The sequence below is a fragment of the Azolla caroliniana genome, unplaced genomic scaffold (genome assembly GCF_043228905.1).
Source record: "Azolla caroliniana isolate FFs.n. ecotype wild unplaced genomic scaffold, voAzoCaro1.0.p SCAF_6, whole genome shotgun sequence".
In the NCBI taxonomy this organism is placed as follows: domain Eukaryota; kingdom Viridiplantae; phylum Streptophyta; class Polypodiopsida; order Salviniales; family Salviniaceae; genus Azolla; species Azolla caroliniana.
In genome coordinates, this window is record NW_028230441.1 from 20,498,852 (window position 1) to 20,570,940 (window position 72,089).

General features: G+C 39.0%; 5 protein-coding genes across 6 annotated transcripts; 4 read left to right on the top strand and 1 right to left on the bottom strand.

The window, feature by feature from the left end:
- The first annotated feature begins 17,051 nt into the window (after window positions 1–17,051).
- Window positions 17,052–20,858, top strand: LOC147863292 (protein EARLY FLOWERING 3-like). The gene is made up of 4 exons (XM_087320895.1): window positions 17,052–17,347; window positions 17,500–18,617; window positions 19,080–19,131; window positions 19,201–20,858. The coding sequence occupies exons 1-4, from the start codon at window positions 17,120–17,122 to the stop codon at window positions 20,371–20,373; spliced, it is 2,571 nt and encodes an 856-aa protein (XP_087177021.1). The 5' UTR covers window positions 17,052–17,119; the 3' UTR covers window positions 20,374–20,858.
- Window positions 20,859–34,823: 13,965 nt separating this feature from the next.
- LOC147863293 (metal transporter Nramp3.2-like) lies at window positions 34,824–37,545 on the top strand. The gene is made up of 4 exons (XM_087321563.1): window positions 34,824–35,409; window positions 35,875–36,011; window positions 36,123–36,775; window positions 37,280–37,545. Exons 1-4 carry the CDS (start codon window positions 34,844–34,846, stop codon window positions 37,499–37,501), a joined length of 1,578 nt encoding a protein of 525 aa, XP_087177689.1. The 5' UTR covers window positions 34,824–34,843; the 3' UTR covers window positions 37,502–37,545.
- A 2,812-nt stretch (window positions 37,546–40,357) lies between these two features.
- Window positions 40,358–43,816, top strand: LOC147863294 (pentatricopeptide repeat-containing protein At3g53360, mitochondrial-like). Its single transcript, XM_087321815.1, has 2 exons — window positions 40,358–40,772; window positions 41,174–43,816. Exons 1-2 carry the CDS (start codon window positions 40,405–40,407, stop codon window positions 42,924–42,926), a joined length of 2,121 nt encoding a protein of 706 aa, XP_087177941.1. The 5' UTR covers window positions 40,358–40,404; the 3' UTR covers window positions 42,927–43,816.
- A 780-nt stretch (window positions 43,817–44,596) lies between these two features.
- LOC147863295 (dolichyl-diphosphooligosaccharide--protein glycosyltransferase subunit 4C-like) lies at window positions 44,597–46,268 on the top strand. The gene is made up of 2 exons (XM_087321366.1): window positions 44,597–44,763; window positions 46,020–46,268. Exons 1-2 carry the CDS (start codon window positions 44,692–44,694, stop codon window positions 46,125–46,127), a joined length of 180 nt encoding a protein of 59 aa, XP_087177492.1. The 5' UTR covers window positions 44,597–44,691; the 3' UTR covers window positions 46,128–46,268.
- Window positions 46,269–47,711: 1,443 nt separating this feature from the next.
- On the bottom strand, window positions 47,712–52,163 carry LOC147863296 (tRNA (Ile)-lysidine synthase). 2 transcript variants are annotated; one of them, XM_087321676.1, is made up of 6 exons: window positions 51,526–52,163; window positions 51,258–51,413; window positions 48,681–48,813; window positions 48,544–48,597; window positions 48,125–48,214; window positions 47,712–48,042 (listed from the first exon to the last, which is right to left on the bottom strand). In XM_087321676.1, exons 1-4 carry the CDS (start codon window positions 52,129–52,131, stop codon window positions 48,569–48,571), a joined length of 924 nt encoding a protein of 307 aa, XP_087177802.1. In that variant the 5' UTR covers window positions 52,132–52,163; the 3' UTR covers window positions 47,712–48,042; window positions 48,125–48,214; window positions 48,544–48,568. The 2 variants fall into 2 exon arrangements, with proteins under 2 accessions (XP_087177802.1, XP_087177801.1); XM_087321675.1 differs by having other exon boundaries at window positions 48,544–48,813.
- Window positions 52,164–72,089: the final 19,926 nt, after the last annotated feature.

The window sequence follows — 72,089 nt, forward strand, 5'->3', positions numbered from 1 at the left end:
TCCCCGTCCCCGTCTTCTCTCCCTCCGTGTCACATTTGCATTCACTTCTTTTTCCAAAAACATTGGTTGATCCGGAGAGCTTCCGTCCGATCGCAATCTCGGGCAGGCCCTTGGGTTTGAGCGTGTATGTATCAACCATGGCTTCTATTGCACCTGTTGTTCGACTTGCTCGTCTTCTTCTCTAAGGCGAGCTTGTAGCCCACTCGTTCTTAATCTTTACTCTTCAATCCGCATGCACGTTAAAAGAACGTAAGGAATTCATATCACATTGTTCTCATTAAGCTCCATGTACATAACAACATCGAACTTGACATTGTTTTCTCAAAGTTCATTTTAAACTCTGACTAATTTTTCTAACTTTATAGCTTGGATTGTGTTTATTTTTTTAAAATATTTTGTTTGGATTTACTCACAATTATAATAAGTTATGATGGTATTTGACCACTTAAAAGTCTTTCAATGAACGAGTTTCTTGAACATTGTACTAAATCCATATATCCTTGTCTTGGGCACTTTTTGTAACTATACTAATTTCCCAAATGACTTTGGTTGATATTGAAAAAGACATCAATTGAAAGTGGCCAAGAAGTTTGCAGGTAAGTCTTTTGGTGTGCAAGACAATAAGTGCAAAAGAGTTCCATTGAACAAATTGGAAGTACTCCTAAATTGTTCAAGCAACCTCTTTATTGGAAACTTTATCTTCTTTTCTCTAGGTCAAGCCACTCGAGGGAGGATGTTAAGTACTTGTCATGAGTAGCATGACCCATTAGAACATTTACATTAGTACTAAATATCAATCATGATACTAATAAAATAGGAACACAACAAAGTTGGCTCTACAGCTTTGGGTCGAGTGGCCACCTTGGACTATCTCTTTGTGAAAGAACTATAAAAATCACTTTCTAGTTATAATTCTTGAATCTTGAGTTTTGTCTCCCTTTCACCCAAGCTAGAGCTCTTCTTTTTCTTCTTCTTTTGTAAATCAATGTTTGTTATTAAAACAAGATGATAATACAACCCTTTTGTCTTCACGACCTCATAAATAGTGATAATGCAAGGGAAACCCTCTCAAGTGTTGCAAAACTAGATGGCATACCTCTATCTCCTCTTTTGACAACGTCCCCATACAACATAGTCATGAAAATTGCCAAATCAACTTCCCTTTCACCCTATGGAGTTGTTTGTTGTTTTACCCCATGAAGTTCGTCAAACAAGAACCCATTTCTCGTGGTCCAATTAAACCACATCCCCCAATACCTAAGGTAGTCAAACACGACCTTATATGATGGTGTGGGCATGTCTTTATCTTCATAAATAAAACCCCACTTAAAAGGTGACAAAATATTTCCTATTATCGATGCCCAAATTTGTGATATAACCACCCAAATGACTTTACCAACCAAACATGTAATGAAACTATGTCTGGCATCTTCATCAACCACCGTGCAAAAAAATCATGTCCCATTCAAAATATGTATTCATTTTAAGGTCATCACCAAAGGTAGCCCACCAACTCTCACACGCCAAAGAAACACCTTTGCATGGAATGGAAGTTGAGACTAACATCCTTCATCTAAAACTCTACGCCACCATTTTACATGTCTGATAATGTACCATGTATCCAAAACCTTATCTGCTAACCAAACTCTATCTTCAACCACCTTATGGTATACATCATTAGTGTGCACCATAAAAATTGATTGTCCAATACCAAATGACCAATCTTTCCATGGGTCCTCTACCACCAACTTTGGAATTGGGAAAACTAGTCTAGGCAATGCCAATATTGATTGCCAAATATACCCATTTCCACGTGGTATATGAAGCTAGAGCTCTCACACACACACACATGAGTTATAAGAGTTAACTGTTATTTGGTCAAACCTTAACCTCTCCTCCTTTTGCATGTGTTGACTTCCCTCAATCAAGGTGTGGTTAGTATCATTGTGTGTAATCCTTCATGACATATGTGTATAAGTGTCTAACATTTAAGTAGATTCTTCTTAGTGAGAGAGAAATGAGTGAAAGTTCACAAGGTTAGGGTACATGAGGTTAACAACTTTAGAGTGTGTGACAACTGCTCTCGCCCAATTCGCCATTAATAGGGTATATGATAAACTGAACCCCTTGGCATACATTATCAACGTGGAGGCAAAACTTCTTCAATATAAATGGCGAGGATACTACAAGCCAAAACCGATTTCTACACGTGCTACGTGGGTGCAAAGATCGAAATGACGAAAAACAGAAGACAAAAAATGAAAGTACAGAGGCACAAGTATTTTTAATGTGGAAACCCTGATAGGGAAAAACCACGGGAGTCCACAAACTCAAATAAAATCACTATATAGATAAGAGGAATGTACAATAAGAAACTATAAGGCAACAACCTTGAGTTCTACTTCGTCCACAGACGATTATAGAGGAGTTATACTCTCTCTCTCTCTCTCTCTAGTTACACTAATGATTCATCACACATATAATGATTTGCCCTGGGTGTATTTATACTCATGCACAATATGGGATATTTACAAATGTAGCCCACTAAGGGCACATTGAGGCGACAATCTCTTTGTAAAAGAACTATAAAAATCACTTTTTGGTTATTTTTCTTGAGTTTTGAGTTTTCTCTCCCTTTCACCTAAGCTACAGTTCTCTTTTTCTTTTTCTGGTAAAAGCACACAATTATATTAATTGTATATAAAATCCCTTGTTACAACACTTCTTAGTCTCCTCTTCCTATCTATCCTATCCTATGTAGGGAGAGGGACATCCTATAACGCCACTCGAAAACCTAAATATGCATTTGAGGAAATGATTACCATATGCTTTAACATCCAAAAATTCTACATAAGAATACCTTTCAACTTCTTTATATAGGCTTTCACCCCATGTCTATCGTCAAACATGAAAGCGCTACGCATATTCCAATTGTGTTATAGTTCCCTATATCATAAAATTGGAACAATATCTCCATCTCATCACCGGACCATTTTGAACATACTATGAAAATTGTTGAGGTCTCAAATAAAAATGGGTTTACATTTGTCAAACGTTTGATAAGTACTTCCAAATGACACACGTTATAGGACATTTAATGAACCTACGTGTATTGTCCTCCAATGGAATGGTGCAAAAGAAAAAAGTGCTTGACCGAAGTGCTCATCTCTTTAAGGCTAACCCTAATGGGAGCCCACCAATCATGACTCTCCATATGAATACCTTTGCACGAAATGGCAAATGGGAACACCAACCACATTGTAATATTTGCCACCACCTTACATTCAACTTACATACATTCCACACCTTTTTTGTTTTAGGAGATAACCAAGATAATGATGTTGTTGCAAAATGATACAATATATTCGTAGTGACCTGTAACAAGCGTGTACCATTGTGTAACCGCCAAACCACCCAAGGTGCAACATTTGTTATCAATGGCAAAGATCCAATCTACAATGGTATATAATTGTAATTTCTCCCAAATAAATCCGTAAATTGGGGGAATGCATAATCATCATTTGACATCTTCAAATTCGAACAACCTTTGAGATTCATTATCAACCACATCTCTGAAATGTACAACCCCCCATCTGAAATAAGCGATTGAATCGAGATCTCAACTTCTCTTTTCCACGCCAATACAACACTCGAGAAGAAATGAGCAATTCATTTTGTAACGAATTACAAAATTCTCGATCACTTGATGGTGCCCACTTAAAAAAGATAATGCTTCTTGTCATGACCTTACCAATTATCCACAACAGAATGTGAAATTTTTACAAGAATACATCCATTGACTAATGGGCACCACGATGCTTGAATCTTTCTTCCCCCGTGCACCAATCCATCACGCTCAATAAAATATTGCATCATAGATATCTATAGTTGATCTTGTTGGCACATATCTCATAATAATGCAAATCTACGAGCCATCAAATGCATTTCCAAATCCAATATTGTTGCACCACCTAATCGTTTGGCAGTAGCCAAATGGTCCCATGAAATCCATGCAACTCCAATTGTTTCTCCCTTCTGCCACAACATGAATCGAAAAGGTTGCAACAATATTTGTAATGTTGTCTTAGTCCAAGGAAGTAATGGTAGAAAATATAATAACATGGGCTTTGAGTCGTACATGAAAGGGCCACAATTGAGACTTCTAATACATAAATTTGTCTTTCAATTTACTACCAATCTAGTTAATAAATCGAACATTTGCAACATCAACACCCAAAAACATAAAATAATCATCTGTGAGAAATTAAAGAGAGAGAGAAAAGAAAGAGAGAAGAGAGAGAGAGAGAGAGAGAGAGAGAGAGAGAGAGAGAGAGAGAGATAGGGCAAAACTGTATATTGTATATTGTGTATAGTATCAACATACATATCGTTTCTTATGTTCATGAGAGGTTATAAAAAGGTGCAGCTCTTCATATATTCCATGACAATAAACGGTTAAAATAGGTAAACTAAAATGTTTATATATTATTTAATTTGTCATGTGACTTGGGTTTGTTTGACCATTTGGTTTCTTTATTCTTAGTTCGTCTCGCTTGATTTTCGCAATCAAAGTTTGGAGATTGTGATACTTCTCGTTGCTATGGATGCTCACGAATGTGATCCATGATTCTGGCAAGGAACCCATTAGTATTTCACATTTTGATGTTTCATCGATAATGCTACCTGCTGAGATTGCAACATAGACTAGTTGCCTTTGCCAATTGCGTATGAGGGTGTTTGTTGGTTCTCCTTCATGCATCTCCATGTTCATTAGGGTTCGGTAGGAGAAGATTTTGGTCTTATTGTTGGAGGGTTGGTGTAATTGTTGAAGATGATCCCACATTGCTCGTGCAGATCCAAGACTTCGAACATGATCAACTTGTCGATCACTTAGATGCACGATTTTCTTTTTATCTCCATTCTTGCATCTAAATCGCTACTTTTCCAATCGCTCAATTCTGGTTTTGTTGACGGAACGACTTCGGAACCATTTACAGTTCCTATAAGATTTGTTCTTTCGAGAATTAACTCCATTCTCGTTCTCCACATTCTATATTTGTGATCGGTGAGTTTCTGCACTACATACTTTCTTGCCATTTGATTTGATGATGCAACATTAATTGAATTTCCAACAAATTCCGATTGGTTTTCCATATCGGTGGTTGACAACATCTTGTATAGATTGTCAGGATCAATCTAACGTGATGTGTGCCACTTATTTTTCGCAGATCACTTATCTATCGTGATGTATGTCGCTCTGATACCATGTGAGAAATTAGAGAGAGAGAGAGAGAGAGAGAAAGAAAGAAAGATGTACTAACATCTTCTAAGGCCAAAATTGGCCCATGAGACAATTGGTTTACAACAAAAATGGGGTATTTACCCATTCATCGAAAGAAAAAAATAAAAAAGAGCTTAAGCTAAATGGTTATAGTAAAAAAACGTGTTCTATAAGGAAATGGCTTTATATTAGGCCTAGTTTCATTTCCATCCAAGTCTCTCGAAAAGAAGCGGGAGGTAAAAGGGTTTCAATGTGGATGTGACCTGTGGTCCCAATGTAAGAGGTACCCCAACCATAGCTTCTAGGCGGCGTAACTCACATTCCCTTATCTTCTTAATCATTTCTACTATGTGTCGAGTTGCTTTGAAGCCCAACATTCGAGGGTGTTTGGTTGTTCTTTGCATTTTCACTTCATCAAGAGAGAGGCCGAGTGGCGTAGGTGTGTCCACATTTATTGTTTCCCCTTGTTCCTGAAAATTTATATTAGTTTCATATTGGTTGATATTAAAAGGGAGATATATAGATAGATCGATAGATAGATTATATTATCGTCTTTGGAGGTCAAATATGACCTATGAGACCCAACATATTACATTTCACGTGATACGTGTGAAAGTGAGTAGTGACTCTCGATGTTCAAGAACTTTACCAAAGAATATTGCAATCGAGAGTGCACATTGTCGTTGTGAGAGAAATTCTTGCAAGGATTGCGCTCAATCGAAAAGATGTGGAAAGCATGGTCGAATATGATCAAAGGCAGAGCATTGTATCAAAGTGTGATACTCAGACTCACGAACTTGTTTAGGGCAGAGTGTGCATAGCCGACCATTCTCATCACTTATGCCCCAACGCCCTGTCTCACATCACAATCCATGTGAGCTAAGTCGCATGGAAGCAATGGTTCGAATGGCAGATAACGGGATGGGCTCTAACATGTATCGATGTGTACGATTTCCCCGTTCCGCAAAAAACATGGTTTTGTAGTTAGGTGCAACGTGTGTAGTATAATTTGTGAACCGTGAGCCTCCACATTTGTCCCATGTCATGATACGTTGGCATTGCAAAAAGGTCTTATTTATATATATAGAGAGAGAGTGCCCAGATGGATGTAGCTTAGTTGGTAAGGTTGCCTAATGGAGACCAGGTGGTAATGGGTTCAACCCCTACGTTCCACAGTGGCATATCTAGTGAAATAGAGATATATATGAAGTATAGAATAAAGAGGTGAGAAAATTGGGTTTCGAACCCAAGACGCAATGCATGTTGTGCTATCAACTTACCACTAGCGTAAGCTAATTACGATAAAAATAAATAAAAAGAGAGTGAGTGAGTATAATTGTATATTGTGTATAGTATCAATGTACATATCGTTTCTTATGTTCATGAGAGGTTATAAAAAGGTGCACCTCTTCATCTAAAGTGGTATGAAGGGATCTGTTTATTCCATAACAATAAATGGCTAAAATAGGTAAACTAAGATGTTTATATATTATTTAATTATTCTAACATCATCAACCAGTGTTTGTGCCACCAATTGTCCACCAAAAAGAAGATGCAAACCCACAATATCACCATTGGTTGGAAGATTTAACAACATTACCAACAAAGGATGTGTGATAGTAGCAAATAGCAATGAACTTAGTGGAAGCAAGAGTTCTCTCTCTCTCTCTCACACACACACACGCCACCAATTGTCCACCAAAAAGAAGATGCAAACCCACAATATCACCACTGGTTGGAAGATTTAACAACATTACCAACAAAGGATGTGTGATAGTAGCAAATAGCAATGGACTTAGTGGAAGCAAGAGTTCTCTCTCTCTCTCTCTCTCTCTCTCTCTCTCTCTCTCTCTCTCTCTCTCTCTCTCTCTCTCTCTCTCTCTCTCTCAGACACACACACACACATGCACTTGTAAAGTGAGTGATAAGAGTTAAGTGATATTTAGTCAAATCTCAATCTCTCCTCCATTTGTGTATGCATTATGATGATTTCTCTCCGTAATCAAGGTGTGGTTAATATCATTGCATGTAATCTTTTTTTTACATATGCTTATAAGAGTCTAATATTTAAACCTTTATAAAGCATTATTTTACATGAGAGGCGAGTGAAAGTTTGTGAGGTTAGTAGCTTCATAGTGCTTGACAACCGCTCTTGCTCAATTCACCATCGATAGGGTATACAACAATTTGAACTCCTCTTTATACAATATCAATGTGGAAGCAAAACTCAATCGATATAAAGAGGTGCACTTAGTAAGTACACCTAGAGCCAATTATAGTAGAATGTCCTAAAACACATAAACAAACACTCATAAAAAAAGAATAAAGTTAAGAAACGCATAAACGCTAGAAAGTGCTAGTTGGAGGTTGACATGTGACATCCTTGTCCAAGACATTGTTTTTTATGAGCAACATCATGCAAAAGCCAATGTTTAGTCTCCATGATGTAGTTTGTTACATGTCATGATCAAAACCCAATGTGTTCACGTACGAATCAATGATATCACCTTGTATAACCTTTTCAGTGATAGTTTAGTTAAAAAGTTAAAACACAAACAAGTGCCAAAGGCATTTGCGGCTAATGTTGGTACTTGGTTGAACTTTAATCAATCCTCTATGGATGTTAAGGAGCAAGTTTTGAAATCAATAAGAGGTGGTACATTAATGTTCTAAGAGATAAGTAACCCTTGTAATAGGGTTTTGCCTTCTTCAAACCATATATGGTACGGGACATTCTCTTCTTATAATGTCTTGATTGGAGCAAGAGCTTATACATCTAATGAATCCTTCTTAGCATATGTAATAGTTTCAGAGGGAAAGTTGCAATGTGTCTCTATGTAGGATGACCTTCTCAATTTACTGGAGTGGAAGCCTATTAGGGTGGTTGCAAAATCAGGGAAGGTATGTATTATTGATCCGCATCCTAAAAATGTACACCCTTTATGGGATATTTAGGTTTGTGGTAGTAAACCCTTATTGGAGTTAGAGTGGGATCTAGCGGAATGGTGGTGGAGAGATGTTAATGGTAAGATGGTTTCTTTCTTTGATTACTCTGTAAAATTAAGTAGGGAATTCCAACGAAGGAGGAATCCAGTTACATCGATTGCAACTAAGGTATGGTTAAGTAATAGTATTCCAATGCATTGAGTATTGGCATTTTGGAAATGGTTGTGGGCTCTACAAATTCCTCACAAAATCATTATGTTTAGATGGTTATGTGTCCACTATGCACTTCCAATCTTGGAATGAATGCATGGGAAAGAGAGAGCCAAAACTTGCTCTTTTTGTGGGTTTCATTTGGAATCAATGCAACATGCCTTATGGAACTGTATGGTTGCATGTTCTGTTTGGAAACGTATGTGGCATCTCATTGATGTTGCATATGGACCTAATGTGATTACATGGGGAAATGACTTTTGGATGGATGTAAATGTGGATAAGCATAATCATGAAAGGGAAAATATATTATTTACCCTTCAAACTAGGGGAAGGCAAATTAAGCACGTACCATATTCGAGCTCAATTTGATTGAATGTGGATGCCACAATATGGGCTACGATATCATCGGTGGTTTTGTGGAATATTTGGATAGATCGATGCAAAAATGAGTTTCAGCAAATAAAGCAAAATCATGTTCATTATGTGAAAGAAATTTGGTTGATGCTTATTTCAATTTTAAAAGGTCAACATGACTTCTTCACTATTAACTGATGTACCATTTTTCTGAAACAACAATCCTTTAAAGGCAAGTGGAATGATTTTTTCGTCTTTGTGGAGAGAAATGACAAAATGGTTTGGCAAAATGACCTTTCATGCTTCAACAATCTAAAGATGAATACTTACATTACCAAGAATCGAGGTTAGCAACCATTGATGGGGTGCTATGTAGAGAATGATCATAGAGCTATGTTCTACACTTTCAATAAGTTATTTATGCATTTATATGTTTGGCCATAAAAGGATTAAGAGGCCACCAAGCCAAAGATAACACGGGGGTGGAAATGCCCATTGGGCTCAAATTCTTCAAGAGTTCAATATTCATTTGAGGTTTTGCATTAAAAGCAAAAAATGTTGTTGTCATGGATGACTTGAGTTGAATTAACAATCGGCCACGGTTCGGTTCGGTTCGAGAGGGTCAAGTCTCAAAACCGAATCATTTAAAATTTTAGAAACTTGAACCGAACCGAACCGAACCATTCAAAAATGTTCAAACCGGTAAAACTACGGTTTCATGGTTCGGTTTTGGTTTTAAGCTTAGGTCAAATTTTAAAATTTAAAATATTTCATTATTTAAATTTTCAAAATTTTAAAGGTTTTCCAAAAATGTGAGAATAAGGCATGAAATGAAAAGACTCTTTAAAAACAAAATTTTTTATTTTTAAAAATATTTAAAAACATAAAAAACCGTTAAACCGTTTAAACCGCGGTTTCTAACTGTTGAAACCGAACTGAACCGTGTAAACCATTAATTCATTAAGTCGCGGTTTCGGTTGTCGATTGTTAAGTTGAATATGCACGCTTAATGAGCTTTGTTCCATGCATATAGGAATACTTCATAGGGAATATGTGAGATAAATTCAAAGTGACAAAGGTTTTGTCGAACCATGACAAATTGTTAAAGAATTTCCTTAGGTTCTATCACATTCCCAAGAAACTAGAAGAGCTCAAGCAAAGATGGAAGCAATATTTCTCCTCAAGGGAACTTAATTGAAAAAAGTAAAATTTGTGTACATAAGGATGATGAATCTAGGCACTTCATTCTCGAAGAATGTCATGATCACTCTATTGTCAAATATTATCAAAACATAATAAGACCCCATGTGCTACTTCAGAGAGACTTTTATTGGGTCACAACAACAAAAAACATCAAGATTTTGTGATCTACTATATTGAATGTCAAAAATAAAGTAGAAATATTTTAAATTAGGGACACTCTTAAACCTCAACCATATGGATATTCAAAAGGGGAGGTAAGAAAGTATTCCCTAGATTTTATCGTCGATCTTCACAATACATGAAATGTTCTAATTCGATGTGGGTAGTCATCGATACATCAACATATACACATAATTTTGTGCCTCGTATGATTGTTAGGGGTCTACATTTAGATAGGTAGGTTATACAAAAGTTGTATTGGTCATATGGATTGGTGAGTGATGATTAAATCAATAATGTTTAACAAGCTTTAAACAATTGAATTGATCTCTCTCAAGCATATGGGCTAGCTAAGAGAGTTAATGTTGAGGATACTCTCGGGGTCTATGCGAATAAGAATCAACCAATTTATGATGACCACTTTCGTATTTAGAGATTGCCTATGTTAGTGCGGACTCAACACAATAGTAATATGTTATGCACACATAACATTAGTGAGGGTAGGTTGTTAATATTTACATAACATGAGTGATGGTTATGTTCACTAATGTTAGAAAGACACTAATGTGATTGGATAGAAGGAATGATAGGTGCATCCACTATCATGACCTCGACAACCAATGAATGGAGTCTTTTAGAAAATCTACGAAGAAGTATAAATGTGAGCCTAACTCCCTCATAAAGCACATTAATCTTGAGATACCAATGGTATGGGCTAGGCTTTCGTTGCAACGATTGTGTTACCTATTCCAAAGTACTAGTCATCGTAACATCCGTTTGTATGGGATGTCGGGAGGAACGAGTTATTCTAACCGATCTATTCGCCTTTCTTTTACTTTAATTGGTCTATTGATAAGTTATAGACTCTTTAACCTAATCCATTCATGTTGACATATGCATTGCGATAGAAGAGTTGAATTGCATAAACATTTCTAAATGATAAATTGCAAAATGTGAAAATGTGAAAATGTTTGTTGGAGTGCATGGTCAATGTAGCTCAATAAAATGTATGAATTATAGAATATCACTCACGTGTTTACGTTTATCCAAAAAAGTGGCTACTAGACTTCAAATTGAGAGATTTCATATTCTTATGAGCTATTGAGAATATCTCTTTTGTCACCACATATTTATTCATTGACTTTCTCCATGTAACTCTTTCACAAATCTTGATAATGTTGGAAATATGGTTTACCTATAAGATATTCACCAAATTCTTTCAACTTGTGTTTCATTTCACTTCATCAAAGAAGATAAGTGAAATTGATCGACTATTTTGCTCCATCCAAATTTGTGAAGTTTCACAAAAGTCCATGAAACAAAGTGAGCAATAACTAATCATAGTTTATTAATAGAAGATAACAATGAAGTCCTAGTCAAGTGGCTTGATAAACCTAAAAAGGAACCCACTTGGGATGATATGAGAGACGTTACAAAAATATATAAATTCATTTGGCCCAAATAGGCTCTAAACTATGGCCTCCATTTTTTTAATTTGATATCCTTACCTTCTAACTTTGCCAACATTAGGGTAGACATCAAAATAGGCCCACTTACAATTTTTGTGAGGATGAAAGGCTCCACCAACTCAAAAGTGTAGTTCAAAGTAATTCTTAACCTATTGCACAACCACAACGTGATTATTACGAGCATGATTCCTCATTTGCACCTTTGAATCTAGTCATACATTTCTTTTATCCACATTTACATCATAAAAAGAAAAATCACGACACATGCATTCGTGTAAAATCTTATTCGACATGTAAATTACAATTCTTGAACAAAAGTGACCAAAATCCACCATAAGGAATTTGACATTGTTGTCATTAATTCAATAATGCCCCTTGGTCTAAAATATTGCTTAATGGAATCTTTATGTACATAGTACCAAGTACATGTTACTTACGAACACAAACCCATTTAACACACCTTGGTCCATATATGATGAACGACTATCATGAGCAAATTACGTGCTAGCATATAAACCAATGATTAAATGAAATATGGTTTTCAATTGCCAAATATGTCGTTTGAGACATGGTTATCAATCATAAGAAGGATTTGGACCATTTTGAACATTATAATCAAGTGAGAATGTTTGAGACTTTGCTTTGTGACAAATATCTAAATGCATTAGTATGCAACGCACGAGTATTTGCAATCCAACAAGGCAAACGTTCACAATATCAACCCTTTAGGCTCATCAATGGTTGAACAACACTACTTTAGAGGGAGTTAATGAGGACATGGAGCAATTTTTATGCTATTAACAATATTGTTTTTTCATAAGGGGCGAAATAAAATATAATAAAAGACGGAAGTTACTAGAATGAAAGATGGGGACAATGACGAAATAAGTAAACAATAGAAATCAGTACAACTTAGAGGTTATCTAAGAATTAGTAAGAGAGATGAGAGGAATTAATATATTAGAGAAGTCATATTGATGACCAAAATGATAACCGATTAAAACCATTATTCTGATGAGAATGACGGAATATATAAATCAATATATGATTGAAACCCTCATATTGATATTTTCAATTAAAGAAAGAGCGAGTAGAAATTCCCGTTTTCACCAAGAAAAATGAAGCACAACACCTTTTGACAAAAAGCTTTTGGGAAGGTAATGGAATATGGTTACATTTTGAACCACGAGAAACCAATCCTCAATCATTACATGGATTGTGGGACATGGGGGGGTACTCTTGCCCAACCCCAAATGAAGTGGTCAGTCAAGGACCATTCATTTTGAAGCCGACCCAGAAAACATGAGTTGTAACTAGAGAAACAAACATTAGTGATGTGGCACATAGTAAATACAAGGGAAGTTTAGGCTCGTTTTGTACTCCCTAAGCCAAGCGTAATAATGCAATGAAAAGCAGAACATTTTCGCATAAGAAGTGGATGGCCATAACGAGTTCCGAAACAATCGATAAGATACAAAGTAGTTAGGGTTTGATCTTACTAGGGTAGAGCCTATTTCTCAATTGCATGTGCTGAGCAGGGGGTGCCAGGTTCTCTTGTAATGGGCGACGATGTCTGCTATGTGCCTCTGATTCTTAGAAGCAAAAAGGAAAACACAGGATTGGGAGATGGCCAACACATCCTGACGTGATGGGCGGGCAGGCACCTTACGGAGAGAAGCTACTAGACTTCTCCCAAGATGGGGGCTTCTAGTGGGCTTGTGTGGAAGTTGTCCCTCCTCCACTCCCACTCTCCCAATGAATGAGAGGAGGTCATCATCTAGATCATAGTACGTAATATACATACTCGAATGCATTGGCAAACATTCATTTTTTCATACGAATGCGTATGTTATCAAAATGTTCTTATGTTCTTTTATATACTTGTTTACCTTAAAAAAAAAACAACCTTATAATAAATAAATAATGAACACGAAAGTATGGTATTTACCATACTCCTAAGGGAGTTTACCATACGTGAATGATGGAAACCGTCTCGAATGCGAATGCACGTATGTATGGTTCATACAATAATCTAGAAAGTGAGAGAGAAAGAAGAGAGAGACAGAGAAGAGAGAGAGAGAGAGACACACAGAAAAGAGAAAAAGAGAAAAGAGAAGAGAAAAGAGAAAAGAGAAAAGAGAAGAGAGAGAGAAGAGAGAGAGAGACACACATAGAAACAGTCTACAGAGAAAAGAGAGAGAGAGACAGAGAGGAAAGAGAGAGAGAGAGAAGAGAGAGAGAGAGGAAAGAGAGAGAGAGACACAGAGAGAGAGACACACACATAGAAACAGAGAAGAGAGAGAGAAGAGAGAGACGCACATAGAAACAGAGAAGAGAGAGAGAAGAGAGAGACACAGAGAATAGAGAGAGACACACAGAAAAGAGAGAGGAAAGAGAGAGAGAGAGAGAGGATTAGATTGACCAGCAATGGTGGGCAGGCAGCAGCAGCAGCAGCAGCAGCAGCAGCAGAGGAGGCGCATAAAACAATGAATGTTTCGACTCATCATCACTACGCAGCAGACAGACCAAGAAGCACAGAGACATGACCTGACGCCGTCTTTATCTTCCTTGCAAACTGCAACAAGGTAATTGAACCCCCCACGCTCTCTGCACAGTCTCTCTCTCTCTCTCTCTCTCTCCATTTTGGTTTTTGTTTTCTAGGGTTTCACTCATCTTGTCGCCTCACCCATCTTCTACTCATTCCGAGGGTTTTTAGAACTAAAGATCAACGGTTTCTGCAGATTGTATCGTACTTAAGAGTTCCGGAAGCAGAATCCCCCCAGCTTTAGGGAAAGATCCTTGCTTTCAAAAGAGGAAGCGATCATATTCTTCACCGAAGTTGCTCAGTTTTGGAGTGGATGGTCTACCTCCTTCTTCTGATTCCGAGCTTCAGGGAAGAAAAACAACAGTTTTTTGCAGCCTGTTAGGATTTTGAGCGAACAATTTAAAGTGATTAAGCAAAATAAGAGCTCGAGACACCTGCGTTGACAGAAGAATGTATCAGGAGATGATGGCTGTCAAGAAAGGTATTATTTTGGCCGATGATGCTTGCTGAGTTCTTTTTATTTCTGTAATGGAAGCACTTGTGCTTCACAAAGAGTTATATTACAATAGGGGAGTTGAAAGACCAAGGGGTTTTATCTGTTAGTATTTCGTGATCTAGTTGATTACTTTGTTCTCCTTTGCCTGAGTCCACAGGAAGAAAAGCATATGCTCACGAGCTTAGGAAAGACGTTGTGTGAAGGAGTTATGTTGCAATAGGAGAGTTGAAAAACCAAGGGTTTTTTATCTGTTAGTATTTCTTGATCTAGTTGATTGTTTCGTTCTCCTTTTGCCTGAGTGCACAGGAAGAAAAGCTTATGATCATGAGCTTAGGAAAGAGGTTGTATGTGTGAATGCGCAGGACATACACACATATTGTTACTTATGTCTTATGATTATACTTTTATTGACACACACACACACACATGTGTGTGTGTGTGTAGTATATATACAGAAAGAGGGAGAGATAATAGAATAGAATCAAATAGATGTTTTATCGTCTATGGGGAGGCCAATTATGACCTTGGAACCAAATCAACATATATTTTATGTGACTTTTTCCTAAGAAGGGGATTTACCACTTTGTGGTAAAAAATCTCTATGTGAAAATAATGCTACACATATTTGTTCACCTTTCTTGGTGGACATTTGATTATGACACTTAAATTATCAAGCCCATCTAATAATGCATCGTATTTCTCACGAATTACATTACACCAAGCATGGGATAAGTAAGTGATATTTATCATCCACTAGGTTTTCATTGTATATCTTCAATATCTTCATGTTTGGGTGATGATTCTGTGATTCTACCTCAACACCAAACTTGTCTGAGTGAGTTCGAAGAAGTGTTAGCCAAGGCTCATGGGTGTAGTGACATGCAATTGGATATGTCCAAGCATTTTACCTTGTATTGTGGCCAACATTGGGGGTTAATATTTGCAATGTAATATTCCAATTTTGACATTTCAACATCTTGCCATGTCATCCTTAGTGCCTCTAGTAATCTATCCTCGATGATCACCTTTATAGCATCACCTAAGAGCTCAAATAGATATTTTACTCTCCATCTCTTAAACCATTTCATAATGTTAAGCATCCAGCTAGATGGAAGGAATTTTCTCTTATTGTTTTTTGTACCTTGCATCCTATGTTCTAAGCTTGTGTTGGGAGTCTATGATTTGGTTTATTCTTGAGTTCGTGATATACTTGTATACTCTTTGCATGGTTAGTAACTCTATGGGCCAAACACCTATTTTAGCATGATAGGATAGGATGCTGAGGATTTTACCCCCAATTGTATATGTAAGAATAATTTTTGGATTTTCTGTATTTCAATCCATTCACTTAGTAAGACAGTGCCACCCAACACTTCCACTCTATAAAGCAACACTTGGACCACCATAGTGTTGAATAGCAGCAGTCTCACATCCCATCCTCAGGTATAACTTTGGTTGCATTTATTCTCAAACATATAATAACTATTCCAATCCCTTGAAGTCTAGATTTATAACATGCATTCCACCTATTTGTCAATGAGTCAAGATATTTGAACCTTTGCACCCCTGGTATTGGTTCTACCTTGTATGTAAACAATGGGTTAGTGTCTGAGTTGTATTGCCTTTATTGCCATCACTTTTGTTTCATCATCATTAACAGTTAGCTCACTGATCTGACAGAATGTGTCCAATACATCAAGTAAGTGTTGCATATCATCCAAAGTATATGAGAATAAAACAACATCATCGGCATGTAAGAGTAAAGAAATAAGCTCACATGTTTTTGGGCCATCAAATCCTTCTTTTGTAGCCTTATTTACTGCTTCTTCAAGTTTTTTGATGCATAGACCAAAGAGTGTGGGAGAGAGTGGATGCCTTTGCTATAATTTTCTTCAGCCCATGAGTTAATCTTTTGTTCCTTGATAGTGCTATATAACTTGACCATAACTAAACTAACCATGATATTTCTATAGTTGGATAATTCATGAGCCAATCTTACGGAAAACCTTGTTTGATAGCTTCATCCATTACATTGCTATCCATTGACGAGTTTGCTGGCTTTTCCATTTCACGAGCTCACTTGTCATTAAAGTTGCATCTGTTGCTTTGCCATTAGACATCATTTTGCCCCGCTATTAACATCTTCAATAGATACACATGCATTAAACGAAAGCCAACGCAAGTCCCTCTAATGCTACTTTGAAGGCATTTTCTTGAAACCTATCTTAGTTGATGAAACAAAGCTGTATATGGCGTTTCAATGCGCAAATGTTATAGGCGTTATCCCATCTTGCATATAAAGCTTCCATACATATTGTTACATGTCATCCCATAGAGAGAGATCTGTGAAAGTCATCTTGAGGCATAATTTGACGTACAGGATCTCAATATTATTATCGTATGTAACAGGGTAAGAATTGGAAGCTTGATACTGAAAGAACTTTCTAGCAACCATGAATAGTTCAAAAGTTGATGCTATAAAGTACAGTCAAGTGAAAGGAGCTACAAATGGTGAAAATGAACCGCTTTTTCCAAGGCTGCATATTAATGAGACAGAGAAAGCAGGACCAAGGGCACCACCCCGAAATAAAATGGCTCTTTATGAGCAATTCACTGTTCCATCTCACCGATTTGTTAAGCGCAATCAGACAACGAGCGCTGGTTCTCACCGAGAACATCAGGTTACCATCATTTGATATTATACGCTAATATATATTACACCATTTCATAAATTAAATGTTGCAAAGTTACTTGTATATTTTGGTACAGAATTTCGTGTATTATAATCATTGAAGAAATATTAAGGGCATACTTGTGAGTCTTGATTGTTCAGGTTCAGTATGGATTAGGTGAGTACCAGCACCCTTACCCTCCTTATTACATGCAACCTCCACTAGCCTGTGGAACCTCCCAACATATAGGTCCTGTGTATGCTCGGCCAACCTATGGCATAAGCAGTGGTGATATGAGTTGTGATAGCACTGTAGTCACTGGGGATGAAGCACAGAGGGCACCCAAACAACTTGAGAAATCCTCCTCTTTTGAAGTTTCAAAACGGATGCCAAAACATGGTGAGAGTTGTAATGCAAGGAGCAAATGTGAAAAGAAAGAAAAGGTTGCGTCTGATCTTAATGTACCCATAGTGGTGCCTGCTGCTAATATTACTGGGAAAAAGACAGCTTATTCCAAACCTGTTTCTCAACAGAAACATCCTGAAATTGCTGATTTGGACAAATCAACTTCAACCTGTATTGTGGATGTGGGGTCAGAATACCCACTTGCGGAGAGCCAGTGTGTTGAACTTCCTGATCTTGACAAGAGTGAGGACAACGTGATTTTTCTGATTGCTGAAAGTGGCATGAGGCAGAGTGCTTATGAGTCATTTGATGAACAAGATGAGAGTGCTGGATCACTCACCTTGCCTGTGCAATCCTGCCAACAATCAACATTGGTCGATGAAGCACAACAGCCAGAGTGTCAATCTACAGCCGAACCTGAAATATCTAACGAATGTGGAAATGGTATCAAATGTACAACCATGAAAAAAAGAGACGAAAAATTAGCAGGTAGAAGTGCAGTCTTCAGTACTTTACAGAGTATTCCAAATGAACAACAGACCCCAATGCCAGGTTTTGCCAAAGATATGACAAAGTGTGGTATCCCTAAACACCAGGAAAAGGGAACTAGTAATGAAAGCAGGAATGCAGTTGTGAACAGTGTTAAAAGAACACGTGAAGTTTCTGGAGAGTCAAATACTATTTATGAAGTTGGTGAACTATCAAAGCTTTTAGACAATGGACCATCCCAACCTGGAGTTGGGAAGGATGACAATTCAGAGGATACTCCCGCATCAGCAAGTGCCTCACTGCCTGAACGAACCATCAAGCCAAAAGATGTGATTCGTGCAGTTGGACAGCAGCAGTTTTGGAAAGCTCGTAAAGCACTACTTCGGTGAGTTCTCCAATTTTTCCTGAAATACTTTATTACCATTGTTGTGCTGTCTCCTTGGACAATATTTAAATGTATTTCCTGAAAAATGAAAACAATTCCACATTTTGAAGAAGTCAGTCAAGAACTATAGCGCTAAATAGCTAACACTTCATCTCGGTATCTGCGTCATAAGGGCTTCCAGGGCCTTCATTGTGTATGGCAATGTGTCTCAAGAAGCCAAATCTGCAGACTCATGACTCCTTAGCATTCTGTTTGAAGTAACCCTATTTGCAGTACTAGAAGAGGGCCAAGTATGAACTTTGCCAGGCACAGAGGTTGTAAATTAGGACTTTGGAGCTATCTCAACTAGATAATTTTTTAGTTTTCAATACTTGAGCATCTTTCGTGGTGTTGGTGGAGCTTCCATACATATTATGTAAGTCAATCCTTATGATTTATGCATTCATGTTGTATGTGCTGCAGGCAACAACGGGTATTTTCAGACCAAGTGTTCCAGCTCCACAAGCTTATTAAGGTATGCTGATTTATTCTGGTTTAATGTATTACGCCAGCCATCTTGCCTTACATGTTAATATTTTAACAGGTTCAGCAGCTGCTGGCAGAGACTCCTGGAATTCTCATGGATGAAGAAATGCAATTTGGAGCAATTGAGGAATCAGATGAATCTCCATATAGCAATGTTTTGGAAAGAGCAAATTGCTTTAGCGAAAAAAAACAAAATACGGTTTCTAATGTTAGAGATGGGGGAGAGAGTCAGCTACATGAGACAGAAGGGCACCCTGAAATTGTTTCAAATCAGCTGGAACAGCAGGCTACTAGTAATGATGCTGGATTAAACCAATCCATACCTCCATCTAGTCATGGAGTAAGTGCATGGGGATATCCAAGTATGGGAATGGGGCAGTGGATGAGTCCAATGGATGTACAAGGTAGGCCCTTTATGTTTCATCCTCCTTTTGCAGCACCACCATTTGGAGGGCCATATGGGTCAGCAATGCCAGGACCAATGCCACCTATGGTTCCTTTCGGTATTCCATACTATGGACCAAGCTTACCAGATATGCACCAAAACTATGGGTCTGTAGGTTCATCAAATAATTTCGATCCGTCTGTAGGGCACAACCCTATTAATGTTCCCAAAGGCATGCAAGGATCTTGGAATTTCACTCCTTATGATGGAGCACATATAGCTGGACTTGTGAAAGATGTTCCTACTGGCTCTGGAGCATCGGTTAACCAATCTTCAACAACATTACCTAGCATGAGGACATTGAGTGTCCCTGGCATGCAATATCAATTGGGGATGAATGTGCATCATACCCATCAAAGTGAAAATTCATCACCTTCTGTTCTTCGGAAAGTGTCTAATGCAAAAACTTCTAGCAATGAACACCATGACAAGAAGGGTTTGGAATTAAGAGGGGGACATCAATCTTGTAATGCACAATTTCAGGAGAATGCTAGGTCTCTGGAAGAAGAAGATTCAGCTAGGAATGTGATGGGCTGGATTAAAGATTTGCATGGGAAGGAAGGTGCTCGAGTGTCTGTCAGAAACATATCGCTGGAAAAATGTATTGAGCATGGTGGCTTGCAACTTTTTCCTCTAGTAAGTCTAGATGGTAGGGGTAAAGCAAAGAAAGGGAAAACTGAGGAACAGCATGGGCGAGTAATCAAGGCTGTCCCTCATCCAGCAGTATCTACGACTCAATCTGCTGCAGGAATTTTACTGTCTCTTCAACGTGAGAGGCAGCAATAGAGATGGTTTGACCTGTGCTATTGTATCTTCTCTTGATGTTCTATGATGTGTGCATTTTAATTTTATATGTTTCAGGCTTACAGCCCAATTATCCATCAACATTGAACTACTCCTCAATGCTTAATCATGGCAAAGCCATCTGAGCTAATACAGTGCTATGTAGAATGTTCTGACAAACATAGAATTGTGAAAGACATTGATGCTGCTGCTGTCCATTTAATTTTGATACAAACCTTGCACCTGGTATTTCTATGAGCATACAAAATATACTCTCTTAGTTTCCAGTTCTTCTTGAGGTTCAGAAAGCACATGCTTTGTTGTAATGCTAACTATTTATTTTCCGTTTATTTGATGTAACATAACATCTTGTTCTTAATGATATCAATGTACAAATAATGAACTTTGAAACACTGGCTTTGCTGATGAGACATGACTTTTGTTGAGCTAATTGCAATATAAGCATTAAACCCTGCTTTCCTAATTGTACTTTGCTGAGTACAATTTTCATATATTATTTGGTATAGGTTATTGTAAACATGCATAAATTTATCTCCCAACTTGTAAAGTACATTTTCTATGCATTAGACATTGTGCAAGCATTATATGCAAATGGATATGTAGTTCAGTTTCTATTTGCTAAATTCTGTTGTATTGGCTTGTACAATTTTCAAGAAGTGATTCAACCTCCACTAGGTTTTCATTGTATACCGTGCATATCTTCATACATGGGTGATGATGTCATGATGCTACCTGAGCATGTAACTTGTGTGAATGTGTTCAAAGAAGTGTTAAGGCTCTTCGAGAAAAAAGCCTCAAGGGGGTGGTAATATGTGATAGTATATGATTTGACATTTTTACAATATATGTTTTGGGGTCGATATTGAGGGTTAACATTTGCAATGTAGCCCTGCAATTTTGATATTTTACAATCTTGCCACTTCTTCTTTAGTGCCTCTAGTAATCTATCCTCAATGATCACATACTTCATAACATCACCTAAGAGCTCCAATATATCTTTTATTTTATATCTCTTAAACCATTTCATAATGTCCATCACCTAACCAAATGAGAGGATTTTGATCTTTTAGTTTTTTATACCTTGTGTGCATGTTCCAAGCTTATTTTGGCAATATTTGATCAAGCTTATTCTTGACTTCTACGATATGCACGTATACTATTTGCATGGGTAGCACCTTTGTTGGCCAAGCACTTATTTCTAATAGCATTATAAGATAAGTGTTACAGATTTAACTCCCAATCATGTAGCCAAGACAATATTTGAAATTTCTATATTTTAATCCATGCATTAAGGGAGATGGTGCCACCCCACACTTACCAATCCATATAACACTACTTGGACCACCATATCATTGAATAATATCAATCTCACTTCTCATTGTGGCACATTGATTCCCAAAGATAAAATATTTGTTCCAACTTGCTTGAAGTCTAGAGTCATGCCATATATATTTCCACCTATTTGTCGATGAGTCATTAATACCAATGTATTTATCTCACTTGTATTGGTTTTACCTTGTATCTGAAAGTGGGGCAATGTCTTGGTTGTATTGCACTATTGCTATCATTTTTGTTCTATCCATGTTTATAGTTAGCTCATCGCTTTGATGGAATGTTTCTAATGCAAGTTTCATATCATCATAAGTATATGGGAATAACACAACATCATTGACAACTCTTGCATGAGTTTTGGGTGATTTATCCTTCTTTTGAAATCATCACTTCCATCAACAAAGGGTGTTTAACTACACCAATCACCCATGAGTGAAGGACATGAGACAAACATAAAGTACCATCCATGTGTCCCTTATCACCGAATGTTACCCTACTTTATAACTTAGTAGTTGAATAATGGATTTGAACAAGAGAGTGTAACCTTAATAATAGAGTCTCAACCTCCCTCAACATGCTATAATGAAGGGGATAGTTAGTCCCCTTATATAGCCCAACACTTAAGGCTCATTGATCACCATGTGTTCCCATGTGTCATAAGTCCTTCTGGGTTTGTTCCAATTCATAGGAGAATTGATTTCTAAACCATATGAATCAGACATGACTCATACCTTGGAGTAGTGCTCTTCCAAGGGCCATTACAAGTCTCGAGGGGTCACCTTCCTTTCAATGGGTTAATCGAGGGACTCAGGGATGTCAGTCACTCATTAATGGCAAAGCGCATGTCATACATCAACACATAAAAACACTCACCTCTTCACTCATGCAACTATGGAAACCTAAAATTCTTCTTAAGTTTATTAAAAATTAACACATACCTAATTAGTACACTAATTAAGAAATATATTAGTTGCAATTAAATAGATAATTACAATATAAGAAACATGTATATCTCAATCAATTAGGTGGAAAAGCTACATGTAGGAAAGAGGCTCTAAGTGGATGTAAGACGGAGAGAATGAAAACCAAAGGTAGCCCCAAAATTAGGGCACCCAAAGGCACATTTACATTAGAGCTCTTACCATTTTATATAATTGGGAACCCTAAAGGCCCCCCTTTTTGTTACATGCCCATTGCCCATTAACCATTCTTGTCTAATGAAGGGTGGTCCTCCACAAATTACAATATGCCCACATTTCTTACATATATTTGGCCTATGACCAATGTTTTAAGTTAGACATCTAAGCTTTATAGGTTTGTTAAAACTAATGAATATAACATTTCTTTCCGTAACAAGGGGAAGGTAGTTCCCTTATATAGCCCAATAGGTAAGGCTCATAGATAACCTACATGTTCCCATGTGTCATAGATCCTTGTGGGTTTGTCCCGATTCTTAAGGTAACCGGCTTCCCAACCATCCTACCCCTATCCCATTGAAATTACTTATAGAATTGGTCCTTAAGACGATGTGTATAACATATGCCAGGTTATTGAAACATTGACTTCTTCCAATGATAAAGTTGGATTTAAGAAAATGCTCTTTCTCCTGTGTGGTATCACACAAGTTTGATCTTGTCCATTTAATTTTGAACTCTCATATTTGTTTAGATATCAATTGTTTAGTTTGAGCATTGAAGATTTTTTCTAGCAAATGAAGTTCAGAGGATAAATCTTTTTGATTTACCAAATAGCAATGGGCCCATTGGTATTACCAGATCTTTTAATAGTTACTATGTTGTTGAAACCCACTAGTTCTTTCGAGGGTAACTAACATATAAAATCGGATGAACGTCAACATCAATAAGAAGATTGAGGCAATATGTAGATGAACCAATACACTTCAAGACTATGAAGTGTCCACAATAGCGTGGATTAAGGGCCATCGATACTTAGGGTCGAGTTCTTATGTATATTAATTCATAGACTAAAAAATGGAGAACTAATAATGTGTGGAGCAAGGGAAGGGGGTCCACCATGTCTGCAATGAAGATGGAGATGAAGACAAAGACGAAGAGGGCATGATTCCATCTTGTCATCATTGTCACGAATGAGGGATTATGTGAAATGGAGGAGGCCAATATTGACTCAAGAATAGAGAAAGGAAAACAATGGCTAAGAAAGAAGAGAATGAGAGGAAAGGACTTGAATTATGAATTTTGTAATTGGTCTTTAGGGTTTAGAGAGGCATGCATACAAAGAAATTTCTAGAAGATTCTAGTGAATCAAGAGGGCGTGTAGGAGACCTACAATGATAATAGGGGACGTGGCTTATTGATTGTAAGATTTTCCAAAACTTGATAATCTCCTCCCAAGAAACTATCATCTTCCTTGATCCCTTTTCATTATATTCACAACAATTTTATTCCAGTCATGTATCTTGAAATTTGGCCATTAAGAATGATTGAAATAGGGTAATTTTTTGTTAAATTTATTTGCATCTTGCCCTTAAGCTTTTGAAAGTTCAATGCAAGAGTTCGAGGTTTTCCTCAAAAATCTATGTACCAAAATTTCTTGAATTTGGGAGAAGAGATGGAATCATAAACTTGAGTTCATCCAATTCTCCATCTAGTAATGACCAAAGCAAAATTTTTGGGTCGAAAATATGCACGATAAATTACCTTAATTTTGATGGAAGGAAGATTTCGAATCTACACATCGAAGTGCTCAATACATCAACTCCTTGAGATCTTCGTGATGTTTTTGACAAAATTTTCAGGTCGCAAATCTAAGCTTTGATCGAGAAATTATAAAGACAATAACAACCTTAAGGAGTTTTGTCGAAACTTGGTGTTCCGTCGTGATGTGGTGTGGCCAAAGGTAAAAAATGGAAAAAAGAAGGGCGGAAGCGTGTTGAGAAAAAGGGAAAAAAGGTGAAAAAGGAAGAGAAAGAAAAGGGGCGCGCTAGTACATGTGAATCATGCTTACACAAAAAATGAGGGTGGAGATTCCAAAATCCCTATTGAAAATCAAGGACAAAATTGTATTCTCCTATCATTTTGAAGTAACAACATCTAAGGCTCTCCCCCCTTCCCTATAAAAGGAGGTGAAGAAGGCATATTTTGGTTGTCTAGTTCGTTGCTGGGCATTTTGTTGTTGTTGTTCTGCGTTTCGAATGCTCTTCTACGTTCTACATGTTTGGAGGCTTCAAGGAGTCATAGTTTAGCAAGCACTTATGCTAGTCGCTCGAAGGGAGTATGGAGTGGCTTGTGAACTCTAACTCGGCTCGTGAAGTCGTAGTGGTAGCTGTGGCCTCGGCGACCCACTCGGCTCACCTTCATTGGGAGCTTCAACCCTCCTCTCCTACCTTTCTTTCCATCTTCGTTGCATAATTAGTGGTTGGCATTGCCACCACGGTTGTATTCGTCCACTCAAACCAATGTAACCCCAAAGTTATAAGGGGTTTTCTTGTTTAATTGAATGTTTTTGACCTAAAACTTAAGCTTCACTTTCTTAATCTTGTTGGTCAATCCTTAATTTCGTGTCTATTACATTAATCACTTGTTTCTACTCTAACCTCTTGCACTAATCACCACCTACTTGTGAGAGAGTGAATGAGAAAAGAGGACACACATACACACACTCTCTCTCCGATTCTACTTACCATTTGACTCTACTCTCTCCTCAACTTTGGGCTCCTCTTGGCTCTAGGCTCTCATTGACTTTGGAACTCTGGTGAATCTATGTCACTTAGGAGCTTTGACTCCTAAGAGCCTACAAGTCCCTTATCATTTGTGCTATCTTAGCCCTTGTGTCCTCCCTAGTCCAAGACCCTCATGACCTCGCGCGAGTAGCTCACGCATGTGCGTTTTCAAGACACTGGGATGGTACACATGACGAATAGACTCTTCAAGGGTGGGCCATGATGACCCAAACCCTTCATGGAATTTAAACTCCACAGAAGGGGGAAATGACCCCCTCCCTCTACTGCACACTGATGAGGAGTACAACAAAAGAAGAAAAGGACGAGTATAGGTGGAGTAATTGTTGTCGCTAGAGGTAGTTCATCGATCGATGCTCGTCATAATACTTGAAACCATGTGACGTGTCGACGTCACTTCCACATCACATTGCTGTTTTGAGTTATGAATTTTGTAATTGGTGTTATTCCCCATAAAGGGATGCACACATATTTATACAAGGTTTGAGAGGCATGCATACAAACAAAGTTCTAGAGATGTGCATGCTCTAGTGGATTCAAACGAAAGTTCTAGAAGATTCTGGCAGATCAAGAGGGAATGTAGGAGGTTGACAATGACAAGAGGGGACGTGGTCGTCGATTGTAAGCTTTCTATACCAAAACTCAAGGATCTCCAAACAACACATTGTCATCTTCCTTGATCTATATTCATTTCATTCATCGTTCTTTTATCCTAGTCACCCCATGTGATGGGGTTGAAGATTTTATCCTTAATTGCATCTTGAAATTGGCTATTTAGGAATTATTGAAATAGGGTAGTGTTGAGATATCAAGCTCAACTAGGTTTAACTATTTCGTCAACCATGTAACTTAGTAATTACATAACTTGAATCTAGTTAGAAGTGTTGACCTTAAACCCTTAAATAGGATCTTGTACTTGTACGTTAGTGGGGATACATTCTAGATCCTCCACTACCAAGTATATTTAGTATAGGACTTACATCCTTGTACCTATATTCTACTCACACATGTGCACCCTTGCACATGAGTTGTATATATATCTCATTGTGGGTATTTTTGTAAGTTGATGATGCTTATTAATATAGAGGAAAGGTCTTTGGCTACACTCTTGTTAATCATCCCCCATTTATATTATTGTTCATAAGTGTATCTTCCTCTCTCTCTTCCTCACACACACACACACACACACAAATCATATAATATTCTGTTGCTTTATCAATACTCACATAATTAGATCCTAATTAACCCTATTTAATTACCTAATTATTAATTGGTAGATTTTCACACACACACACACACACACACACACACACACACACACACACACACAGAGTTAAGGGTCGATATTAATCAATAAACCAAAATAAAGTAAAATAAGGTAAATATATTGGATAGAAGAACCCGTTCCACCCGACCACCCTCGAGCTATGATCAAGACATAGCCAACCTACCATTGGCGTCCTATATCACCGGATATTAGGATGACTAATACCTTGGAAGAGATTAACGCGATCATTGTGATGAAAGCCTAACCTATACCACTAGTGTCTGAGACTGTTCTTCGGACGTAATGTCCTTATGAGGGTAGCTAAGCCTCATATTTATACCTCTTCCTAAGCCCCTTGAATAGATGTGTCTTTCTAAAAGACTTTCCATTCATTGGTTGTTTAGATCATGATAGTGAATGCACCTATCATTCCTTCTATCCAATCACATTAGTCCCTTTTTAACATTAATGAACATACCCTTCATTTATGTAAATATTAGTGACCTACCCTCACCTACGTTATGTGTACATAACACACACACACACACACACACACACTCTCTCTCTCTCTCTCTCTCTCTCTCATAATAAAACAATTGAAGTCAAATTAAGAACATCTAAAGGAAATTGGGACTAACTATAATCGAGATTCGATAGTGACGAGGGTCTAAAAGTCATCGACTTATGCCAAACTCATCTTCCCTGGTTCAAGTCACTAGTGGTCTCAATCACATTTCACATGCATACACATACCTTTGCGACAATGTCAATAACCCATCACTCAACTTTAATATCTTTTTTATTGGGCAACCTAACCAAAAACACTTGCCCTTCTAAATTGGTCCAACAAGTTAATATTGTATATTTAATTTTCATATGGCTTCTAGTTGTTTCACACTTGTCAAATGGCCATCATACACTAAAGTGATTAGACTCCCTTACACACCACACAAAATGAGACAAAATAATCTTTCTCAATGGGCACTCAATAAGCGTCTCAATAGGAATACCGATTCCTTAAGTGGAATACAAAAGCCTCCATACGTTGTAAGCTTATTGTTAAGAAATAGGTAATTAACTACGAGTTAATTAGTACCTAATTATATGATTAAGCTAAGCGTAAGATTAAGTGATATGTGTGTGAGAGGAAGAGAGAGAGGAAGTTAACAGTATGAACAATGAGACAAGATGGAGGATGATTAACTATATTAAAAAGCATCATCAAATACAAAAATACCTACAATGAGGTATATATAGATTTCATGTGCAAGGGTGCATATATGTGAGGAGAATATAGGTACAAGGGTGTAAGTCCTATATTAAATGTAATTGGGAGTCACGAAGGATCTAGAATATCCCACTTAAGTACAAGGTCTTATTTAAGGCGTTATAGTCAACACTTCTAACTGCATTCTATCTAAGTAACTACTAAATTACGTGGTTGACTAACGAACTAACTATAGTTGAGCTTGATATCTCAACACGCCCCCTCAAGCTCAAGTGTGAGGCATCCAACGTCCGCTTTGGCTTTCGTCGGCTTCCGTTTGGCCTTTGGCTTTCTTCGGCCTTTCCACCAGTCTCAGTTCCTCTCCCTCAAGCCGGTGATGAAGGCTTGTAGTGTGAATTGGGCGAAGGCCGACTGGTTCCACCCATCATGGGTCATGAGCTCTTGGGCTCTCGGGCTCTTGTTGGGCCGCTACCTTCATCGTGAAGGCTTAATGATGGGCCATGTACTCGTTGTAGCCGAGCTGAGTGACAAGATTATTCTCTCTAGAAGAGCGTTGAAGTTTTTCGCTTGCTGATGTGAGCTCCTTCTTTACTTCGGGTGTATGCATGATGGGTACACCAAAATCACTGTCTAGTGAGGGAGCCGACACATCTGAATCATTGTCGTCGGGATGATCGACTTCGTACTCGGGCATCTTACCTTTTTGCCTTTGTCCAAGTTCGAACTTGGCCGCGACGTGCTTGGAAGGCTTGAAGGCTCCTGTGGTCCACTTAGCTCGGTAGAGCTTGGACGGTCCTTTGGTGAACAAAGGCTTGGCCGAATATCATCCTCTGAGTTGACGTTCAACTCTTCCTCGATTGGGTCGGGTGAGGCTGAATCAAGTCTATACCATGATGCTGATTTGTCGAAGACTACGTCTTGACTCACCCAAACCGCTCGGGTTGAAGGTTTATAACACTTGTATGCCTTCTTCTCGGATGAGTATCCTATGAGGATACATTTCTCCAACTTCATGTCAGGCTTTTGTCGGTTTTCGTTGGGGATGCATACATTTGCAATGCTTCTGAACACCTTGAGGTGCGACATGATCGACTTCCTTCCGACAAGGACCTCGTATGGAGTTAGCTCATGCACTCCATTAGTGGTGCACTAGTTCATGAGATAGACGGTTGTGGATGCCGCTTTGGCCCAATAGAAGTTCGGCATGTGCTTCTCATGCATCATGACGTGTGCTACCTTGAGTATTTGCCGATTCTTCCTTTCGGCAACTCCATATTGTTGGGTTGTGTGTCGGCACGAGAATTCTCTCCGGATGCCTTGGCCTTGGAGGTAGGAGATGAATTCGTCAGAGAAGTACTCCTTGTCTCCATTTGATCGTAGGCATCGTGTTAACTCTTAGGGCCGGACAATGGCCTAACACAGGGTGTCTACGGAAGTCACTTCACCAAAGGGTGTTACGGCAACCGGATTAGACTCAACGCTTAATCCGACTTCATTAAGTTACTTAGCATGATCGTCTTTCATAATCACACGCGTAAGATATAACAATTAAGACAGAACGACAATTAACACAGAGAGATAACAACGCTAGGCTTTTATTAATTAACCGCTATCCATTACATTGTATTCGGGCCTTTAAATAGGTTTCCGGTCTGTATTACAAAATGGTGCCATCCGCACCTGTTCGGGATCGGTCCAGATCCGAAACGGCATACCGATTCCGGTCCGTCCGTCCACACTCATAGCTTAATTACAACCACATTCCTACTACTTAAATAACTCTCCGTTTCCCACTCTGGACTCCTTTGCCGGCCGGTAACACATCGAATGTGTCGACCGATTTCTTTCTCCACTTGGCCCTTGAGCTTTTGGAAGTGGGAGAGCACTTCGCTCCTCTTCTTCATCGTAAAGATCCATGTGTAGTGGGAATAATCGTCGATGAAGGTGACGTAGTATCGGTACCCACCGATCATCGACGTTTGAGCCGGTCCTCATACATCCGAATGTATGACGTTGAGGAGGTCTTTGCTTTTGTAGCTCTCCTTCGGGAATGGGAGTCGATGTTGTTTGCCAAGTTGACACGCTTCGCACACTCGGTCAACTCATTTTGACTCAAAGGTCCCAATGACGACTCCCTTTGTTTGCATAGCTCGGAGCCGTTGGAGGTTGATGTGGCCGATTCTCTTGTGCCACAACTCGATGCTTGTCTCGGTTTTGAGACCTTTGGCATACATGGCCGATTTCATCGCGTTCGAATTGAGGATGAACATTCGACCGTCTCTCCGTCCTTTAGCTATGAGTCGGCCATCTTTCTCGATGAAACAACCTTCATTGTTGAAGCGGACTTGCATGCCTTGCTCCACAATTTGCCCGACCGAGACCAAATTCTTCGTTATTGTGGGCACGGGCAAGATATTCTTGATGCAAGTTTCTTCACCTTCTTTCCCGAATGGGACATTGCCAATGTGCCGAATCAGATGTGTGGTGTCGTCTCCCGTCTCTATGAAGTCAGGTCGGTCTGGCGTTCTTAAGTCACGAAACCACCCTTGGTGTGACATCATATGATGCGAAGTGCCGGAGTCGACGAACTACAATTGGAGGTGCTCGTGGAGTCGAAGACCGACATAGAGTTCACTTTATGTCTCATTACGAATAGACCATCGTATTCGGAGTTGTTGGCGTAGTTTGTGAGTTGTCGGCTTGTGGAAGCTGACTCGTTTCTTCTTTTTCAGCACTCCTCGCGGTGGTTGATTTTGCTGCAATAGTTGCAAGTTGCGGGCCTCATTTGCCGACCTTGTTCGGCATGGAAGCTCCCTCTTCTTCCGAAGGTTCCTTGATGGCTTTCGTCTTGTTGTCAAAGGTTTGAGTTCCCTTCGTGAGATGGGTTGAATCGACCTCTTCTACCGCATCGACCTCGTCCTTGACCACCATCCGAATTCGAGAAGAACATTTGTCCTTCTAACGTCTTGGTTCTCTTCAACCAATAACATTGATTGAAGGTCGAAGAACAAAGGGTTTTCCCTCGCCAAGATTTTCGTCCTTAACGAGTCGAATCGTTGTGCGAGGCCGTCCAAGCATACTTGAACCATCTCGTCTTCTTCGACGTTTATGTTGATGGAGCCAAGCAAGTCACAAATGCTCTTGATCTTGGCGGTGTAGTTGAACACGAAGATATCTTTTTGCCGAATATTGTTCAACGCTTGTCGGAGTTGAAGCTTTTAGGCGGTCGTGTTGGCAGTGAACGTCTTCTTTAAGTTCTCCCACGCCTCTTTCGACGTCTTGGTGTCTCGAATGTGGCTAAACATGTGGTCGTGGACACATGTTGCCAAGTAATACATTACTCGACATGCTCCTTGCTCCCACGTTGGGTAGTTGAATTTGTAATGTCAGGTTTGTTTTCAAGTGCGTCGTTGATGTAGCTCTAATACCCTTAGCTGACAAGGTATTGGTTCATCTTGTACTCCCAAGATGAATAATTGCTCTGGTTCAACTTTTGACTAGGGAGTGAGCTACCCATTTGTGTGTTCATGTTGATTAGTGTCTTCTCTTCTTTTACTTTTCTTCCTTTGACCACGTACATGTGCTATGTAGCGGCACTACGGTAGCGTATAACCGGATTTTGTCGTTGGCATCTCGAACACATAATCACGGAGTCGAGTGGGCTTAGTGGTAATTTTAAACCACACACTCTGATACAATGTTAAGAGATAGGTAATTAACTACGAGTTAATTAGTACCTATATGTGATTAAGCTAAGTGTAAGATTAAGTGATATGTGTGTGTATGTGTGTGAGAGGAAGTTAACACTATGAACAATGAGACAAGATGGAGGATGATTAACTATATTAAAAAGCATCATCAAATACAAAAATACCTACAATGAGGTATATATAGATTTCATGTGAAAGGGTGCATATGTGTGAGGAGAATATAGATAGGTACAAGGGTGTAAGTCCTATATTAAATGTAATTGGGAGTCATAGAGGATCTAGAATATCCCACTTAAGTACAAGGTCTTATTTAAGGCGTTATAGTCAACACTTCTAACTACTTCTATCTAGGTAACTGCTAAGTTACGTGGTTGACTAACTAACTAACTATAGTTGAGCTTGATATCTCAACACTTATTTTATCATTAAGATTTTGGTTTGTGAAAGTGCCATAATGCATTTGAAGATTCTTGAAACCATAAAGATAGGAATACTAATATCATCTTCTTCAACATTCAATCATGAATAGTTTATTTTCTCTGTAAATAAAGAAGGCGTAGCTCAGGGGAAAAATTTGACAGGTGTCATGCTTGTCAAAGGATGTTTTGCCCATAAAAAACATACACCCAACAAAAATGTTTTTCAAGTGACATATAAGAGTTAAAATTTTTCATTTTCAATGTGAAAGGTCCCTAAAAATTATACATGTCAAATGACATGCTAAAATTTAAATTTCCATGTATATATATATGCCACATATAAATATATACATACATGTATTATGACGTGTGTATAATAATATATTATATAATTTAGTACAACACACTTAAAAATAATATTATGTAATGATGTTATATATTCTCAAATCTTTATTCTTTTTTATTTTATTTTTCCAAAAAAACATTACTTCACATTAGTTAGCAAACGAAGTACATCAAAGTTCGTATCCCATCGACTCTTTTTACATGGTAACTTACTTGTACCGCAACTATACATATTTACATCTCCTGTCCACTAATGGAAGCCATTGGTAGAAACAACCATCTTGGTGCTTGGTAGTTCCATATAGGCCTTATCGATGATTTTACTATTATAGGAGAACCACCCCAATTCAACAAAAACTTTGACCAAGCCATTTCTGCTTCATCGGAGTTCCCTTCAAGAGAATTTGATTTACACAATCACCTCAAGAATGAATTATGATAGTCGATACATTGTATATTGTTTGTGCTTTGGCTTACAAAACAGTAACACAATATTTACTTAATGTATTTCTTTATCTTTGTGAGGTAGTTATGGTGATTTGTGTATCTTTGCATACTTTTTATAGTAATGAAATGTATAACAATGTTGCATCACATGCACACCACAATATAAAGTTTTTTAAATTTTATATGTCAAACACATGTTAATTTTTGCACTCTTATGTCATATGACATACATCTTTCAAAAATGTCTGTAAAAAAACTTTAATACTAACCCGTCCAATTTAGGCCTTGGGGGAGGTAATTAGGGGAGTGCCAACTCCCTCACTTTATAAGTTTACTCCATGTTGATGTGTGTAAATGATGGGGCCCTAGATGATTACAATATACCATGACATTGAAGCTTAATAAGTAGCATTGATCATTTAGGACCATCCTCACATCCTTAATGTATTTCAACCCTTCTTTGCTACGAGAAAACATTTCCAACTTTCTTGTTGTCTAACGATCGTGGAAAGGAAGCATGCACAACCAAATTCATTCGTTCCACACTTTCAAGAGAATGATGTGTTTATTGATGCAAACCAAAACTTGCGATGATTCACTCACAAAGTTCGAGTGAACACTATAGTAAACATTGACAAAAAAAGTACATATTTTTAAATGAGAGTTTGGACACAAGCACTGTGCAAATTGCAAAAAGTGTTGTCATACGTGGAGTATATGCCTAGGATGTTGTCATTTTGGTGTCGGGCACAACATCAATTCTTGTTACAATTTAATGTTAATGTACAACATGTAAACAGATGCGCATGCATGCATGAGCGGAGGAGGCGGACAAGTTCCAGAGCTATATACATATACAGTCTGGGGGACAAGTGGCTCAAGCACGACATGTACATATGGACACTCAACCGACGTTGAGGCCATCAATGTATTATATTGTCTTGTGTGTATGTATGTCTAGACTCTATACATAACAACTCCACCCATAGTATGAACCATACATACATACATACACACCATAGTACACACAATACAATGCAATACATACATACATACAATATATATACATACACACCATACAATACAATACAATACACACACACACACACGTATTGCAATACATACATACACACCATAGTACACACAATACAATGCAATACATACATACATAAATACAATATATATACATACACACCATACAATACACACACACACACACGTATTGCAATACATACATACACACCATAGTACACACAATACAATGCAATACATACATACATACATACAATATATATACATACACACCATACAATACAATACAATACACACACACACATATTGCAATACATACATACATACACACCATGGTAGTAGTACCATACAATACTATACATACATAAATACACACCATAGTAGTAGTACCATACAATACTATACACACATACATACTATACATACTTGTATACATACATACATACACACACAATACATTGCAATACATATGATACAGTACATACATATATGATATATACATACAAACATACGCACAATACATACATACACACGCACGCACTCACAAGCACGCACATTAGACAATGCAATACATACACACAAGACGATACAATACATACATATACATACAATAAAAATACATACATATATACATGCATACATACACAATACAATACAATACAATGCAATGCAATACAGTACAATACATACATACATACAAAAATTCAGAATGCAGGGCAATATACTGTGTGTTGTGTATGTACATGGTGATGGAGGAGGGGAGCAGGGGTCCACCATGTCCAGAATGAACATGGAAATGAAGAAGAGATGGAGCAGCCATGACTCCATCCTGTCACCATATGTTTCTCACTTCCCCCCCCTCAGAATGGCCTCTTCTTCTTCTTCTTCTTCTTCATTCTTCCCCTGCTTCCTTCACTACATGAGCCTCCACTGATTTGTTGTATTGCTCCTACCATGGATTCTGTCGTTAACAGTTCCGATGAATCCCGACAAGCTTTCCTTGTCAGGTCAAGAAACGAAGAGCATGCGTATGATAAAGAAGAGCAGATCGATGTTGATGCCATCCTCCTCCATAGCTCGGAGGATAAGCTCTCCGCGTTGGAAGCTTTGGGAGGCGATGGCAAGGTCCCCCCTTTCTCATGGAAGAAGCTATGGCTCTTCACAGGCCCCGGATTCCTCATGAGTATCGCATACCTGGATCCTGGGAACATCGAAAGCGACTTGCAGTCAGGTGTGGTGGCCGGTTACTCTCTATTATGGCTCCTCCTGTGGGCCACTGCAATGGGTCTCGTTCTTCAGATGCTTTCGGCTCGAGTCGGAGTTGCTACAGGATGTGACCTGGCTCAGCTCTGTAGAGACGAATACCCTGTCTGGGCTCGAATTGTTCTATGGATCATGACCGAGTTTGCCATCATCGGAGCTGATATCCAAGAAGTCATCGGCAGTGCCATTGCTCTGCGCATCTTGTCCGGGGGTTACATTCCTTTGTGGGCTGGTGTGCTCATAACTGGAGTAGATGGGTAAGTACTATCTTCTGCGCACTGCCTTCACCTTCACTTGGGAGTGTGAATTACCTGTCAATTTCTTTGAAGCTAATTCCCACGAAAACTGATGCAGCTCTCTAAAGGTGTATGCACACGCACGAGAACCTGTATGTGTGTGTATATGTATGTATGTATGTATGTATGTATGTATGCATGCATGCATGTATTGTATTGTATTGTATAGCATTGGATGTATGTATGTATTGCATTGTATTGTTGTATGTATGTATGTATGTATGTATGTATGTATGCATGTATGTATTGTATTGTATTGTATTGTATTGTTGTATGTCTGTCTGTATGTGTATCTATGAAATAAAAGAGAACTAGTAAACCAAGCATTGGGGAAGTTCATTTGATGAATAGTTAAGAGCACCCATTCTTTAGTTGATATCTCACTAGGCTTGGCTTCTTTCATTTCATTTCATTTCCTGGGTTTAGGTTTATCTTCCTTTTCCTAGAAAACTATGGGATCAGGAAACTGGAGGCCTTTTTTGGTGTTTTGATCTCAGTCATGGCAGTTTCTTTTGCTTGGATGTTTGGCAAAGCTCAACCAGATGCAAGAGACTTAGCTGTCGGTGAGTGTGGCATGTCCGTGTGCCCCAACTCTTACAGTTCCAACTATTTATTTTGTTTGAGATAATCTCAAAACAGTGACAAATGCTTCTTTCTTTCCTATGGCTATGCAGGTCTCATTGTTCCACGTATACCTTCGGTTGCGGTCAGCCAGGCTGTGGGAGTAGTGGGTGCGTTAATTATGCCGCATAACATTTTCCTTCACTCTGCATTAGTTCAATCGCGATCGATCAATATCTGTAGCAGCTCCCATGTGAACGAAGCCTTGCGATATTATACCATCGAATCTTGCGTGGCACTCTTCATTTCCTTCTTGATCAATCTGTTTGTCGTGTCAGTATTTGCCAAGGCTTTCTTTGGGAGTGACATCGCAGAATCCATTGGTCTAGTCAATGCAGGAGAGTATCTTCAAGAGCAATATGGTGGTGGATATTTCCCAATATTATACATTTGGGCCATTGGCCTATTAGCCGCGGGGCAGAGTAGTACAATGACAGGAACATATGCAGGGCAGTTTGTTATGGCTGGTTTCCTCAATTTGAAAGTGAAGAAATGGATGAGGGCCTTTGTCACGCGAGCAGTGGCGATTATTCCGACAGTGATAGTTGCCCTCATATTTAATGGCTCAGATGACGAGCTAGATCGACTGAATGAGTGGCTTAACATCCTTCAGTCAGTCCAATTGCCATTTGCATTAATTCCCCTCCTATCCATGGTATCAAAAGAGCATATCATGGGGGTATTTAAGATCGGACCTTTATTACAGGTATGTGCTGTTCTTATATACATTGTAGATCTGGTTAATTTGGTGATGATGAAGCACTAATAGTAATTGGGTGTAGTTCGGAAAATGTGGCCTATGACTCTGATGAGGTTTAGACTAGGAACTATGTATGATTTTGTGACTTCAATAAACCTGGGCCAAACCAGAACGCTAAATATGTTACGAATTGAGAAAGAAAGAAAGAAAGAAAGATATATTAACGTCTTCTAAGACCAAAATTGGCCCATGAGTCAATTGGTTTACAACAAAAATGGGGTATTTACCCATTCATGAGAGTTGGGGATTATTAGGGAGAATGAGGTGTTTGTAGATGCTGGAACCAGGACTTCCAATGCTCATACTCGAACTCGTGGGATTCAATGTGTCCTACATTGGAAATGTTGTAGATTTGCCTTGCCATAGCCAGGTTTTTCATTCGCGAGATTTGCTGATTGAATTGAAGACACTCACAGTATGCTAATAGTTTTTTTGTTTTTTCTGTTGCAGGCTGTATCCTGGTTAATAGCTGCATTAGTTCTGACCATTAATGTCTATCTTCTTGTGGAGTTTTGTACGACATACATTGCCGAAACAAATACTGTGATTTCAATTCTCGCAGTCCTGACCACATTGTATATATTGTTTATCGTTTACCTGATTGTACAATCACACTCCCAGAGCCGGATTCATCTAGCACTCAAGAAATGGATCCATAGCTTGCATCGGTAGCTCCAATTTTGTGTAGAATTTCCAAATGTGAAGTTCATCAATTTGTTGGCTATAATCTTGATGAACCATTAATATGTCCAAATGTGAAGTTCTACTCGTACTTGTACTCTAAAATTAGACATCCCTTTCTTCAAACTTGTATAATAATATTGTGACAGCAATTATTTCATTTCGACATCCACAATTCGTTGCTACTAAAATTTATCTGCATTTTGTTAATAAACTCGATTACTATCATCCTTGATACCACAATGTTAAGTAAGTTAGGAAACTATAGGTGAATGGGGAAAGTAGAAGCTCTAGCTTCAATGGGGTTTGGGACAAAAAGCAAAATTGTAACCAAATTTAAGTAAGGTTCTAGGGTTTTAGGGAAGGTTTTGGGAGATTGACAATTGTTAAGGTTTACTCTCAGCAAATGCATTATGACTCCACCTTTTATTATTATCATACATGCTTCTTTTTAGTCCATTAAGGTAATTCAACCAAATATGTTCGTAGTCTAATTGCACATCACACCTGATACAATTATTCCTACCATTTCGGCCTCCATGACATTAGCTTTACATCTATTCTTGTGCATAACTTTCAAGTTGAATACTTCACTCGTAATTCCAGATTGTTTCTGATTTTATTTTCTTAGACATTGAGGGTTGACATACAACATGTTTATTTTTTATGGTCAACAAGATACTATGCATCAAGTGTCTCTTGATGATATTCCTTGACACACAATCTCATGAACTTCAATTTACCAAACAAAGGTGCTTGTATGTCATTCAACACAACCACATAAGGAGCATATCTCTCTCTCAGTGTTACATTTGTAATTGATGTAATATACTTGATTATACGATAATGATCTTCTTAATTTGTATAATAATGGCTGATAATAATTATAATATTGTTCAAGTAATAATAATAAAAAGTATCCCTAAGAAGTTAATCAAATCCTAGTCTATGTAAGTAGGGAGGTTGGGATGATGAAAACAAAAACCTTGGCCAATGTGAGAAGCGTGCATGACAAAGGAAAAGAGGCCAATAAAACATTGCCGGAAGTTGAGCTTGGTCTGGAGAGAGTCATATTTGGCGTTGTTGAGGGAGATGTACCCAGTACAATAAAGAGGGGCCTCATAGGCCTATGCAACATTGGTACCATCATCGGAGGTAGATGTCAATGGGGTACCCCAAGCAAGGTATACATAAAGGAGTCCTTGGGAGGAGATGAACACGCTAACATTTTTTAGCAGGAGTCCCAAGTACACATGGGGACTTGGGGACTAGACCTAGGAATCGACAATGGTTCGATTTCAGCTTAACCTGTTTGGCCTTGTCCAAACCAAACCGGTTTGAGAACTTCAACCAAACAGATTCCTAAACCAGTTAAGGCTTAACCAATTTGCCTAACTAGTTTGAGAGTTTTCAAACTTGAACCGGTTCCTAAATTGGTCAAGCCTTAACTCGTTTGGTCAAACCATTTAAGCATTAACCGAGTTGGCCCTAAATGGTTCTTCTGGCTTGAGCCTTGCCAAACCTAGTTCAAACCGGTTAAGGAACCTCAAGCTTGAGCTGAGCCATTGCTGACTTGAGAGAGAGAGAGAGAGAGAGATAGATCATCGGGAATGCTAGCAATTGGCATGGTTCGGTTTCTTGGCCTTGAAACCAAACCATTTATTTATATGAAAAACCAAATCAAACTGTTTAAATTTTATGAAGCCATTTAAACCAAACCGTTTATGGAAAATTTAGAACCAAACCAAATCGGTTTATCATAAATCAAAACCAAACCAAACCAATAAACTGATAAACCTTTAAACCAAACCACATAAGTCGAAATTGCTAAACTGTGAAATTCAAATCCAAACTGAACTGAAACCAAACCAAGGCCCGAACCCGTCTACGATAAGCCAAAGTAAAGGTAGATGAAATTCGCCTAATTGGACTTGCACAATTGGACAAGGAACAACGAGATCTCGTTGATGCAACTGCGAACCCGCTCCTCCCATCGCTGAAAGATGAGCAAAGAATCTCGTTACATAAAATCAGAGGCTATTTGGAATACCCGGTAGGTTCGGTGGAATACTAGAGAGTTCTTCCCGTCGAGTGTTATTCCTATGTCTAAGTCCGAGATCGAATTCGATAGTTGGGATTAAATAGATGGTTTAGAAGACCTCTGTCCTATCCATTAGATGATGGACACACTTTTCTATCTGGTCGATAGTCAACTATCAAGAAGCTGGGAAATCTTTCCAGAGGTTTTCTAGAACTTTGTTTGTTTGAAAAGTTTTGTCCTTATCATCGTCCTTCGAAAAGCAATTCTATTTCTTAATTGTGAAGCAACGTGTTCCGCTAGGATCTTTGGTTCCCCGTACGTGATTGCGGTAGAAACGATATCGTTAGTTGTCAGATGCCAATCAATAGTTATTAATATTAAAAGTATTCATCACGTGTTTAACAACTGAGTGATAATTTAGTCTACTCCAAGTGAGATAGAGACATATAGATTGAGTGAAAGGTAATGGAGAGTAATTCCATGCAACTCAACGCACCTGATGAGTTGTACTATACGTCAACCCAAACAACATCCTCCTCCCCAGGTAGACGAAAGGACACTTTTGGAACAAACCGGATCATAATATCTGAAACCAAACCAAACGGTTTATTTATCTTTCAACCAATAAACCGTTAAGCCATGGCTTATCGGTTCGGTTCGGTTCAAGCCGAAACAGTGCCCATTGCTAGGGAATAATGCTATAAGAGCATTGAAATTTGAGAGTGAGAGGGAGGAGTCTCTCCTCTATACTCTGAAGGGAGAGGCAGAGGAAGCTGACAGGTTCAAAACAAGGAGTGGAAAAAGCACACAGGGATAAAGCCAGAGACCAACAACTCATATATTGACCCGGGGAATGCCTTCCACAGCTGCCTTATGCAGCAATTTGAAGAGCAGGAGTAGTAATGCATGGAAGGAAATGAAGTTGGCTTTGTGTAAGCCCGATGCTATTGGTCCCCATCAAAGCTTTCACCTTTCTGCCCTCCGAGATGCTTTGCGAGGCCTCGATCGCCATGTTGCTCGGCCTGACCACAACACCTTTGCCCTGCTCCTTGAACAATGCTGCAAGCTAAAAGCCCTCGGCGAAGGTAAACGAGTTCATGCACACATGTCACGACTCCGCCTCGACAACAACACTTTCCTTTCCAATTTCCTCATCAGTATGTATGGCAAATGTGGTAGTGTTGTCGACTCCCGGCTTGTGTTTGATACTATGCCTCGCAGGTAGGGGAATAATGTTCGTACTAACGTTTTGGCAATTGTTTTATGATCGATGTTTCAAAATATTCACCATTTTCTTATGAATTTACGAGCAGTATGATCAGATTGGTATTTCATTCCGTGGTGGGTGGAATTGTTTTGTGTAGTTTTTAGGAGTAATGTTTTCAAAAGAGACATCAAGCTTACAAAATCCTTAAATTGTTTTGGAAGGTTGGCCTAAAGTTTCCAAAAAACTTGAGCATTTCCTTGTGATATTTCTCAGAAATAAGCTAAATGTTCTGGAAAGTTACAACATTAGTTCAACATTTCTATTCACTCACAGCTTCATTAGCTATAAGTCTGCTTGTCATTTATACGTTGGGAGATGGGGGAGTTCCTAATGTCTACCTTGATCTGATTCACAGGAATGTGGTATCCTGGAATGCCATGATCTCAGTATATGCTGAACATGGACAAGGGAAGAAGGCATTACGGCTTGTTCAGCAAATGCTGGAGCAGGAGGAGGGTATGCAACCCAAAAAGAGCACTTACCTCTCAGCACTGAATGGCTGTGTTAGTCCTGAGATTTTGCCAGCACTCCGGGTTTTACATGAAAGTGTCGAGAATGGTGGATATGAGAAGGACTTAGTTATTGGGAATGCACTCATTAATGCCTATGGTAAATGTGGCAGTCCAACCGAAGCATGCAAGATGTTTCGAGAGATGAAAGTACGGGATATTATCACATGGAACTCAATGATTGCTGCCTTTGCCCAAAATGGGCATGGAAAAGACGCCCTCAGGCTATTCTATCGGATGAAGGCAAAAAACCTGGATCCTGATAAAGTTAGCTTTGTCAATCTTCTCTCTGGATGTACAAATGAAACCCACCTTGGAATAGGCAGAACAATCTATGAGCTCATTAAAGAGTATGGATATGAATGTGATGTCTTTGTCGGTACTGCCCTTATCACTATGTTTGGTAAATGTGGGTCAGTAGAGGAAGCTTATAAAAGCTTCGAAAGCATAAAGCGCCGCACCGTAGTCTCTTGGAATGCCATGATTGTGGCATATGTACAATGTGGTTGCAAGAAGGAAGCCATTGGACTCTTCCAAAGGATGAAGAAAGAGCTTGTGAAACCTGATAAAGTTACCTTTGTTACCGCACTCGATGCTTGTACAGACCCTGCAGACTTAGAGGTGGGCAGAGGTGTCCATTCCTATGCTAGGGAATGCAAACTGGATGGTGATGTTCGGGTAAGGAGTGCACTTGTTAACATGTATGGTAACTGTGGGTGTCTTCAAGCGGCAGTCTGTGTTTTTAGGACTATCCAACCACCTGATTTAGTCTCATGGACTGCAATGATTGGAGCTTATGCTCATCTTGGGCATGGCGAGGAAGCTTTCGAACACTTCGTTAAAATGCATCAAGAGGGTATGAAACCAAACCAGGTTACTTATATAAATCTTCTCTCTGCATGTGCACTTCTGTGTGCTTTTGTGGAGGGTAAAATAATCCATGCCTGTCTCATCGAAGGGGGCTTCGATTCATTTTTAGAGGTGGCCAATGCATTGATCAACATGTATTCGAAGTGTGGCAGTGTTTATGATGCGCGGAAGGTCTTCAATAACTTACCTAATAAAAATGTGGTTTCATGGACCTCCATGCTTGATACTTATTCTTCTCATGGTTATGGGAAGGATGCACTTCAGGTATTCAGACACATGCAACAAGATGGCATAAAGCCAGATGACGTGACCTTTGTTAGTGTTCTTACAGCATGTAGCCATTCAGGTATGTTACAGGAGGCACGAGAGACATTCTTTTCTATGAGCTTAGAACATGGTATCATGCCAAAGTCTAGCCATTATGCTTGCATGATTGACATGTTTGCTCGAGTAGGAAGACTCGACGAAGCAGAACGTTTTATTAGCAACATGCCTTTTAAATGTGGAGTTGTGGAGTGGATGGCCTTGCTTGGTGCATGCAAAAGCTGTGGTGATGTTCATCGAGCTGAACGTGCAGCTGAGCAGGTCATTGCTTTGGATCCTCGGTGCTCTGGAGCCTATATCAGTTTATGGAATATATATACAGAGAACGGTAGGTTGGATGATGCAGCCCGATTGAGAACTTTGATGATGAAACATGGTGTCAAGATTGATCTCGATCACAAATGATGTGGGAACATCGAATATAAATCATAACCACATGAAAACAGAAGCATGAAATGCCTGCTTGAGGATTGGCAGTTCCATTGTGATACAAAATATGTGGAGAATTCAGGAGTTGGTTACCCATGCGAGGATTGAGTGACTCAGGTACTCAAAGTGGTCGGTGTTCAAAGTTGTAACTTGGATATTATCTATATCTTGAAGAGTTTGGAAAGCACAGTTGAAAAGTGATATTAAGATCATTGATATAATGTACTTCAATGAGCTTTTGCTGAGGATTTACTGCTGTTAATGGAATGAATTTCCGAATTGCCTCAATGAGTTACGGTGATGGGTGGCAAGGACCGGCTAGTTGTAACAAGTAAACTAATCAGAGGAATATGAAACAATATAAGTTGATAGGCATGCATATTCATTGAATGATTAATGATGATAAAGCAACGTGACAACCAATTTCAATTTATCTTCATTGAATGATTAATGATGATAAACCAATGAAACCAAGAGTTTTTGGGTTTGATAAACCAACAACCAAAATTATTAATGAAAAATGCCAAAGAGTTGAGCATTATAAAGCAAGTCTTGCCTTTACATGCAAAGTCGTATCATGAAATATCTTTTCAATGGGGTTTCTTCATATGATAAACTTATTTAAATTGAGAGGGAAACAAAACACTCATTAGAGCAAGAAAAGGAGAAGGATATGCTGCAATAAATTTTTTGTTGATAGTTTGAAAAAGGTATGATCTTTTTCCCTTTGGACAAGTGAACAACTAAATTACATGGAATGAATTAAAGGATAAAGTTATCCTGTTGTATATTCTAAGGAGTACGAAACAACATAATAATGGCCATCTTGAAAGTAAAAAAATTGGGTGTTTGGAAATATCAATGGACATGGAACAAGTTAAATACAAGAATCCTTTTCAAATAAGTGGTATATGTTGGGGATATTCAAGAGCCATGTAAAATCCATCATGGTTATGATGCATATAGTCTATAGCAAGGTGGATACTTACTACAAAGTAAGTGTTTTGAAGGGGCATCTTGCAAGAATAGCTTCCAAATTTGGGTGTTGATGAAAGTAATGACTCCTATTTCTGCATGCCGACGGTGTGATATATCTCCATCGAAAAGTATCCCAAGTGTGGTGGGATTATAGTAAACAAAGCTAATAGACCAAAAATAAATTTCAGGACCCTTTATATCAGCTCTCAATTTTGAAGCTAATCAACTAAAATCTAACCTTGACGTATATATATCCATCCATCCTTAAAAACTTTACTATGAGGTATCCAACATCTAGGAAACTTGAGGGGATGATGCACTAAAAGACTCTCCATATATCCAACCCTCAAGGATAGGCATGTGTCATTTGTACTTCCTATAAAGTGTTATTTGTGTCTCTATTCGTTAAATCATATGCTATTATACTCTTTCAACATCAATAACACCTTCGTTTTTTTTTCGCGGCATTGAAGCATGAATGCCCAATAAATTTGTCTACTTCTGATTCGCCTTGTTCAAAATGGATGCAATTTGACACAAAAACCCTTTGCTTAACATTTGCTCGGCAATCCGACCGACTAGGTTCCTTCCGACTCATGTAGCCAGAGCTCTCTCTATATATATGTCATCATTGAAGGACATAAGAGGAGAAAGAATGTCAAGTGATGGAGGCTGTAGGAAAAGATACAGAAATGGCCGGAGCTAATACATGGTGTTGAGAGCCTAGAGAGCTGAGTGTAGACGAGAGATCTTTTGTTTGTGCATGTGTGTCAAAGCCTCTCGAGAGGTAGAGGATTCCCAGACCAGATCGAAGCAGAGGCTGTCGAATCAAAAGGTGAGTCCCACGACCCCCCCTCTGTTTCTGTATTGCTTCAGATCCGGATGTTTTACAAATCTGTGTCTTATTTGTTGAATTCTGTTCCACGTTTGTGTGTGCTATATCAATATATATATTTGATGACTTACAGAGCATGCGAATGACCCGAACCATTGCATATCTATATCGTTCGCATGATATAAAATATGCAAACCTGTGTTTGCTTCAAATCCGGGTGTTTTACAAATCTGTGTCTTATTTGTTGAATTCTGTTCCATGTGTGTGTGTGTGTGCTGTATGGGTATATATATTTGATGATTTGCAGGGCATGCGAATGACCCGAACCATTGCATATCTATATCATTTGCATGATATAAAAATGCAAACCTGTGTTGCTTCAGATCCGGATGTTTTACAAATCTGTGTCTTATTTGTTGAATTCTGTTCCGTGTGTGTGTGTGCTGTATCGATATATATATTTGATGACTTACAGAGCATGTGAATGAGCCGAACCATTGCATATGTATATCATTTGCATGCTATGTAAGTCATCAAACAAGGCGTGTATGTGTTGGATTTGTTGTATCCTGAATCACTTGCTTAGCAAGGGACAGGATTGATCCATGCTCAGAGATCATCATCATCATCATGAGAGGTTTCTGAGAAACCCTTTCTTTATTTTCGTTTTGTGTCGCCTTGGAAGTAGTATGCTGATGCACTGTTACCCTCTCGGCTGACGATAATGTATATCTTTTTATATATAAGATTCTTCCATCATTGTATATGGTAATGAGAAGGGAAGTAAATTATGATTTTACGGTGAGATGCAGTGCCACAGCCATAGATTTTCTTATTTGGGAATGATCCTGTGGTAACACTGTATAGAGTTTTCCTGAACAAGAGAGATGGGGAAACGCAAGGCTAAAACATGTAGAAATATCGAGCTCAAATGACAACACATGTATATATAGCTTCCACATAGACAATGTTCATAGTTCATAGTTGAAAACTACATCACAAATAAAAAAACACTGGCTGCAGTATGCTGGAGTAAAGATGAAGAGGAAAAGCTTGTCAAAAGGCTGACCAAAATTTTGAAAAAGCTCAGTTGTGAAACCATGTATGATATGCCTGCAGTATGTACCTGCACAAGTATGTTAGGTTTACATCAATTCACTATTATCGTGACTTCAATATATATATATATATATATATACACACATATGTATGTATGTATCCTACATTCACTAATTAAATTTTTGCTTTTGGCACAGATGATTGACGATCAGGAACTTGGTTTCTTTGCAAATTTCTTGGGAATATTCATCTTTGTACTAGTAGTTGCTTATCATTATGCTGTAGCAGATCCCAAGTATGAGTGAATACCAGCAGAGAACTTTTGCTGGAGCATCTCAAATATTTTGCAATCATGTAGTTAAATTTCAACAGATACACTCTTCTAGAGTTTTACAAGCTTCCTAAAATGTAAAGTGGGAAGAGTGATTTGAAAACATTTTCTTCAATGATTGAACTAGAACTTATGAATGTTGCCATTTTTTCTTAATGTGGCGTATAGTCAATAAAGATCTCTTAGGAATGCAATCACATGTTCAGATGTGATGTTTCAAATGTAAAGAGTGATGATTATTCAACTTGTTAAGATGCTTACTTTTGCAGTTAGTGATGTTCATGTAGTCTTGCCTATTTCTGGAGGTGGGGATGAAATTGTCAAACGATTCTTCAAATACATGGATATGGACTTTGCTACTAAGATTGAGTATTTTTAACATTTGCTTGAGTGAGAATCATTACACAATTTGACAAACTTATGCCAACTCTCCTGTTGTATGTGTAGATCATAAATGTCTTGGGATTACTTTTTGGAGGTATTTGATTAAAATCCCTAATTGATTCGTTGTCTTGTAAACTAGTTATGATGTATATATTCACATGCACTTGACACATTCATAGCTTCACCTTATTGGCTTGCCCAAGCACATCTCATAATTCAAAAACCTATAACTTAAAAGAACAATATATGAAGAGGCAAAGTGAATATTGTTTCTGCCTATTACCTTATCTTACATTTAATCCATTAAAGAAAAACATGAATCGAGAGTAATGATAAGCAAGTTTTCTCATTATGACGAGTTTCTATAAGCCGAAAAACCAATTTTAAATCCATGCGAGAAAAAAGTTGTATATACCACAGCTTTAGCGTAGATTTGTACAATGGGACGCTCCGTTTCTATTTCTTTCATTGAGCAAGTTGATAAAGATAAAAATCGACTTTACTCATAATCATTCACTACATGAGCCATCTTCATCTGCGTTTGCAATTTCAGATAGTCTTGTTATTTTCCTGTCACAATTTCATTCCTTCACTACATGGAAGTGAGTGATATTAAAATGGCACAAGACGCTCATTTTCACCTACAGCGATTAGCAACATGCCACCAACAGTAGAGAAACTTAAACACTATCATACGTGGATAAGGAAAGTGATTGTTAATGGTAGAAATGAAAGGTTGAATGTAAGTTCAGTACTAACTAATTTACTAGAGGGTATGAATTAACTCCTGATAGGAGACCAGAAAAGTTGCCCAAATTCAGCTAAAATTCCAATGGTCTAGGTTTATTTTCAAACGCTTATGATCATAATTAATATGTACGCACAGAACTCATCAACTTCAACTTGCATAGCATGGTTGAAAGATTATCAAATCGCTATGCACAACCTCATAAATAGAACCAATGAACCATATTTCTTTCCATCACTTCCACAAAACAGTGGTCTATCCAAACACTTGGCTTAATCATAATTTAGATGCCAGCATACAAAACAGATGTTCTTAATTTGGAAGCTCAATTAACAGATCTTGCACCTTAAAGCTTACCTCGCGTTCATTCAAAAAATTAAGAGTCCACTTGCTCCTTTGAATAATGAGAAAAGTCATGAAAAGGGCTCACCCAAAACTCATTTAGAAATCAAGCAATTTAATTAGAGATCTTTGTCCTATTTATAGATAAGCTTGTCACAAAACTACCATTGTTTTGGTTCAATATTACTATGTTGTCGATGGCTATTTAGGTAAGGTTGCCCCAAAACTAATCATTCTGGTTTCACATAGCCATGTTGCAAATGGCTACCCAAGAAACAGACAGAATGTACAATTTTGCATACAGATAAAAAAATCCAGCTTTCACCTGCAGGTAAAGCTACTTGACAGTTGTTCAATGGTGGCAGTCCAGATTTTCGACTATTGTCAGGCAACTTTAGTAAGCTCAAAATATCATCTGTAACTCTCAAAAATAAAAAAATTAAACAAATCTACAGAAAGATGTGTAAATAGCTGAGGATAATGAAAATACTACAAACCTCCATTATGCAGCAGGTGGTTGCAAGCTCCCTTTACTTTGTTTTATGAAGTGCATTACATGATTATCTTCAAATCCTCTATGTTCATAGCTAAGCATCACAAACATTCAACAAATGCATGACATTAGGATGCTGACATTCACAGAATATATGATACAACTTACAGCTAGCATAAATTAAATGATCCATAAGAAAATGTTATGCTAGCACATTTATAATGTTAAGTTTCAGGATCATTTAATATAAACATTGTTCTGATCCCTGTCATCTTCCTTTCATGCTCCAGTAGGGAGAGAGTTCCATGAGGTGTAATAATGTGGCATTGTTTTACACGTTTCCCAATGAAACTTTCCTTATCCAATAAAGAAATAATGAAAATATGAAACTAGAAATATTTTTCATGTGCAAGTATACTGTACCTTATTCAATGGTTGGGACCTGCTGTCATGTCTGCCTAGTGTAGCACCCATTGGCTGAGGATGAGCAATAGAAAAGTGGCTACCTTGATTAAAACCTACAACTGGTAGATCATGATTATGGATATATTCCAACTCACCCTCCTCTAAGTCCCCAGACAACTGCACATCAGATCCTATTCTCTGATCTGTCGGTTGATCCATTGCACCACCAGTAGGATACTGCGGCAATCCTTGAGCCTTCCTCTTTGCCTCCTCTTCACTGATAAGAACCTGCATAAATGGTTTAGATAGGTTAGAAATCTCCCCCCTTCTTTAATCATTTTTTCCCCATAAAAGCACTGTAAATATTAGAACATTAACAAAACAAAAACTCTTGCTGTCCTGCTATAGGCAACTCCTCCGAGGACAAGGTCTTCCTCTTGTTACAAGTCACGAAAGGGCTACACATGTAAGGTCTTGATCAAAATATCAAAACGGATTCGTGTAGGCCACATCCATCTAGATTACAGCCACGTCACCCTTCATAGATGAATCAATGTCGTTACCACGTATAACAAAGATGCTTCCCTCCCTTCCTTCAGAGACCTCTTCATCTTGGATTGGCCCATGTAAGAGATCTTTGGAAGGTGGGTGCTTTAGTCCATCTAAGGTCAAAATGACTAGTTTTCTTCTAAAACTAGTGACTCAATTCTATCCTACAGTTTCGATGGGATGAAGACATGATAACATTTTCATTTCATCATAGATATGTGCTATCATTCAGAGAACTAGAATGAGTGCTGGCCAGAAAATGGAATTCACCTTTAAACCATGGTTCTTAGCCATATACACAACAGATTTATTTGTTAAGGTTCCTCACTTTAAGATTGTAAAGAAATATGAGCAAACACTTCGCAGATAATTAGCCAAATCCAATATTAGAGTGTAATGTCAACCAATGTTAGTCATGCAACATGTTGCAATTTTCAAAACTTGCAAAAAGATTCACTGCATGTTTTTATATAACTATTTTGCAATCAGCCAATTATGAATGGGTTTCTGAGTTTCTGAGTGCTGCAATTATGAATGGGTTTCTGGGCATGGGCAAAGAGATATATCATATGACCATGTGCTGTACTCATAAAAATTCAAAATGCATACTTGGGAGTATGACTTACCTTATCAAAATCTATGGACTGGTATCTTGAAACGGTTCTGAGATGTGAGAATGAAAAATGCTTCATGCATGCATTGTTCTTTGCATAAACGAATCTGTAAAAGACCAATACTTTTGTTGGGCCAGGTGAATAGTAGGACAATAGAAAAATAGAAAGTAAAATTAAGGGGCCAGGTGAATACATGAAGAGAAACTAAATTGGAAGGAAAGTATATCCTTCCTAATAGTCTAACAGGCCAATACCCAGCCCTAAAAAAAGCCCAGTTTTACCACCTTTTTTAGGTGAAAGCTAAAAATGTATACAATGCATACAGGTAATGACAATCTATATAATTATCCAAAATATGTGCACACATTGTTGGCTTCATAGACTTCTAATCCAGATAGGAGATTACTCATATGAAATTTCTTCTTATTTCTTTTAATATTTCCTTTTTTTCTACCCCTTTTTCCTCTCTTTCGAAGAATGATAGGAATTGATCTCTCTGTGATATGAGTGCTATAAGTTAAAAACATATTGGTCCATGTCATGATTCATATGATGGAGAGCTTCAGCTCCTCCTTGTGCTGGGAAAGTAGCAGGAGCCATATTATTCAGTTGGTGAGAGGTGCCAGCTACAGACAAAAACATTTGGCACAATTCAACTCACCCACAGCCAAATAAGTATGTGGGGTTTGAATTCTTCTACAAGAGAATTCAGCTAGGAAAGGATCATAAGAGTTTCTTTCCCATTAGTAGATATGTACGGATCAAGCTGGTGGTGTCCTGAATACAATTTATATCACGACACAAATTTGATTTTAACATATTTAAGAAAAATCATTGTCCTAACTAATCTGCCTCTCAACAATGTGACAAAACAGTTATATCTTCTTCAGGTACCTATACCATTCTACTTTTCTATTTGTATCCAAAACAGGGGTTAAATCTGTGAGTTTCGTAATTATGAGTTGGGTACTTTAATCGCTCAGCCCAAACAATCAACAGATCATCTTGATTTGAATGAGGTAGATGCTGATGCTGCATAGTTATATACATAACTTCAGAATCCAGAAGCTCAGTGGAGGTTGTTTCGAGCAGCAAATCAACAAGAGCAAAGAGCATTGACTTCCCCACTGTTCAGAGACATTTTTGTGGTATTTACCCCGACACAGATGCTCACATTGATTTCGTAGCATTCCAAAAGTTGAGGAATTGAACTACAAATGTGAGAATAGAGGTAATAGATTAAGGAAAATGTAACGTTTATGGACTTCTCATATTTTTGCCCTTACCAGCTGCCTTTGTAATGCAATAAGTTCATTAAAATAGTGAACAAGGATTCGTTCAGTTACTCATAAAATGCCGGGACTGAATAAACTGGATATGTCAAATGCTCCAAAAGCAAAAAAATACTGAAAAAATCATTTTCTATTATCCCATAATAATTATTTTTCTTCTAAGACGGTGCCCTCATTTTATGTATACGAATGTATGCCTCTCAATAAGCAGTGTTCCTTTCCTTCACTTTACAAAGACCCATAAAAAACCAGACAAACATAGAATAACGAAATTCACCTGTTTAAGTATCTGTACGAGCTGATGTTTTGTTTCCTGTAACCCTTTCAACTTTTCCTCAAGCTCTGCTTTTTTCTTCGCTTTCCACAAAGATAATGAAGTTTCTTCTGTTTTCAAACCATTAGAAATAAGGCAACCATCTAATCCTGCAGTTACCTGCATGAACAAATCCATGTTTCCACACTTGTGACATATGAAGACGTGATTAATCAACAAGTGTTAGTTCCCATAACCCAAAAAACGTACAAAATGTGCTGGAAAAACCTACTCGTTCAGCCGGTTTGATGCATTCCTCATCTTTGGCTGCAGGTGTACGAGGAGCTTCTAGTCTTTCTGCTTCTTTTTCTTTGCTGTATTCATTCTCGGCCATCATATCATCTCCAGTGGCATCAGTTCCATGTGCAATCTTGGCATCCTCTGACTGTAGACAGGATTCCTGAGGTTCAACCATCCTCTGGTGATCAAGTCGATCTGGGAAATCTGAGACCGTGGCTTGTCCATCTTCTTCGGAGCAGGCGGATGGCTTCCTCTCTCCAGAGCCGTTTTCTTCAGTTTCCAAAGCTTCGATGTCCTCTCTCTTCCTCTTCCTGACCGGCTCCTCTCCAAGCTGTTCCAAGTGATCGTCGCGATCGCTCTTCCAGGTGACTTGACCCTCAAGGCAGGCGTGATCTGCAGGGGGTGAAGCTCGGATCGGTTCTTGAGAGACTGCAGGAGGGCCATGGCCATCATGGCGACGGGATCGATGGAGAGCTTCCTGTCGTTTAGCAACGGCCTTCTGGAAGACATGGAGGGACATGGAGGGCCTGGAGAGGGGCCATCGCCGGGGGATGTCGGGGACCTTGTGGAGCTTGCCTCGGTACAGAGAGAAATTCATCGCTCGTATGTAAAAGGAAGAAGAAGAAAGAAGAAAGAAGAAAGAAGAAGGAAGAAAGAAAGCCTGGTCTGTCTGTCTGTGTGTACTCTGTGAGGAGAAGAATCTCAAAGGGCTATGTAATTTGTTGGGCAATACATAATGGGCAGGTGACCACTCGATCGATCGGTTGGGTGACCGGTCGGTCAGTAGTTTGGACAAGCAATTGGTCGAATCAGTAGATCGGTTGACCAGACCATCGATCAATCGGCTGACCATCGGCTGGCTGAACAATCGGTCAATCAGTTGAGCAGTCCGTGGATCGACAGATCAATCTGTAGATCAGAGAGGAAGTTTGCTAGTAGATATGATAGGCAGTCTGTCGGTAAGATCATACGGCCGGACAATCGGTCAATCGGTTGGGTAGTTGGTGGATCGGAAAATCAATCACTAAATCAGACGGGAAGTCTACTGGTAAATAAGACATGCAATCTGTTGGCAAGATCATACGGGCGGGTGACGGATCTGCCAATTCCTTTTTCTTGGTCCTCTTCAATCATCGCCGTTATGTGATCCGCTCTACCTTTCTACGGCCCACAAACAATAAATATGTTGTAGAGATAGTTCCGCCTTGTTACTCTAGGACCTCCATGTTTCAATGTCTAGGTCATCAAATGGCTCTCATGTTGTTGCTTTCTAAACCCCTTGTGGTCACAACGTGTGAGGTAGGTATGGCTTCATGGTCCAACCATACTTGGAAACACATAGGAAAATTTAACCTCTCTTCTTAATTTGAAGAGATCTCAAACCAATTGATGCCTACTACCGATTACAAACTTGAACCTCGACCCATAACTTGCATGTCGTTATTTTTCGTGACATTCTCCCATCTAAGTAAAAAGCGATATAAACCCCAAGAAATCCCTTCTAATGTGTGTGACCCATCGTCGGTTGTTCCATATTGTTCAAGCATATCAATTGAAGATATCAAACGTCAACGCAAATACTCGAAACTTTAATCACAGACCCATTGTTATGGCAACATGTTGTGGTTGGTTGCAATTATACGACAATCAACAACATAGGAATTAGAGGACATTGAAAACATTGATGCCCTCGAAGCCCAAGTGTTTCTTACAATTAGGGGCTCTATGAATCCTTACTCTTTATCAAGCTTGACAATATGAAACATTATGATTGGAATCAATTACAAGTAAAGACAATGTGAGGAATATGACCCAAATTTGCTCCCAAATTTAATTACACAATGTTGAATAAAACTTCCCTAAGTGCAATTTGTGGGAGAAACTAGAGAAATTATGCATGTCAAAGTCATTGATAGTTAGGATATTTCACATCAAACAAGTGCAGCATTCAACTTCTTAATTTTGAGATTAAAATTGACAAAACATGACCGACCCATAATTTGGTTGGCTTCTTTCATATCAATTAAGAGACTTTGATGACCACATTACTAGTTGGGAGACAAATTGTAACAATGGATGAAGCGTCAATAAACCTTCTAGAAACAAAAAAGATCGAACAACCAACCAATGGATGAACATTTAAGTGTCAATAAATCTAATGGACAAATTATTGTTCCAAGGCATATCAATGGTGGTTGTATATAAGGGAACCTGAATCTACAACCTATGAACATGAATATATCATGGATGTTGATGAGCATGCAATGAAATTTCTTCCCATAATGCAAACATCTAGGGAAACTTGACGTCACAAATCAAGGGTCATGAACCCAAGCTCACGGCTTGGAGAAAGCAAGGAATGTACAAAAAACTATGTGTGGCTATTGTATATACTCATCAATTCGGCCATGATGAGAGTACAAGCGAATCTGTTGGTATATTTGTTTATCCAACACAACTTTTGCAGTTCTTATGATTTTATCATACCAAGGCGTATCTTTCTGGAAAAAAAAAGGAATGATTGGAGTGTCATTATTGCTACACTAAGGGACATATCGAACGATTTTGTTACGAATTCAAGCAAGACCCCGTAGAAACAAAATAATAATATCAAAAGCCAATGTAAATAAACAAAATCAAGAAAAAAGCCAATGACTATGAAACTACTCATATGTTGTTGGCATCAATGAATGCATAATCTCTAACAAATTCCTACATACTTGGCTTGAGATACACAAACCGGATTCTTGGACCTACCAACGTTGCGATATGGGCATTGTTCCTATGTGCACTGATTGTATTTGCAAGGTTGTCAAAATAAGTGCAATAAAGATCAAAATGCATGACTAGATTTTCAAAACATTTGGGCATTTGTCTACCATAGCATTGAGTTGAGAAAAGAGTGGATCTCCTTGGGAATGCTAGTCTCTCAGTTATAGTTTATTAACCAACGGTGGATTGTGAAAGATGTAGAGAAAGACTGAAGAGTTCTTGTGTGATGAAAGGAAAGAAAACTAGAAACATGTGAAAGTTGCTTAGACACATACTAAATCCAATAAGAGTAAACATAATATACAAAAACAAATGCAGTTAGGCAATATTGATTAGCATGATTGGAATGATTTTTTTAATTTACTTATTTTTTTAAACCCTAAGAAAGATACTACTACATTATTATTAAGAAACATCATAAAGTTGTACATGAAATATGTATATATAGGTAATTGCTCTCGTGTTAAGTTCTAATTATCAGCTTAAATAAATATTTTGGAGTAAAAGACTCCACCTTGCCAAAAATTTGCCAATAAAATGTTGACTAATGTACCGACTGAGCGGAAGCAAATATAGATGGATCTTGTTTAACAGGAATCAAGCAAGCATGCATCAAGATGAGAAGAATATGGTGTATTGTTCTTGTCAAGAAGAAATGCACATGAGAGAGAGAGAGAGAGAGAGAGAAACAATTACATAGAGGCAGTTAGAGCTCAAGAAGATTGTTGCATTACTATTCCCGTTGAACTACTTTACAAGGCTCATTTTCTCACTTTTATAATTAGGGTGACTAAGCCCTAACTATGAGAATGTGTTCACACTAGGAATACAATTGGGTGGAGTAGGGCTTTTAGTCCAACAAACTCCCCCATAAAATGTCTACTCTAATTGTTACAAAAAATTAGAGGTTATCTCCCCCGTAAACTTAAATTACAGTTTAATTTAAATTACAATTAGAATATATACAAGCTAGTTGGTTAATTGCCAAATCAAAAGTGGTAGAGTCGACTCGGGTCGGCTCCTGGGTCCTTTGGCCTTCAATTCTTCTGGTTAACTTGTTCTCGTGCCTCCTTTTGGATCTACGATTGTCTTTCGTCTTCTTCTACCCTTCACAGCTTTCTGCCTTTCGCCACTAAGTTTAGACTCTACCTGTTTAACCATTTGACCCTTCCGATTTCTAACTCTCATGTTGATTCTTCAGATTCAACTGCCTTTTGCTCCTCAGCTTAATGTAGTCCCATTCATCTCCTTAGTGCTCTAAAGCCATGATTTGGGAATGGCTTTGTTAGGATGTCAACAATGTTCACCTTAGTATCAACTTTCCAAACTTCGAGCTTCATGTTAGTGACGAGCTACCGGATATGTTGATACTTCACCTCAATGTGTAGCTTTCATCTTGGCATGATAGACAGGATTCATACGAGGTGGATTGCGCTCTGTGAATCGCAATACAAAGTCCGAGTGGGATGGTCGATTCAACTTTTTGCCGAAAAGTCAACCGCCAAATTGCTTCTTTTGTTGCTTTCGCCACGGCAATGTACTTGACCTTTGTTGTTAAGAGTGTTGTACATTCTTGGAGCTTTGACCTCCATGATATTGCTCCCCCTTGGTAGGTGAAGATGTAGCCTGATGTCGATTTTTGATTGTCAAGGTTGTCAGCATAGTCGAAATCAGTAAAGCCTTTGACTTCGTTCAAATGGTCTAATATGAATGTCAGTTGTATGTCCTTGCTTCCATGAAGGTAGCGGGATATGTGTTTACAACTTCCTAGTGCTTCTTTCTGGGATTAGATATGTAGCGAGTGGTGGCGCCTATGGCATAGGCAAGGTCGGGTTGGGTGGCCACCATTGCATACATGAGACTTCCTACGACCGATGTGTAGGGTATTTTGCTCATGAGCTTAGTCTCAACTTCTATAGGGGGAGACTCCCTGGTTGATAGTCGGATCGACGTCGGGAGCGAAGTTGGTGCCGACTTCGATTTATCCATCTTGAATCGCCTCAACACCTTACAGATATAGTAATATTAGGAGAGGTGTAGGATCTTCTTCGTCTGATTTCCCTCTATCTGCATGCCCAAAATATGTTCGGCTTCTCCGAGTTCCTTCATCGAGAATTTCTCGTGAAGTTGTTGTTTCAGTTTCCCAAATTTGGCTTTATTGCTTCCGGTGATGACAATGTCGTCAACATACAGGATCAGGTAGATCCGAGACTCGAAGTCCAATTGTCGAATGTACACACATTGGTCAGAGTCAGACCGATTGTACCCAAGCTGCCGGATGTAGGAGTCAAACTTCTAGTACCACATCCTTGACACTTGCTTTAAGCCGTAAAGGCTTTTCTTCAGTCAACATACGATGTGACCTTACTCTCCCATCGCCATCAAGCCTGCCAGTTGAGACATGTAAATGTCTTCTTCTAGATCTCTGTGTAGGAATGTCGTCTTGACGTCCAATTGCTCAAGCTCCAAATCTTTTGTCTCTACCACTCCTAGTAGGAGCCGAAGGATCTTCATCTTGACTACGGGAGACAATATCTCATCGTAGTTGAGGCCTTATTCTTGTTTGAATCCCTTCGCTATGAGACAAGCTTTATACCTGGGTTGATCTGAATGAGATACATATTTGTAGCAGTAAACCCATTTTAGGGTAGTAATTTCCTTCTGACTGACAATTCAACTACTTCCCATGTGTCATTTTGTCAAATTGAGTCCATCTCAAATTGCATGGCGTGTTGCCATGTTTTGGCATCCGGTGCAACTATTGCTTCTTCATAAGTGCAAGGTTCGCCTGCATCCCTATAGCTGACGTAGTCCATCCCCAGTGGTTGAACTCTATCGACTTTCGTACTCGTCCAGATCTCCTCAGTGCTAAACTGTTACATTCGGATTCTTCGACTTGAGCGCTTGGTCGGTCGGCATTCTGTGAACTCTTGTTCAAATTTGGAGATTTACTTGGGGATATCCGCTCTAGCAATGATATTGCTTCTGTGTAGGATCTACCCCTTCTTCGGGAGTATTTGAATAGTGAGTTGGTGCCTTGACCGGTTTGGATCAATTATTTAGCATTGTGGATGATTTGGCCCTGGTCATTTTCTAGCCAATTGGAATTCGGTTATTGAACCATTTGCCGATTCAGGTTCAGCTTGGGGTTGTTGACTGAATTAGGTTTGACATTGGGAGAGATCAAAACTAACTCTCTTGTCGATTCAGGGTTGTGTTTTGCCCGCGATGATCGAGTCTTCATTGAAGACCACGTTGTCATGATGTGGCGTGCTCGAGGGTGGGAAAAACCGGCGAAAAGGGGGTCAAAAATGTGCATGTGCAATGTGTGTGCACACAAAAGCGATTAATTGTGCATATGCAAAATAAAAAGGAAAAGAAAGGGTAAAAGGGAGGTATAGAAGCTCGTGCAAAAAGTAAGAGAGAGGTGAGATAAAGGGTAGAGGGGAGACAACCTATAAATTTATAGAGATAGAATTATATATTATATAAGAAAGAGTTAGTGGGTTAGTGGATGGTCACATTGACTACTAGCTAGAGATGCACGGTTCAAATCTAGTCTTATAATGTAACGTGATTTAAGGAATTTTATTCCTTTTTCATTGAAGACAAATTTGGCGACCCCTCCCTTCTTTTTTTCCTATAAAAGGAGGTCGAGGGGGGCTCATTTGGAAGGACGTTTTGGGAGGAGGAGACTATCACCAATTTTCCTTCGAAGCTCTTCATCTCCTTATTCACCACTTTTCTTCATCTCATACCCCTTCATCCCCCCATCGCCACGTGCTCGTGAGCCCAAGCTTCGTTGGCTCGACGTTGCTCCTCCCCATTCGTCGTTGCAAGCCCGTGTGCTTGCCGTTTGGGTGGTCGTGATTCGTTGGGATTGGCATTTTGGTGGTGCTCGTGTGTTCGTCTTCGCCGTGTTCGGTTTTGCCTTGTCTCTAAGGGCATTTAATATTTATGTTTTGATTGAGCTTGTGGTTAACTATAAGTTGCCATTGTAAACAAAACCCTATTTTATAAACGGTCCTCTTGCATTAGAATCAAACACGTATTTAACTCTTTGGTCAATATCGTTCGTGTTTCTTTCTCTCCTTCTTTCTTTATTCGTGTCTTGTACGTTCAGTCGTCTTGTGACGAGGGGACCGTTCGGGCTTGCCCATGCACCTCTCCTCCTCATAAAGGCATACGAGCATTTTGTGCGTGTGTTTTGTGTCTTCCTCGTACGTTCGACGTCTTGTCACGAGGGAGCGTTCAGGCGCGCGCCCATGCACCTCTCCTCCTCATAAAACCGTACGGACATTCGTGTTTGTGTTATCGTCCCCTTGTGCGTTCATGTTGCGTGCTCATCTTGCTTGTACTCGTTTGGTCACTTGGCTCGTACGGTGATCTCGGAAGGTCGACGAGTCGTGATCAACGAGAGCCACCGGCCTCACAAAACAAAAGGGGAACGAGACCTTGCTCGGGAAGGGGTGGGGAAGTAGTATTGTCATAAACCAAACCTCGTGTCTTCTTTATCCCTTGAGTACTCCCTAGTCCGAAACCCCCGTGGTCCCGCCCAAGTAACACGCGCGCGCGAAACTTCGTGACATAAATTGGTGAACCCGACGTGAAAGGGCGGCAAGGGAGAACCAAGATGCGAGGAGGAGAACTCGTTGAAGCGATGGCGGCGGCGGCGGACCGCTTGGTAAATGCCCGAGAAGGCATCACCGGTCTAGACCGGGCCATAGAGACGATGGTTAGCACAACGGAGCGGTTCAATGGAAGAGATATCATGAGCTACTTGGATGCCTATAAGGCCGAAATGCTTATGCGAAACGTCCCCGAAGATAGGCGGCTAACCAGATTCGCTAGAGTGGTAACGCCGAGTATCCACGCGGAGGTATTCGAGATCCAAGCGAACTGTTGCAATTGGGTGGAGTTCGAAGAAAGACTCCTCGAGAAGTACGGCCTTGATGACTCACTCAGAATTTCGAAAAGGGATCTAATGGAGTGGGTTGAGCTTCCCGGCAAGGGGAGAAATACTATGGTACTTTTACAAGAAGTTGAGAAGCGCTTCGCGCGACTCTCGACGCTCGATAGGATGGTGCTTGACACAAGCAAGGTCCTGCTATTCATAAAGACTGTTGATGCACGAGACCGAGAGAAGGTGGGGTCCCTCCTCGAAACTGATGATGGGCTCACGACGGATTGGGCTATGGTAAAACGGGTTTGTAGCCGCTTCAATAAGAGAAGGGAATTGCAATGAACTGTCCCCATCGACCAAGAAGGCAGGTAAATCAAATAACCGCTAGTACTAATAGTACTAAACCCGAGTCTATTTCTCTAGGTGTGTCTGATAGTCCTAATAGCCCAAGCCTTTCAAACAAATTTGAAATCCTTAGTCAGCTAGAAGAAGAGTTAAATGATTAAGTCCAATCGAAATAGGAGTTCTTTGGTTGGACAACCCTAGATCTGTGCAACCCATTAGTGGTTCCATTTCCTCTAACCAAGTTAGCAATGTGTTCTTAGCTTAAGTAATGGTTAGTACTAAAAGTACTCCTCCAGTACATGAAGCCAACTCTTGCTTCCGAAGCCAACTCTTGCTCATCAGATATCCCTAAGAAAACTTTCTTGCCCAAGATTTGTAGTAGTTATTGATGGTCGTCCCATTACTTCCAAAAAAATCGTAGAGGAGTCAAAGCTAATTCAAGTTGTCCTACATAACTTGGTGTGTGTAGTATCATTTAATATAATTGTTGAGCGGCAAGCTCAACCGGATCCGGATCGGCTGGATAAGCCTGAGCCGGATGGGCATCCGAAACCAAGAGCCGGATCGGTATCCGGGTCGGAGAGCCGGATTCGAGCACGAACCGAAAGCCCAATAGTAGCCTAGACTACTAGGTAATCATTGTCTCGTAGTTAGTATCAATCGCACGTAGGAACATTGAAGTACACTGTACTTCTGTTAGTCCTTCTGAGGACTTGTATAAATAGTGTTGTGTAAGCACATTGTATGAAAAGAGTCTACAAAGTTTTTATTTTTTTGAATCTACATTTACGTTATGGTCTCTCTGTCTCTCTCTCCCGCGTATACTCTCTGTGTATTAAGCTTCTCCATTAAACCATCATCTTATTCTCTGTTGCTATCCGGCTAAGTCGGTTTTGTCTAATGCTTCCGCACGTTAACATTCACAATAATTAGTAGTCTAGATCATCCAATTGTCTTGGGGTTACTGTGATTCGAATTACATAACCCATACATAGATTGGAGAACAAGAGAAATCCGGTATCGACAAATCTGAGAATCTACTCATAAGATTGCAACCATTTCGCTACAACGATTGCGTGAGGAAGGACGCAAGGAAGCAATGTTTATCTTCGCGGTATCAGTAAAACCTTCCAACACTATTAAAGAGAAATCCATAGTTCAACTTCCATAGAAGTATCGTCAGTCTGTCGATGTGTTCAATAAGGTACAAGCCAATACGCTTCCTCACCACCGACCGTATGATTGCCCCATCGATTTACAACCGGGAAAAGAGCCACCACGGGGACCGATCTACAATTTGTCACCAACCAAGCTAGAAGTCCTTCGAGCCTATATAGAAGAGAATTTGGCAAACAGTTTCATTCGACATTCCAAATCTCCATCCGGCACACCCATTTTCTTCGTCAAGAAAAAGGATGGATCACTTCATCTCGTCATAGACTATCGCGGCTTGAATAAGGTCACCATTAGGAATAGGTATTCACTTCCCCTTATCTCAAGTCTTTTAGAATGGATCAATGGTGCAAGGTTCTTCACAAAGATCGACTTACGAGGAGCATATAACCTCGTACAGATCCGACCAGGAGATGAATGGAAGACCGCGTTGTCGTGAAGTACGAAAGCTTCACATTAAAAGTCTACAATAAGATAAATACGTAACTAAAATAACATTTGATAATGTTTTATATATAAAGATAATATTAACAACACATATGATAATATTATATATATGTAAAGAAAAATAATATATATATATAGATAAATATATTATATTACACGAACAAGAGAGGACTTGAACCAATAACCCCACCCTATGACTCTCAAATCTTACCATTTACTCTATACTAGTAATAGACATAAAATAAAGCATACTTTATATTTACTTTATATTACATAAAGGATTTGCTTCATGATATAAAAATAAAGTTGTATGTTGAATTCAATAGTATTTTGAGACTCAAACCCACAACCTCATACACCAAAGTCAACACACCTACCATTAGGCTAGGCCCTTTCTCTTTAAGATTATATTTTCATGTTTATTCTTATTGCATATATTGTTTCATACATAAAAGCTCAAATGAGCGAGATGTTTATCATGCATCACATGCATTTCATGCACTACTTGCATGACTTGTACCCTCCAATGCATCATATGCATGGGCACACCTATTTAAATGGTGAAAGAGAAGATCAAAGAGATATGTATGAGATATCAATCAAATTATGTATTACATAAGAGATACCATAAAAATAGAGAAAGAGGGGAAGAAGTTGAACATAAACATGGAGCTCTAGCTTGGCGGTCGTGGTGGTCAACTCTCAACAAGAGGGAGGCGGTTCGAGCCTTATCTTCATCAAAATATTGAAGTGAAGATTATAGTGGTCTACGATCAAGAAAGAGAAGAGCGATTACCTTGCAAGACAAAGTTCGGAGGTTCAACGACGTGCACAATCATTTTGTAACTCTTTCATGAAAATGATTATAAATTTCATACACTTTCTCATATATTATTTTATATCTTATCTTGTCTTATCTTATATTCCTTAAAAATCCTATTTTGTCATATCTTATTGATCTCTATTCACTCCATCTCTACTCTTTCGTCTCTTCCGTCCATAATCCCAGTGATTCCTTCCTCACTTTCACGTTATCCTTTGTGTGCGCAACGCTACGCTTCTAGGCGAGCCACGTCACGACAACGTTCCGTACTAGATATGGGCACTTCGAGTATACAGTCATGTCAGTCGGTCTCACTAATGCACCAACAGTCTTCTAGCACATGGCAAATGATATATTCCAAGATCTCTTGGATGTTTGTTTGATCATCTATTTGGATGATCTACTGGTTTATTCGAAGACCCAAGAAGAGCATGATTCTCATGTATTGTTATTACTAAAACGGCTTCGAGAACATTGTCTTTATGCAAAACTAGAAAAATGTAGCTTCGAGTGCAACCGGGTGGAATTTCTTGGCTATGTCATCTCCTCGGAAGGCATCTCTATGGATACAGCTAAGGTCAAAACTGTGGTAGAGTGGCAAACTCCACATGTTCATTGTAAGATGTGCAATGCTTTTTAGGCTTTGCCAATTTCTACCACAAGTTTATACATGATTACTCAAAGCTTATTCTGCCTCTCACACAACTTACGAAGAAGGCGCAGTCGTTTTTTTGGTCTAAAGAAGCGGACATGGCTTTTGAGAGTCTTAAGAAGGCATTTACATCAGCTCCTATTCTAACTCATGTTGATCCGGCAAAACCATTCATCATTGAGGCAGACGCGTCCAATTTCACCTTGGGTAGCATTCTTTCACAACAAGGAGATGATGAAAAGCTACATCTTGCAGCTTTCCACTCACGCAAGTTTAACGCCACCGAAATCAACTATGAAATTCACCATAAAGAGCTATTAGCAATAGTGGACTCTTTTACGCAATGGAGGCATTTCCTAAAGGGATCTTCTCATCAAGTCACTGTATTCAGTGATCACAAAAATCTTGCCTACTTCCAGAATGCTCGTGTATTAAATAGACGCCAAGCTCGGTGGGCCCAATTCCTCACTCGTTTCAACTTCAAAATTATATATCGTCTTGGGAAGCAGCAAGGGAAGGCAGATGTGTTATCGCAGCGCTCGTATCTAGCACTGCGACCTGGTGAGCCAACATTCGATAACCAAAACCAAGTAATCTTGGGATCGGCACGACTGCAAGCAATGCGGATTTTCGATATGTCATTGGATTCCCACATTATCGATACCCTATGTGAGGACTTGAAGACAGATGCTTTCGCTCAAGCCATTCTAGCACAAATTGATCCCTCTCAGGCATCTTGTTCACAATCGTAACAACCAGGTACGGATTATCGACAATTCGAATGTCATGATGGATTACTATTCTTTAAGAAACTCGTGTATGTTCCTAATGGTTCTTGTCACCTTCGAGAAGTCAAAAAATGTCAGACACATATAGAGATGGGCATTTTGGTAGTACTAAAATGTTAGATTTAGTACAAGGATAATTCTGGTGGCCTCATATGCGACGATTTGTCGAAGATTGTGTTCGGACATGTGATACATGTTGAAGAGCAAAGATGCCAAGACACCATTCATATGGTTTATTGGAACCATTACCAATTCCAAGCAAGCCGTGGCAATCCATTGCTTTAGATTTCCTCACATATATTCCAGTCTTTAAGGGATTCAATGCGATCTTAACAGAAGTAGATTGATATACAAAGATGACCCATTTCTTGCCATGTATTAAGGAAATCACTAGTGAAGAAACCGCTGAAACTGTCATGCGTGATGTATGTCAGCATCATGGCCTCCCTGACAGTATCATCAGCGACCGTGCACCCCAGTTCGTCTCGAAATTCTGGAAGCACCTCTTCAAAATGCTCAAGGTCACTTGTAACCTCTCCTCATGCTACCACCCGCAAACAGACGGACAAGCAGAACGAACAAATCAATATGCTTGTTTGATGATAGCTTTGATTTGTTCGTTCTTGTGCAGAGGATCGTTTGGAGTGGCTACACAAGATACAGGTGGATTTATCTATTCATTTACAACAAGCTCAACAAACACACAAGGATTATGCAGATCGTCATCGGCTTCCATCCAGTTTTAACATTGGAGATCGGGTATGGCTATTACGACGACACATCAAGACTACTCGGCCATGCGATAAATTGGATTATTGGCGTCCTTTCCATATTATCAGATAAATTAATGATGTCACTTTTTGTCTCGATCTACCTCCGCAACTACGGATACATCCGATATTTCATAACCCTATTAGGAAAGCTCTATCCTAGGTCGTATCAAACCACCTCCACCCCCGACCGAACTTGAAGATGGACTTGAGTACAAGGTTGCCACCATCCTCGATTACAATATTGTTCGCAACAAGCTCTACTATTTGGTCAATTGGCTAGGATATAGTCCCAACGAGCGTACTTGGGAACCAATAGAGAATGTGACCAATGCTCGTGCTCTTCTCATCCTCAATCCAGAACAATTGTAACACTCGTCATTTTAAAGGGGGGATAGTGTCATGATATGCCAAGATTCAAACCCATGACCTTATGTTAAATGGGTCGAGCCCTTGCCATTAGACTATACATTGTAATACGAAGGATATTATTTTCATTAATTATTTCACTATAGAAAATTGATGTATATTCCAGATTTCTTTGGAACATTCTAGAAACTTTAGGAGTACTCCTGAAAACACTATATAAGGAGGCACAAGGCATTATTTCGAACCAAATCGATTCAACGCCAGTCTTAAGCCTCCTAGCTACTACTGTATATTCTCTTCACATAATATATATCTTTTGTTATCATCATTCTCTCTCTCTCTCTCTCCCTCTTTCCCTTTCTCGAGAGTTCTACACCTCTCTTAGTACTAATCGTCATCTTTTAGTACTAATTATTTCTCTGTCTTAATATTGTTCCTGACAAGATTCTTCAACCTGAGCGCTTGGTCGGTCGACATTCTGTGAACTCTTGTCCAATGGAGATTTATTTGGGGATATCTGCTCTAGCAATGATATTGCTTATGTGTTAGATCTACCCCTTCCTCATGAGTATTTGAATAGTGAGTTGGTGCCTTGGCCGGTTTGGATCGGTCATTTGGCATTGTGGCTGATTCAGCCCTGGTCATTTTCTAGCCGATTGGAATTCGGCTATTGAACCATTTGCCGATTCAAGTTCGGCTAGGGGTTTTTGACTGAATCAGGTTCGACATACGACATTTTAGCCTCTGAATCACATTGGGAGAGATCAAAACTAACTCTCTTGCCAATTCGGGGTTGTGTTTGGCCCAATATGATCGAGTCTTCATTGAAGACCACGTCACTACTCCGAATTAATTTCTAGTTCTCTAGATCCCATAGCTTGTAGCTAAATTCCCTGACCGTGAACTCTATCGCATTTAGGACTTGTCCAGATCTCCTCAGTGTTGAATTGTTAGGTTCACATTCTTCGACCTACAGCCATGTTGGATCCAATATATGCATCTCGTTTATTTTTGCTCTCCGTACTTAGAATATGCTTTCATTTTGTTTACATCCCACTCTTTCTAATGTGTGCATAGATTTAAAGTTCCTGAGCGCTTGGTCAGTCAGCATTCTGTGAACTCTTGTCCAATGGAGATTTATTTGGGGATATCCGCTCTAGCAATGATATTGCTTATGTGTTGGATCTACCCCTTTCTTGGGAGTATTCGAATAGTGAGTTGGTGCCTTGGCTGGTTTGGATCGATCATTTGGCATTGTGGATGATTTGGCCCTGGTCATTTTCTAGCCGATTGGAAATCGGCTATTCAACCATTTGCCAATTCAGGTTTGGCTAGGGGTTGTTGACTGAATCAAGTTCGACATACAACATTTTAGCCTCTGAATCACATTGGGAGAGATCAAAACTAACTCTCTTGCCGATTCGGGGTTGTGTTCGGCCCGAGATGATCGAGTCTTCATTGAAGACCATGTCACTACTCTGGATTAATTTCTGGTTCTCTGGATCCCATAGCCTGTAGTTGAATTCCTTGTCCGTCCCGTATTTGAGAAAAATTCATTTTGTAGAATGGGGTACTAGCTTGATCCGTTTCTCCCTTGGTATGTATGTGTATGCATCAAACCCGAATATGTGAAGCCGATTGTAGGGCGGCTACTTTCCTGACCATAGCACATGTGGCACTTGAAGCCTAATTGCTTTTGATGGCCATAGATTTATCAAATACATAGCCATATCCAATGCTTTTGCCCAGAACTCCAGCTTCAGTCCTGCTTACTGGAGCATTGTCGTCACTCGTTCTTGGATTGTCTAGTTCATCCGTTCCACTACACCATTTTGCATCGGGGAGTATGGATCGTCCTTTGGTGCCAGATCCCTTTTTCAGACAAGTACTTGGTGAAGGCGTTGGAGGTATATTCCCCTTTGTCGTCCAATTGTAGCATTTTCACTTTGTAACCGAATCAGGTTTCGACTTCCATCAGCCACCGAGTGAAAATCTCAAGCGCTTCATTCTTGGACTTAATTGAGTAAGCCCAAAATTTACATGTACAATCATCAATGAATGTGATGAAGTACCATGAGCCTCCTAGAGATCTTTTGGGCATTATCCCGTAAATATCTATATGGATCAATTCTTGGGGTTGTCGTACCGTCTAAGCCCATAGATATCTGGCAACGTTAATTTGGTTGCCGGATGGGGTGCGATTAGATTCGGAAGAGCTTGCATCCCAATCTAATTTACGACCCTTTTTGTTTATCGACAAACCATCATCAATATTATGGTCAGCCTTTCTACAATGTGTGCAGAAGGCATTTCACTTGCCATTCCATGACTTCGACTGTGGAAATTCATTTCTCCTCCTCGTCTAGCTTTGATCATAGTTGGTCTTTTGAGCCATTCCTCTAGAGAAGTGTGCTTCGACATTGTCGTTGATGGTGAGTCCCATCGACTTTCTTCGAAGGTCTTCTTATAAGATCTATCTGATTCCTTCGTCAAGCATCAGCTTCGCCGAACTGTTCGTGACAGTCGTGCAAAAGACATCCCAACTTGCCACGAGACTCGAAAGGAGTGCAAGGGCTTTAATTTCCTTTGCAAAGTTCAATACTTGTGAGGAGAGTTCGGTCAACACCGAATTGAACGTGTTGATAGGAGAGGTTGTCGGCTCGGTTTCATTCATCTTCATATTGAAAAATTGTTGAATCAATATAAGTCTTGACGAGCTCAACGTCTTTTCGTATACGGCTTGTAGCTTCTCCCACATGGCAAATGTCATCATCTCTTTACCCATATGGAAGTAGACGTTGTCGTGAAGATTTTCTGCAACAGTGTGAAAATTGTGTGCAACAAACGAAATCAAGAAGGTGCAATGTGCATGTGAGAAAGGGGTGAAGGCCACACGCATATGTTAGCATGTTGTAAATAGTACTGAAATGAGAATCGTAAAAGAAATGCTAGATGTAAAGTTAAACATGTGCACATGTGATGTGCGCTCAATTGTAAATATAAAATATAAGACTAAAGCCTATATTTTCTTTTCATATTCAGTATTTTGTAGGAAGCAAACATATAGAAACCGTGGGCACAAAACCATGGTTTTTGCATGGAGAGGCCTATAAAAGCCTATACTTGGGCTTGTGTAAGGGAGGGAAGTGATGTATGTAAAAAAAGAAACTCTTAATCAAAGATCGGAGTTATCCTAATGGTGATGTATCTTGTCTCGTAAAATTAAAGTCAAGGGTTCAATCTCTCTCTCTCTCTCTCTCTCTCTTCATCCATCTATCTATCTTCAATACTTTCTCGCTTATGCTGCTAAAAACATTGAATCCTTCCAGTCCAGGACCCCGGTGGTCTCGCTTCATTTCGCAAACACACGAGGATTTCCTCGACAACGCTTTCGGCCAAGTGCATTCAAATGGTCAATCTAACTATTTCGTCAAGGGATTGCCATTCGTCAGTTGTCATCGTTGCCATCCTAGAGTTGTGCCGAATTGTCTCGATTTGGCGTCAGATGATCCAGAGGGCAAAATTTTTGCCATCAAACTTACGTATTTTGCAGCCGGTTTCGGATGTCGAAACCATGGTTCTAATGGAGATACAAAGAGGTTTAGGCACCATACAAGAGATGGAGATTAGGGTTTGGCTCAGTTCACACTTAACCCTAATTTCTCTTAGCTCTAATGAAGGCTTAGGGAGATAGAAGAGGAGTTCTAATGGAACATTGGAAGGATAAATCTCAAGAATGGAGAAGGGCTACAAAAGACACCAAAAGGTGGCTTTTATAGCCTTTTACAAAGTGGTGTGCTTTTCTTCCACATTAGATTATCCCTCGGACTACATTGCGTCCTATTTGTTTTCTTCTATCCCCCCTTTCCTATGGCTAGTTGAGCTCTTTATCATTCATTGGTGCCACATTCTCCAAGACCGTTTTGTTAAGTGTCAAATTCTTAACAATAACTTCATCCAATTGTGTCCTCCACATGTCGAGGAATGTCTCCACACCTTCATTTTCTTTTAATTTTAGAGAAGTGAGTTTCTTGAGATGAGTTAGTACCTGTTTTGGTAAGTCAATATGTGAGTATTTCATCTTTATAATTTCCCACATTGCATTTGCTAATTGTTGATTTTCCAAAATGTGAAGTTGCTTGTTTGCAACATTCAATATAATCTCTGATTGTGCAAAATTGTCATTAGCACCAGGATATTTTTCAAAGCCTTTGATGACATCCTACAGATCTAGTCTTTTGAGATAACTCTCCACTTTTACTCTCCAAGCGTGGTAGTTTGTATGATTTAATTTTTCGAGGCGGATTGATCAACACACCATTGTAGTCACCAATTGCCTTGGTGGTGTAGTTGTTGTTGGAGTGTCATGTGATGTAACACTTGGTGTTGGGCTCGCCATTGAATTATGAGAGAGAGATTTTCTCACTAAGTGACCTTGTTGTCTGGATCAAGAGAACCAAGGAATTGGTATGCAATCTTCGTGATTTCTAAGGCTTGAGTGCTATCTGATACCATGTGTTAATAGAAGAAACAAAAGATAAGAGCATACAATGAATGATGAAATGATGGAATTGTATTAAGCGGAATAATGATTCTAACACTTATGATGAGTGTTTACACAAAACTTGGTGTTAAACCATATTTGTACTAATCACAAATGTGTCTTTTCATGAAGAGGTGTCTCATCATGTTGGTGCTATTTGATACCATGTGATAATAGAAGAAACAAAAGATAAGAGCATACAATGAATTATGAAATGATGGAATTGTATTAAGCGGAATAATGATTCTAACACTTATGATGAGTGTTTACACAAAACTTGGTGTTAAACCATATTTGTACTAATCACAAATGTGTCTTTTCATGAAGAGGTGTCTCATCATGTTGGTGTCTTTTCACATTATGCAACTCCAAGAGTTGCATTTTTTATTCATTAGTAAATAATTAATTAATGTTCGCATTTATTATTGTTCATAACGACAATTTAAAAACGTCGTTAAGATAGTTAAAACTTCATAATAATGTTACATAATGTATAAAGGTCATTCATATATTTAAGGAATATTGCAAAAATGTCCCAAAAAACATTAAGTTGTTCCTTTTAATCAGGTAAAGGCTCAAATTGAACCAAAATGAATCAATGAACCCCCCAATCCAAACCAAACCCCAAATTGAAATGTTTACAAATTTCTAAACATGAATGGAACTAATTAAGGCATCTATAACTGAGTTAAAATCTTCCATTGTTCACTTATCACAAAGGAGAGACAAAGAAGATTGGTCTCAAGTGTAGGTGTTAATTTATAGACAAGAATATTTATGCTTGAACTCTAAGTCTCATTAAAAGTTGTTAGGATCATCCGGATTTGACAAATGCAAACCCTTATTTGACATAATGAAATCACACTTTGATTTGATGTGTTAGAGTCTAACGAATTATTTAAGCAGAGCATAAGCATTTATAGACCAAAGAAAGAAAAATGCAGAGCCAAACCATCTTATCACCCCCTAACAATGGTGTGAGATGGACTCCGACCTCCTCAATGTCCCACACCATCAAATGTTGATGCTAGTATTTGTTGGTATTACAGTGCATCTATCAACATTGATTACCTAACATACAAAACTAAAATTGTGATTCCTCAACAATTCCCTATGGTCAAGGTGACCTAATATATGCCCAAATATTGGGCATGGAAACCCAATCGTGACTTATGCAACTTTAAGCCTAAAGGAGATATCATGCACAGTTTTTGTGTTAGGCCGCACATGTAATGTTCCATTACCCTATTTAGGGCATTGATATTTTATTATTGCCATCACCTCCTTTTGTACTCGATATATGTACTTACCCAATTGTGGTATACTTTGTGAACAACAATACCTTGATTGTGTTTCCCTTTCTGATCGTAAGCTTCTACTATTGTGGTGTAGCATATGGTTCGATCTAAGTGGATAAAAATATTGTTTTCATCATGGTCACTCGATGAACAAAATATGAGTAGATCTCTAGTCTCACATGATCACCCTAATAAGCTACCTGAGATCATGTAATATATAAAATTATCACCAAAATTATACACTAGAACCTAGATGTGATTAAATAAACTATTGTGAATCATGGTAAAGATATCGTAAGTAGATTGGCAAACATATCGAGATTGACTTGATTGATTTTTTAGTATTGTTATGGTAGTGTATTTTGTTCATCAACAAAAGCTCAATTATCATTTGGGGGAAGACTAACACCACATTTTTTATTTTACTAGGTTCCACCACCATGGCATGTCTACAGCATACACGAAATTCTAGAGAAGTTTGAATTGACTTATCATAATGGTTAACCATCGTTAGATGCACAAGGAATCCGAAGAGCGATCTTGTATACACAAACACAAAGTGACGCATTTGCGCATGTAACATTGGGTTCAGTTTGAAAAATCCAATCGCCGATGAAAGTAGGAAAATGTTAAAAACAATGATAAGGTACAACTAAGCTATATGTAAATACATGCCTTCTTACCTGCGTGGAAAAAGAGATGTCAAGAAAGGAGCATCTTATATCTAATGGATGGAGAGGGTGGGCTATTTAATACCTAAAGATTTATTGGCATGATATGGGGTGTAAAAAAACCCATAGGATTTTTAGGTGGTTGTTTCCATATTAGTTAAGTTGCAATGACACCCAAATCAAAGCCCCAAACAAAATAAAAATTAGGGCTTGAACTTGAGACTTAGATTCAAAGCTAGGGTACATTTCGAAGCATTTGCATTGGAGCCATGCATCTAAACGTGTACATCAAGTGTATCACAATTGAACAAGTAGGTATATTGGGCACCATGCAACATAATCAATACACTCAACTTAAGAGTAAATGAATCGATTGGGCAATAATGGCAGGATAAGATCTTATGCTATTAATCGTGGCTTCGATCTTTAGTTTAGTTAGCACATTAGACGCCCTCCTATGTTTGACACAAAGCCCCATGCGAGGCATGTACAACCCAGAAAATTCTCCCCACGTTTTCTAATGTGAAGTCATGCCAGATCTCTCTATTTGGACGCCGAATCAAGATTGGGTTGGCTTTCCTAAAGACGTGCAAACGCGGCTCTCTAAAAAACAGGCCATGCTAAGAACAAGTGGCAATGCTCCTTCTGATGATGACCACATTGGGACTGACTACTGACTACTGCTACTACTGCACGTAGAAAACTACCAACATGATCACACACACACAAACCCCGAGGTTCGAGGATGATTGTGCGATACATGAATATCCGATTTTGTCCGCGGTGGGCCAAATGCAGGTTATGAGAAGCGAGCTGCCCGCGGGTCGGTTGTATATTAGGCCGAGTGTGGAAGGAGGCATTGTCCGGACAAAATCCTTCTATGTGTGGTGTCCAGGTGTGAAAGCAAAAAGCTTTCAGGCCGTGTGTGGAAAGGAAGCATTGTCCGGACAAAATCCTTGTGTGTGTGTGTGTGTGTGTGTGTATGTGTGTGTTCAAGTGTGA

Excerpts from the sequence above, each read along its gene's own strand:
- LOC147863292 (XM_087320895.1), top strand. The coding sequence starts at position 17,120 with ATGAATAGTTCAAAAGTTGATGCTATAAAGTACAGTCAAGTGAAAGGA. Across the intron at positions 17,348-17,499 it reads GTTCTCACCGAGAACATCAG|GTTCAGTATGGATTAGGTGA; the intron begins GTTACCATCATT and ends TTGATTGTTCAG. Across the intron at positions 18,618-19,079 it reads GCTCGTAAAGCACTACTTCG|GCAACAACGGGTATTTTCAG; the intron begins GTGAGTTCTCCA and ends TATGTGCTGCAG.
- LOC147863293 (XM_087321563.1), top strand. The coding sequence starts at position 34,844 with ATGGATTCTGTCGTTAACAGTTCCGATGAATCCCGACAAGCTTTCCTT. Across the intron at positions 36,012-36,122 it reads TGCAAGAGACTTAGCTGTCG|GTCTCATTGTTCCACGTATA; the intron begins GTGAGTGTGGCA and ends ATGGCTATGCAG. Across the intron at positions 36,776-37,279 it reads AGATCGGACCTTTATTACAG|GCTGTATCCTGGTTAATAGC; the intron begins GTATGTGCTGTT and ends TTTCTGTTGCAG.
- LOC147863294 (XM_087321815.1), top strand. The coding sequence starts at position 40,405 with ATGCCTTCCACAGCTGCCTTATGCAGCAATTTGAAGAGCAGGAGTAGT. Across the intron at positions 40,773-41,173 it reads TTTGATACTATGCCTCGCAG|GAATGTGGTATCCTGGAATG; the intron begins GTAGGGGAATAA and ends TCTGATTCACAG.
- LOC147863295 (XM_087321366.1), top strand. The coding sequence starts at position 44,692 with ATGTGTGTCAAAGCCTCTCGAGAGGTAGAGGATTCCCAGACCAGATCG. Across the intron at positions 44,764-46,019 it reads AGAGGCTGTCGAATCAAAAG|ATGATTGACGATCAGGAACT; the intron begins GTGAGTCCCACG and ends CTTTTGGCACAG.
- LOC147863296 (XM_087321675.1), bottom strand. The coding sequence starts at position 52,131 with ATGAATTTCTCTCTGTACCGAGGCAAGCTCCACAAGGTCCCCGACATC. Across the intron at positions 51,414-51,525 it reads GCATCAAACCGGCTGAACGA|GTAACTGCAGGATTAGATGG; the intron begins GTAGGTTTTTCC and ends TTGTTCATGCAG. Across the intron at positions 48,814-51,257 it reads TCGTACAGATACTTAAACAG|GTTCTTATCAGTGAAGAGGA; the intron begins GTGAATTTCGTT and ends CCATTTATGCAG.